Source organism: Ananas comosus, linkage group 16, assembly GCF_001540865.1.
Source record: "Ananas comosus cultivar F153 linkage group 16, ASM154086v1, whole genome shotgun sequence".
NCBI classification, from domain to species: Eukaryota; Viridiplantae; Streptophyta; class Magnoliopsida; order Poales; family Bromeliaceae; genus Ananas; species Ananas comosus.
In genome coordinates, this window is record NC_033636.1 from 1,346,118 (window position 1) to 1,417,721 (window position 71,604).

General features: G+C 39.6%; 2 protein-coding genes and 1 long non-coding RNA gene across 6 annotated transcripts; all 3 read left to right on the forward strand.

The window, feature by feature from the left end:
- Positions 8,997-12,185, forward strand: LOC109721931. 3 transcript variants are annotated; one of them, XR_002219321.1, is made up of 8 exons: positions 8,997-9,119; positions 9,398-9,530; positions 9,615-9,722; positions 9,814-9,889; positions 9,983-10,149; positions 10,241-10,438; positions 11,048-11,202; positions 11,894-12,185. It is a non-coding gene; the product is annotated as an uncharacterized LOC109721931 (long non-coding RNA). The 3 variants fall into 3 exon arrangements; XR_002219319.1 differs by having other exon boundaries at positions 9,615-9,889; XR_002219320.1 differs by having other exon boundaries at positions 9,401-9,530; positions 9,615-9,889.
- LOC109722570 lies at positions 23,112-23,978 on the forward strand. The gene has a single exon (XM_020250663.1). It carries the CDS (start codon positions 23,112-23,114, stop codon positions 23,976-23,978), a length of 867 nt encoding a protein of 288 aa, XP_020106252.1.
- On the forward strand, positions 49,092-52,232 carry LOC109721930 (LEAF RUST 10 DISEASE-RESISTANCE LOCUS RECEPTOR-LIKE PROTEIN KINASE-like 2.4). 2 transcript variants are annotated; one of them, XM_020249759.1, is made up of 2 exons: positions 49,092-49,101; positions 51,175-52,232. In XM_020249759.1, the coding sequence occupies exon 2, from the start codon at positions 51,369-51,371 to the stop codon at positions 52,230-52,232; it is 864 nt and encodes a 287-aa protein (XP_020105348.1). In that variant the 5' UTR covers positions 49,092-49,101; positions 51,175-51,368. The 2 variants fall into 2 exon arrangements, with proteins under 2 accessions (XP_020105348.1, XP_020105347.1); XM_020249758.1 differs by lacking the exon at positions 49,092-49,101 and adding an exon at positions 49,403-49,481.

Genomic DNA, 71,604 nt, shown 5'->3' on the forward strand with positions numbered 1-71,604 from the left:
TAAACTTGTTTTTTTTTTTTTTTTTTTTTTTGTTGATTAAAAGAATAAATATTTGTAACTGAACATTCCGCTATCTTGAAGACAAGCATTTTATATCTGTAGTCTTGCTAAATGTAAGATATCTAAAAATTTAAAGATTGAAATATATTGTTAATCTACAAAGTTTTGCAGGTAAATGGTCAAAAGTTTTAAAGAGTTTAATCTTATGATCCAAAATAAAGGATTTAGTTCTTTATTTATATGTTAGCTCAAAAAAATTTTGCTTCTCATTTATATTTGTTTACTGAGGCCTGAGATTTTTATGGTATATTTTGGTACTTTTAAGCGGTGTTTTATAGGCATTTTAATATTGGAATTTTGATTTAATTTTGGGGAAATGAGTTTTTAATTGAGGCATAAGGTGTTGGGTACTATTCACATAGGTGAATAGTAATCCGGGAGTTATTTCGAAGCTTCGGCTTGAGGATGGCTTCGGATGTGAATCGGACACCGCTCCGGATGACCCAATAGGTCTTTTTTGATGGTCCTGCTATGCCGGAGCTCAATTTCATGTTCGATGCATGATTTTGGAGGAAATCAGAGTTTATCGTAGATTGGCCTTTGATTACTCGATGTTCTTGATTTTTAGTCATATTTGATGTTCCGTTTTGCGTGAAAATTCATAGGTTTGTACCACTAGGCATATTACATGCACCGGTGAGTTTTTGGAACAAAATTCAATGATTGGAATGCTAAATTGTTATTTCTGCAAAGTATCAAAATTGAGCACTTTGCGAAGAGGTTATCATTTTACGTGAGAAATCTCACAGTTTTGGCAAGTGGAGAGATCCACATGAAAGTAGACTCAGGGAGAATCTTACGTTTCAAATTTTACGGAATTCGAATTTTTCTGTGCATTAAGGCATTGAGATGAATTGGTGAGAGAGTTTCACAATCGAGAGAGTTTTGACGAGATGCTCATTATTTTGTGCTTTTGATCACACGAAACCTTGTGGAGGGACCTTTGTGCGAGGTGACCATGTTAGCTCAGAGGGGGTTGTATAGTAAATGAAGGTTAAGAGGGGGTTTTTGTCTAAAAGTTAATATATATGTACATTTAAATATAAGGACTTATATATATATATGTATAGGTATTATTGTTGCTAGGAAACCCTAGCCGTACTCCTTGGCCACCACCCTTGGGGACCCCCCACCAGCGCTGGTCACCGCCGGCAGCCTCCTTCGCCGGCGACGGGGCCGGGCCTTGTCTCTTTCCCTTGACCTCTCTCTATCTCTCTACCTCTCTCTCCCTCATTCTCTTTCTCTCTCGGATGGTGGCAACACCATCACGGCCGGCGCCGCCACCATCGCGCCCCCGGATCTGGGTGCTTGAGTGGCCCTCCCCACCGCCATCTCAATTGGCCCAAGCCTCGCCCAGATTGGGGACTCCTTGTTGGACTCTCAACTCGAGGGAGCCGGGCTGGATCTGATGGATCCAGTGCCGGCGCGTGCCGCTACCGCCGGCCACCGCTTTGCCGAGGACCTCCTCTGTCGGCTTGGACTCCCCGTGCCGGCGCCGACCATCCCTATCCGCAGAAGAGGTTGGTGAAACATGCCTGCTCTTGCTGCTTCAGTTTTGACTCAAACTTGGATGTTTGATGGTTTCGATCTATTGTGTTGCCAAATACACCCCTGTATGGGAGCACGGCCATTAGCAGTGTTCATACAAGGCCATGCTCACCCTTGTTATTGTTGGGAGGCCTTCGATTGTTGTGATTGATAGTATCACTCTCGGAGACATCGTTGGCTTTTCAGGATCTCGGCTTTTCGTTTTGACGCACTATTTGTGAGGGGGCAGCCTCACAAATAGAATACTTGAATTCGATCATCAGAAGAGACTTTTTCTTTTTGAGAGATAGGTAGCATGCTACCCACTTTGTTTATTTCATTTAGAAATTAACTTAGGTGAAAATGTGAATCAATTAGAATTCGAACTTAGGACCACGGATACCAACCATCAAGCCATTTGTCACTTGCGCTAGGGACGGTCAGTCACCGAAAGAGACTTAATGAGTGAATCTATGGGGTTCTCTGAAGTGCCAATCTTCACATTCTCCTGTTACACTTTTTTCAATTTCTGTTGCATCGAAACGATAATTTGACATATAGCGAAACTGATGGGGTGATCAAACTTTTTGATCTCATTCGGTTCTTATACCAGTTTGTTATATATCCGCGACTATGTAGATACAGATTTTCTCTGGTACTAGTTTAATTTAGTAATCCACAACTTACACTGATATCAAATTTTCTCTTATACTAGTTTGTTATGACAAAAGGAGAAAAGATCTAGTTCACCGATGGTGAAGTACCCAAAAGAATCAGAGACGGAGAAGAAAAATAAAGCATATACGTATTTACATGGTTTGGCCATCAGTCTATATCCACGGATGATGACATAGTAGAGATTTTCATTATAATAAAAGTAGTGTAAAAATTATGTCTCTTTTACAAAATCTTAGTCCTGAAAATGCACCCATACTTCTTCTCAACTACCACACCAAATTAATAAAATAAAGGATATATTTATTATAGTAATTAAATCCAAATAAACTAGGAACACAAATTTGCAAAAATTAGAAATAATCTCTATAATATTAGGCATAAGTAAAACTTAATTTAATAGAATAACTAAAAGATAGTAGGAATAAAAAATCTTGCGATTTTAGAACTGGAGACATATATAACAGATAAGAATAGTCAGTCATGAGTCATAATTCATTCATTTGTTTCTTTCCGTTCGAGTCTTTTTTTTCTTTGACCGCCCAATTCATTTCCAAATGTATCCATATCACAAAATATTAAACAATTATTAAATATCTGGGATTTTTTTAACTATTTAAACAATTATTAATAATTGGATATTTGGTTTTTAAGGTTTTCAATCTTGTTCGGGAGCCTTCAGGCCTCAGAAAACCCCACAAGTTTAAACAATCTAAACCGGAGAACTAAGTCAGGATCAAACTCTTTACCTCAAAGACGACTCTAAAAGCTTGACAACTATTAGATTAACTAGTAATTGTTATCTTGCCTGTTTGTTAGTATTACTAACTTGGAGTTGAAGCGTTTCGTTTCTTTCGAACTTCTTATTTATTTTAAATTAACTTAAAATTTTGAATAATCTTTTGAGTTTAGAGGGTCCAAAATTGTACATGGGTCTTGGTTTGGAGAGTTAAAACCTCTTACGAGACTAATTTCTTTTATTTTGCAAGGAATTTGAGGGCCCTTCAAAGCTACGCACATAATACCAGAAAAAATTTTCACCTAAATTATTCGTGTATCTCAATTAAATTTTTTGGCTCAAAATTTAACTCAAGTCTCTCTCTCTCTCTCTCTCTCTCTCTTTAAAAGTCTAGTCTCTCTCTCTCTCTCTCTCTCTCTCTCTCTAAAAGTCTAGTCTAGCAAGTACGGTTTCTACACGACATAAAGAAGTCTTTAAATTTTCCACTAGGACGAAAGTTCGAGTAGGAAATAATTTCATATTTTCTTTTTAGTGTACTTACGGTCCTTTTTCCGTGCATGTTAATGTTACACGGCATATTTCAATTTACTCAAAAAAAAAAGAAGATAAAATTAGGCCAATTTGAATAAAAAATTTATAAGTTTCCAGCTTTTACAAAATTTGACCGTCTTTCTTGATTTCGTAGATTCGGTTCGAATTTTTAGTAAACTGATTAAAATACCATTATACTTTCTTTTCTTTTTTTTTTCTTTCTGGTGTTCTTTTTTTTTTCCTCGCCAAAGAAGGTGACGGAGGCGAAAGCGGAAACGGCCCCCCTGGCCTCTGCTCCTCACGCCCTCACCCTAGCCTAAGCACTCTCGCCCTCATCGCCTCCGACCCCGTCGAGACCGCGCTGCGAGTCTGACCTTCCTCCACCGCCTCCGCGGTCCTCCGCGATGATAGTAAGGACGGTACCGCCTCCTCTTCCTTCGCCTTCGCCCTCCACCACCACTGCAGCGGATTTTGCACCCACCAAACCCACTTCTGGGAACTCGCGTTCGCATCACCATCGCCGATGATAAAGAGAGAGCACATCTCAGCATCGAGAAGCTCACCGACGAGGGAGGGGGCACGCGGCCTAGCCGCCTACCCCAGAGGGCGGTAGCGAGCGCGGCCTCGACGGTGTCGGAGGTGAGGAGGGCGAGGAATGCACGGAAGTATATTTGGATTAGCACTTTTGTTTGTTTAAAACAAAAAAGAAAATAACTAAAAGACCAAAAACTAGAGAATAATAAAAAAAAAAGTAGAGAAGAAGAAAGAAGAAGATGAAATTGCACTGTTAAGATTAAATTGCACTATTTTAAAAGAACGTTGCACTATTATGAACGTAATTGCACTATTTTAAATGTAAATTGTACCCTTTAAGATGAAATTTATACTTTTTAAACAAAAGTTGTACTCTTTGAGAGATATTTACACTATTTCTTCTCTTGATGCACTCTTTGATATATAAATTGTATTTTTAAAATTAATGTTATACTCTTTAAATTAACGAAAGTTACAATCTTTGAGAGATATTTGCACTATTTCTCCTCTTGTTGCACTCTTTAAGAGAAGATATTTACACTATTTATTCTCTTGTTGCACTCTTTAAGAGTAGATATTTACACTATTTCTTCTCTTGTTGCACGCTTTCTCCTCTTGTTGCACTATTTCTCATTTAATATATAAATTGCATCATTTAACAAGAGAAATAGTGTAAATATCTATCAAAGAGTGTAACTTTCGTTTAAAAAGTATAACTTTTATCTTAAATGGTGCAATTTTCATCTCAAAGAGTGTAACAAGAGGAGNTTTTTTTTTTTCTCTCCGACCTTCCTCCACCGCCTCCGCAGCCCTCCGCGACAATAGTGAGGACGGTACCGCGTCCTCTTCCTTCACCTTCGTCCTCCACCTCCACTGCAGCGGATTTTGCACCCACCAAACCCACTTCTAGGAACTCGCGTTACCATCACCATTGCCGATGATAAAGAGAGAACACATCTCAGCATTGAGAAGCTCATCGACGAGGGAGGGGGCACGCGGCCTAGCCACCTAACCCAGAGGGCGGTTGCGAGCACAGCCTTGACGGTGTCGGAGGCGAGGAGGGCGAGAAATGCACGGGAGCATATTTGGATTAGCACTTTTATTTGTTTAAAACAAAAAAAAAAAACCTAAAAGACCAAAAACTAGAGAATAATAAAAAAAAAAAAGTAGAGAAGAAAGAAGAAGATGAAATTGCACTGTTGAGATTAAATTGCACTATTTTAAAAGAACGTTGCAGCATTATGAACGTAATTGTACTATTTTAAATGTAAATTATACTCTTTAAGATAAAAGTTATACTCTTTAAACGAAAGTTGTACTCTTTGAGAGATATTTATACTGTTTCTCCTCTTGATGCACTATTTGATGTGTAAACTGTATCTTTAAAATTAAAGTTATACTCTTTAAACGAAAGTTACACTTTTTGAGAGATATTTACACTATTTTTCCTCTTGTTGCACTCTTTAAGAGGAGATATTTACACTATTTATTCTCTTGTTGCACTCTTTAAGAGTAGATATTTACACTATTTATTCTCTTGTTGTACGCTTTCTTCTCTTATTGCACTATTTCTCCTTTAATATGTAAATTGCACCATTTAACAGGAGAAATAGTGTAAATATCTCTCAAAAAGTGTAACTTTCGTTTAAAAAGTGTAACTTTCATCTTAAAGGGTACAATTTACATCTCAAAGAGTGTAACAAGAGGAGAAACAATATAAATATCTCTCAAAAAGTTCAACTTTCGTTTAAAGAGTGTAACTTTTATTTTAAATGGTACAATTTATATTTCAAAGAGTGCAATACATCCATAATAGTGCAACGTTCTTTTAAAACAGCAATTTAATCTTAACAGTGCAACTTCATCTTCTCCTTCCTTCTTCTCTGGTTTTCTTTATTATTCTCTAATTTTTGGCATTTTAGTTTTTTTTTGTTTTAAACAAACAAAAGTTTAAACAAACAAAAGTGCTAATCCAGAAAAGCCCTCATGCATTCCTCGTCCTCCTCGTTGTAAGTTATAAATCCCAAAGATCTAAAAGGTTAAATAACACCTAGAGGGGGGGTGAATAGGTATAAACGACAAAATAAAAATCTTCTGTGAAGAAGTTGGTATGGTACGAGAAAGGTACCAAGGCTAAAGAAGCCTACCTCAAAGGGATAAAATGTGTGTATGAAGTGTTTGGTCGAGAAGAACAAAAGGGCTTCATAGAAGCATTGTTTAGTAAACTAACTCACTGGTAGGTCAGTGTGGCATGAGATGTTAAGGCCATGGGTGGCTCTAATTTAGAGTAGTTATTGTCGGCAACGGAGTTTGATGAAGTAGTGGATCATCGACGAGGATATCGATAGTTTGAGTGGGGGAGACTGTCACGGGCCGATCGCTTGGGCTCAGCCCTAATATCCTTGGGCGCCACATTTGGAGGCATTTAGGTTGATGATGTTACGGAGTTGCAAAGTTGAGGCATTCCGTCAAGTGCGGTTTTGCTGTCAAGTCAACAAAGATAATTCCCTAGCAATAGGCCATGTCGTGGCAAAGAAATTGGTGTCGGATGTGGGGGACTCAAAACGTACCCCTTAATGAGCCTTTTGTACCCCTAGGGTGCCAAATGTAAGGGAGGCCTTGCAAGGTCAAAACGGACCTTGCCGTGAGCACCTTTGTAACCCCAGCGTGCCAAATAGGCGAAGGACTTGCAAGGTATATAGTGGAGAGATAGGACACTTCATAAGTGGCCTCGACTCCCTCAACAGCCCATAGGACATGGGCCGCCCCTTGGCAAGCGAATGTGCCAAGCCTAGCGTTTCATGTGAGCAGATCTGGATGGTTGGAGTGACACAGACCTAAGGTAATGTCGAAGACACGAGGTTGAAGACATTAGAGGGCAGGGAATATCGCGAGGCTTTCTTCCTAGGATTGTTTGCACTTTCTTATACCGTCTTAGATCACTGTCGTAGAGCAAACGAGCGAATGAGGGACAGCCTTGCGATGAATGGCCCTTCATAAAGGGCAAGGCTCTCAAAGGAGAGTGTTGGAAGTGGGGATTTGTGGGCCGTGGTACCTATGAAGCTTAAAAGGTGAAACTCAATAGGCTCTCAAAGGCAAACGTGCCAAGCAGGGATTCGTGGGGTGCGGTGCCCACGAGACTCAGGAGGTGGAACATAATGAGGCGATTAGTATTGGCATCCATAATGTTAATCTTCGAAACTGGACTTGCGGTGTTGGCAGCCAAGAATGGTCGCGCAATAGAGATGCCAAGTGGTTAGCGATGCGGAGCAAGGTCGACTCGTTGGTATAGAGCCTTATGAGGCAAACCTAAGAAAATCATGGACGTAAAGCGCCACAGCAAAGAAAGGGTCATGTAAATGGCCGAGAGCACGTTGTGGACTTGTTAGCTTTTCTCGTGAGGACCGACGGGGCACTCAGGTTGTTCTAGCTGAACACGAAGCACAAAAGTGCAAAGTGTAGACGCTCGAGGTGCCTCGCTAAGTCATTTACCTGGGAATTATGTTAGCTTGTAGCACACACTTGGGTGGTTTAGACCGAGTGAGCAGGCCGCATATGCACTATGGCCGTGGACGCCGTCAAACCGCAAGAGACGAGATAGTGAAGGACTTATAATCATGAGCTCCTTTTGTAGCACGCGATGCTGCGAAGCTTGGATGTTGACATCAGTGGCGGGTGGGTCAAGTCGTGGGAGTAGGATGCGTGGGGGCGAGACGCTTGGCTATACTCAGATAGTTCTAAGTTGGGAAGAACTTGTAATGCCTTTGTGGCTAGTTTCGAGGGCAACGAGGCATTCGACGAAGGAGCACTCTCGAGAAGAGTTTGTTTGGCGAAACACAATGTACTCAGCTTAGTGGCCAACCTTGACACTGGGGTTGTTTGTTGGGAACTCGTGGAGTCCAACGAGGGATTCGATTGAAAGAGTGGCGCCGAACATTAAGGCTTGAGGAGGAGCAAGCTTGGCAAAATGCTTAAGTTGGTCTTCCGCTGTTAAGTTTCGAAATGTGTCTGTGATAAGGACTCGGTAAGGCTGGTTTGGATCTGTGACACTTGAGCGCCGCGCGGGGATTTTCAAGGCGAAGAAAGTTTACCCTGTGATACCCCGCTCAAACAAATATACCTTTGAGCCTTCTCCTTCGCGACAAATGGAATATAATTCAGCAAGCAATTGAATTCCCTCGCATGCTCCTACACTATCTTGTCACCCCGCTGTTGATTTTTTAAGTCATCCTCGAGTTTCTGCTTTACACTGTTTAGGAAGTAAGTGTAATATACGAAAAATTTCGAGTTGCGATGCTAACTTTGATCTGGAAAATTGAAGTGAAGTTTGAATTGGATGTGCATCATTCCAGAGTGTTTCTGGACGTGTGGGAGTGATTTCTAGACGTAATTGAGTATTCGGGCACAATCGGGTGCGAGATGAACGTGAAAGGGGATTTTCGGATTATGACGTTAACTTTGATCTATGCGATCAAAGTAAGGTATGAATGTTAATTATAGTACCTCCGAATTATTTTGAAAGTGCGAGGATAGTTAATGGCAAATTTCGGAGATGTTTGGATGTAATATGTCGGATTTTGATTTAGTGGCTAATCTTGATCAAATTGATCAAGATAATGCCAAAATGAAATTAGATTGTTTCCGAGCTAAATTAGTAGCTTGTGGAAGTGTATCGGCGTGTTTTGGGAGTGTGTGAAAGTGTTTGAGGTAAAGTAGAAGTGCGAAATCACCTTAGAAATAAGTGTGCTAGTGCAGATTTTTCACTAAGGGTAGCAGGGACTGTTTTGTAAACTGCAGGGCCTGTTTTGTAAATAGAATTTCTGTTTTGTAAAGGAGATAATTACAGCTTTGCAGAGGGGTTTAGTTGCAGTTTTTGGTCTTATCTACAGCCCAGCTCAGCCCCAATTGCTACGTGCTGAGAAACCTCCTCTTCTCTCATCTTCTTTTCGTTTCTTTCTCTCTCTCTCTCTCTAAACTCTATGGTTGGCCGGTTGATGGTTGAAGAAGGAAGGATTTTGGAGCAGGGAAAAGCTTGGTAGAGCTGAATTTCAAGGTAACTTTGATCAAATCCTGGTTAGAGTTGAGTTATTTACCTTAAAAGGAATCTAGTTGGAGCTCCATGGTAATTAAAGCATATAGGAAGCTTAAGAAAGCTGTATTATGGATAGTACATAGGTAATTTCTGGATTAGAAGTGAAGTTGAATGAGAAACCATGCAATTCCTTGTTTGAGGATTATGTATTTACATTTTAAAAGAGATCTTTTGGTAAAGCTTCAAATCCAGGTAGAGGTGATGTTATTCCTGGTTTAAGTAGTATTACTTACTTGTAGTAGGAGTCTAAAGGAGTAAAGCATGTGTTGGAAGAGTTAGTGGCAGCCTGGGTGCTTTCGGGCTTGTAGAAGCTGCCGAGCAGGAAATTGGGTATTGGAGCAGAGAGCAATCTGATAGAACAACTAAACTAAGGTCAGCTTGGTTTGTATATGCATCTAATTACGTTAATTGCTCCATAGAAGCCTTTAAATGGTTAGAGTTAATGTATGTATGCAGAAATTCAAGGAGAAGCTGTTGGAGGACTGCCTTGTAGAGGTTTTGGGCACCTAGATTGAGGGAGGAATAGAGGGGGGCTCTTTGATGTTTCCTGGGGGAGCTTCGAATGTAAGAAAGATTGGTGCTTTCCCGGATTGGAGTAATACTAGTACCCTAAAAAGGGTGGTGAACAAAGAAAGTGATAATGCTAAAATTGTAGGGAGCTGAAAAGAAGACTTGGTGGAGCTTCTTGAGTAGTTCGAATTTCAGAAAATCTGGTGGAACCTTGATGCTAGGTAAGATAAATAATTACTCCCTCGTTCAGTGATAAGAATTACTCAAAAAGGGAAAGTGTAAATGTTAAAGTTACTTATTTTAAACTTGTATAGGAGGAGCTCGAAATTGAGGGCTGCTGCTATGGTGGATTCTGGGCGCCCAGATCGGACAGGAACCGATTGGAGCTTCAGCTGAGGAAGGGTTGCAACCTGAAGTAGCTGTCTTGAGAAGTTTTGGGCGCCCGAATTGTAGAAGGGGACTGAAGAGTGCGTCGAATTGGGTAGGTTGTTGTTCCTTCTCCTCGTTTGAGTAACCTGAATTATTATATAGAGGTTGTAAGTATTGAGAGTACTTACTTTAAACCTGCATAGGGGCTGTGAAGAAGAAACAAGTGCCGAATTTCAGCATAAGCAGAATTTCAGCATACACTTTCTGCTATTGGAGCTGAAAAAGAATCCGGTAGAGCTTTGAGCTCAGTGGCTGCAAAGAGGGAAATAGTGGTGCAGATTTCAACAATGGAAGTAGTTTCTGTTGGAGCCGAGAACAAACTAATTGAGCCGCACATTAAGGTAAATATGATAATGTCATGATTAGGATTCGGTTAATTGTAATAGAGGGATGTTAATTAGGAGTTCTATGAGTTGTTGAGCTAATGGAAATGCAAAAACTGCATTGATAAACTCCTAGTTGAACTCTATCAAGCTAGCCTATATTTTGTATAATATGTATATATGTTTATATACATATAGATGTATATGTGCATATTGTTCAGAGGGAAATCCTGAATTAGAATGAAAGCAATTGCTGTAAGAAATGGAATTGGAAGATTATTAGAGTCTTTACTTGCTATGGAAACCTTGAGGCTATGCAAGACTACATGTAAGTAGGTATGTATATCTGTATGTACATATGCAGGATAATTAAGAGTGAAACTTGGAATAGGTTAACCTTAATTCCTGAATTAGTGTAATGCTAATTGCTGAGAAGAAAAGAATAAGAGACTCCTTAAGTGCTGAAATTTCTAAGTGTTAGGAGCTCTATAAAACCAGCCTCATATTATGTGTATGTTATGTTAATAGTATAGTATATACACATATATAAGGTGGAGTTGAAATACTAAGTTTGCGAAAATGAGATAATGACTTAAACTTAATTCTTTTATTCCTTTATAAATGAAGGTTAGACATGTTCGGAGATACAAATTGACATTCCGACAGATTTGTGGCGCACTACTTACGGTAGAAGCCGTTCTAGCTCTATTTACACCAAGTCGCGAGAGCTCGTTGTTGATACGGTTCGAGACGTTGATTCCAGTTTGTTGGCATCTCTACAGGTGGGGGGTGCTATCCGAAATCTTCGAATATTTCTTTATGTCTATGTCATCTTGTTGAGCATATCTATATATGAATTGTATTATATTCATGCATTATAGGAAGATTGTCACTATGCAGTTAATAACTGAACAAGTGAATTCCTGTCAATGTAAAGAATATGTGAACCATAGAATATGGACATAGAACTCTATGAATGTGTGAATGTATTGTGGACCATGACAATAATGAATTTGGTGACATTATGACTAGAGAATTGGTTAGCATCGAGATTGGAATTATAAAACTAGCATAAAGAGCTAGTTTGGCATTGTCATTGGTTAAATCCTTTCAGTAAGGATCAGATCTTACTCACATAGTCTGTTCTTAGTTTGGTGGTGGTCGCGCCCCCCCAAGCAGTGCACTCCGGAGTTGGCACACGATGGGCTAAAGTATTTGCCCATGGACTAAAGTATTTGTCCAGCAGACGGTCCCGTCGGGAGGCAGCTTAGGGCCCGCCAGGGATTGAGTTGGTGAGTTGCAGCTAACCAAATGGTTAGCTAGATTAATTGGGTATTGGTATATTACAGTATGCATGCATAAATTCCATGAGATATATATATTGTTTCTTTCCAGCTTGTACAGGCATTGTAGTAGTTACATGTTATAGTTGGTTACCATCCGTTCTTTTCTTGTCTACATATGCCTGAATAGACCTAGTAGGTGAATCGGCGAGGTCGGCAGTCGAACCCACTAGGAACTTTCAGTAGTTCTCACTCCACCAACCATACAGGTTCCAGCTCGTGCGGGGTGATCGAGGATCGTGACAGGGACAGCGCGCTATAGATAGCGACATTCATTGAGTATAGTTGTACCTTATTTATCTCATCTGTTTATAGTTGATGAAAGTAAATGTAAATTATTCATTTGAGAGATGGCAATATAATAATTATGTAAGTTTTGTATTTGATTTAAAGTAATCAAGATACAATGTGCGAATACTTTAGTTAGTTTATTTCACTTGCTTGTGTTGCTTGTCCTCGTGCAAGCCATGTACATTGAAATTTTTTCTGGGCATTTCTTTATACATGTTGTGGTTGTTGTTGAGCCTTGGGCGAACAAAGGAGGTTTTGTTCATTCGGCGTCTGTGTACGGGCCCGAATCGACCAAATTGGCGATAGCGGGACGTGACAGTAAGTCCTGAACAGCAACCTACGAAACTGGTTTAGGTCATTTGCGGCATGCTAGGTGATCATATCGACCAAACCCTTTTCCTTCAAGTAGTGGGCTACAAAGTGTATCCGATCTCTCTCCAAAATGAGTGTCCTTAAATATCTTCTCCATGGCTTCAACTCAAGCCTCCACCACCCAAGGCTTGGTGTTATTACCGTCAAACCGAGGCGGGTCAAATCTGCGACAGTTCGCTAGTCTCTCCCTGATCCACTCCTACTCTGCCTCCATCAACTGCTCACCTAACCTCGATGCCTCTACACTGGATGTAGGTATAGTCGGCACTGTCGCTGCTAGAGGTATAGTTGCCACTGGAGCATTTACTGGGGTAGCCGGCACTATCGCTATTCGGCTGCTGCGCCCATGCCTCACATATTCTCTGCAAAAGCTCACTTTGTTGCTTGTAACCTCGACCGAGGTAGCCAACTGCTCACGCAAGTCTTGTAGCACACTGAGGCCTACCTACTTCGACTCTGCGGGTGGTGTGGGTGTGGCCTGCATCGGTGCTCAACGTCTTGGAGGCATCTTGATCACCTGCAACAAAACAAACGTCAGTTACACACTGAAATACAACTCTCACAACTAAGTGAAAGTGTAGAAAGACATCCCTTCCCCCGTGACATTATCTCATCTACAGCTGACATAATCATCTAGCAACAAAAGGTACATCTCCTTCGATCACTTTTCACTCTTCTGGAAGAGTTTATAAATGATTCAATTGCCGTCTTTTGTAATAAGTCACGTCTCTCACGTCTTGCCGTCCAAGGGTTTGCCAGAGTCTAGGGTTTCCTAAATCCCAACAATCTAACCCTAAACCCTGATACCAACTTAATCTGTCATACCCGGATTAAGGTAGAACTTAGGCTCGCTAACAGATCTGCCATATACACGAAAAACCCTGTGCATGTGAAGTGCCAGAAGTACTTGTAGTAGTTCTAAAGGCTAGAGCTAGCAGATATCAAAGATAAAAAGTAAAACTATACAAAATATAAGTCAACTAAACATACAACATTTCTCAACAGGCACACAACTCCACAAATATATATATAAATCACCTCCGACAACTAAAATAAAATACAAATAAAGCTCGCTAAGCTAGTCCTAGTATGTGCAAAAAGCTACTACCAAAAGTCAGACACTAAAAGGTACTCCTCTAACTCGATCTGCACAGGTAGGGAAGGTACTAGCTCGTGACTCCCTTACCTCGATCAAATGCAGTCATAGGAACGGAAGCTCTGCAAAAAAAAAAAAAATGTAGCAACAAAGAGGATGAGAACTACTAAAACAGGCAGTCCTCGATGGGTACCCTCACTGATGACGACAATCTACTCACTAGGTTTGCTGGATGCATAAAGTAAAGATCTACAATATAACAAAAAGAAAATAACAGCTAGAATGAAAATCTATAGGTACTATGCCTCTATACTATAGGTATACATGATGATTCTGGATGCATCAACTAACTATCGAGTACTCACAACACAACCCAATCTCAATGACCAACTCGAGGGTCCTGTAAAGCCTGCATTTACTTATTGCCACAACACTACTCTCGAGGGTGGCCGGTAAAAATGTAGGTCGCGTACGAGGGCTGCTGCAACATCAGCATGTGAAAGTCAAACTCTAGAGTGATCCTCGAGGAGTACAACCCCATCGAGTAAATAACATATCTCTGTCGAGCTCAAATACAACTCATGCATGCAAGCTATAGTCAAGGCAAATGATCAACTAGATCATGAGAACTACTATCAATGTGCCCAAGCATAATCCGGAGTGTAACTCAACAATCTGGAACTACCATATCACTATACGATATAATAAATACTAGCCAGTCTACCAACTACTGTCATAATTATCTCAGCCCCTCAATATGGGAGTAAAATCATTCTACACTAATCCGAAATATCGGTATCACTAACCTAGGTGAAAAATAGGTGCTAACAACAAAACAATTCAACAGCAACAATGGGACTGCATAGTATAGGTTAGAAAAGCATATAAACTAATTTTTCCAACATAATGATATCTCTTATATGTTGTTTAAAATAAGAGTGATAATCAGGAATTAATTTACCACCCTACCATTCACAATTTCTATTGCCAAAATTTAGATTTTAGGAGCTCATACTAACACATGCAGAATTTTCTACAGATAGTGTATATATAGTTCATTGTAATTTTAACCCACCTCAGATTGCTAATCCAACACAGAGTGAAGCAAAATTCAACGGACACCTCACTGCTCCAAACTGGTGGGAAGTGTCCACCGAACTACCAAAATATAGCAAAAACTCTGCTAGCAAAAAGAAAAACAAAAAATCTAACGAAAAATATATTTCAACTCTGAAAAATCCAATTAACTGAAAATTGAATCAATTTACCTCCTAAAATAGGTGGAAGAAACTCCAAATCAATAGGACTTGAAGGAAAAAGCAGCAAGGATTGTCCAATGGTTCAGCTAGAAGAATGGAAGAAGAAATTTAATAAAAATCTAATAATTTTCAATTTCAGCTCATACTTTCAAATTACATCAATTCCATCAAAACTAACCTTAATTCTAACTGAAAGAAAGTATAAGCTAAGCTTTTTTACTCCCCTTTCCCACAAACCGGCATCAATTTTGAAATTTGAAACTCCAATTGCACTCAATTGGGCTCTTAATTACTGCTGCTGCTGCTCAACTACTATGGCTGCTGCTGCTGCCTGCTGTTGCTACTACTGCTGCAGTTGCTATCGCTGTTTTGCTGCTGTCACTGCCCTTGCCTGTAGTTGCTATGTCGCTGTCACTGCTCTCACTACTACTGCTGCCAGCTAGCGGGGATACATGGAGAAGGAAAGAAGGGGAGAAAAGAGAAGAGGAAGAAGAAGAGAAAAAAAAGAAGTGAAGGAGGTTAAAAAGTTTAGGTGAAGTGAACAAGAAATGCAAATGTTTAATTAGAGGTTAGGTTTGCATATTGTGCCCTAGGCACAAAAATCCTCGCCTGCTCGAACAGGAATTAAACACAAACTTCACGATGGTTCGTTGCATCCATTTCATGTTGAAACGATTCCAACTTATCCCAACACTCTACATAAGTGTCATCCAGCTACTAAGACTATAATCATTTTGACAGTTAAATTTTTAGAACACCATATTATGGGCATCCGAAAATATTATGAAACATAGCTTCAGTTGATTTTTTACTTCTCTTAGTCGACCGTGCCAAAACAGTTGCATTTCGTGCCAAAATGGCTTGAACTCAATCCAACACTTTTCAGAAGTGTCAACCGACATCTCACATTGTAACCTTGCTCATTTTTAAAGATCTAGTACATCACAAAATATATGGTACATAGATGTATATATAATGTTAGATTTTGAGTAGAATAAAAATGTGGAGGACAAAGAAAATCAAAACACAACTTGATTTAGAATTCAAAATCCAATCTTGAAAATACACAAAATATGATCCCTTAAATATTTAAGATTAAAATAGAGAAAAAAAAAAAGAGATTTGATCTTCACTTTTGCGCAAGTAGATCTACACCACAATGTGATGATCATGAAATTTGATTCTCTTCAAATTGTACACATATCAGGTGTCTACAAGTATCCACACAAGGTTGATGAAATGATCAAAGTCCTCACCAGGGTGCAAGCTCTTTTGCAAAAAATGTCTTTCTACTAATGGATCTTTACTTAAAGAGAGAACAAAGGAAAGGAGGAGAGGGGTGGTGGCTAGGTTTTACTAAAAAAATCTATGTATCGTATAAAGAGGAATATAATTCCTTTTATAACAGATAATAACAATTAAGGATAAAAACAATAATACGTTTGTGTTTATCTTATTCTTAGTCGATTCGATAGATTAAATCCTAATTTAATTCTACTTGAACTCAATGCTGATTTGATCAAATCAAATTAATAATAAAATATTTGCATATGTCCCCTCATAACTCACTAACTGGTCCTCTCTTGCAACATTTGTACTTTAATACCACTAATTTATAATAATTACAAAGCAGGTCAATTATCAATATATTGAAAATTAGGTCCTCCGGCGATTCAAAATTACAATGTAACTATTCGATTAGTTACAACCTCTTATGTATATGACCTCATAGATCCTATTCTAACCGGTAGTAAGGTATATTGTGATCATCATCAATAATATTATTGCAAATCCGTTCAGTGGGCCCGAACAGTTTCAACTCAATCCAATAAAAATTATCGATCATCCGAATAACTTTCCTGGGTCCCACAATCCACCAGTAAGACCTAACAGTATGTAGTAGCATTCCAATAGAATTGAATATTGAATCTCTAGGCATAGTTAACTTGTAATATAGTCCTTCTATCATGAGTCTCGACTAGATGGAGCTTATGAAATAGCTCGTCAAATCCCATCGTCTATTCTATGTCAAATTTATTCGAATCGAGTTTCTAATATGGAAAACTCTTTCCATTATTTACTCTGCTCTAGTCAAGATCTTCTAAAGTTAGTCTCATAAATCAAATAGGACTAACACCCTTATGATCTATCAAGGAAGATAGATTCTATATAGGTGCACACCTTATTCTTACAATGAACCGACTACAACTAACATGCAGCGCAAGGAACCAAATGGTTAAAGACCAAATGTATGTACATCCAAACTACAATAACATCATTGTGAATAGCCGAGGCATCACAGGTCAAAGGACCACTGACATTATTGCAATATTAAATAAGTTACTGTCAAGTGAGTAGACAACTATGTATAAGACCCAGCCCACTAGCAATAATAACTCGTTGGGCCCAACCACCGGCCCAAAATGCTTAAGCCCAGTTATTATTACTAGTGTCGAAGTCTCTTATATACCCAATCACATCCCCTTTCCTATCCGATGTGGTGACGTCCTCGTTAGTCTAATCACACACACAGTCCAAGATCACCAGGCGATGTGAGACTCGTCTCGCTAGCCTTGTCATCCAGACCCTTACATAGCCGGTTACCTTGTCATACAGACTCCGGCATAGTCTATCACCTTGTCTTTTAGGCCCTGGCTCAGCTGAGACTCGCCACACATTTTCGGCTTGTGATTAGCTCTGATACCAAATGTAACGACCCAGCCCACTAGCAATAATAACTCGTTGGGCCCAACCACCGGCCCAAAATGCTTAAGTCCAGTTATTATTACTAGTGTCTAAGTCTCTTATATACCCAATCACATCCCCATTCCTATCCTATGTGGGATTATTGGGGTGTGACAGACTCCCCCCGTTAAGACCCTGACGTTCTCGTCAGCCCTAAACGCACAGCCCAAGATCATCATTCCAACCCTGACTAAGCTAAAACTCATCTCACACTTTCGGGTGGTGAATTGGCTCTTATACCAAATGTAACGACCTGACCTGCTAACAATGGGCCCAATCCACCGGCCCAAAATACTTAAGCCTAGTTATTATTACTGTTTAGACCTTGATGTCCTTGTCGGGTCCAAACAATAATAATAACTGGGCTTAAGCATTTTGGGCGGTGTTTTGGACCCAACGAGTTATTATTGTTAGCAGGTCAGGTCGTTACATTTGGTATCAGAGCTAGTTCACCATCCGAAAGTGTGAGATGAGTTTTGGCTTAGTCAGGGTCGAAATGATGATCTTGGGTTGTGCGTTTAGGGCTGACGAGAACGTCAGGGCCTTAATGGGGGCAGTCTGTCACATCCCAATAATCCCATATTGGATAGAAATGGGGATGTGATTGGGTATATAAGAGACTTAGACACTAGTAATAATAACTGGGCTTAAGCATTTTGGGCCGGTGGTTCGGCCCAACGAGTTATTATTGCTAGTGGGCTGGGTCGTTACAGATGGTATCAGAGCGTGAAACAACTTCAACTACATTTACAAGCTTTCTAACTGAACCACTGGTTAGGTTGACCCACAGGAAGACCTAAGGCATGAAGACACGCGAGCACGGGGTATTCGAGATTTAATCTCGAGGTTATCGAGCTAGGAGGCTCGAAGGTTGATTTGTGTTTATTACCTCGTGTTTCTTGTACTGTAGGATATGACACATACTCGTTTTGGTGTTAGGAGTGGGGGCAGTGAGTGGACTAGCTCTGATACCAAATGTAACGAGCCAGCCCACTAGCAATAATAACTCGTTGAGCCCAACCACCGGCCAAAAAAGCTTAAGCCCAGTTATTATTACTAGTGTCTAAGTCTCTTATATACCCAATCACATCCCCATTCCTATCCGATGTGGGATTATCGGGGTGTGACAGACTCCCCCAGTTAAGGCCCTGACGTCCTCGTCAGTCTAATCACACACACAGTCCAAGATCACCGGGCGATGTGAGACTCGTCTCACTAGCCTTGTCATCCAGACCCTGGCATAGCCGGTCACCTTGTCATACAAACTTCGGCATAGCCTATCACCTTGTCTTTCCGACCCTGACTAAGCCAAAACTCATCTCACACTTTCGGGTGGTGAACTGGCTCTGATACCAAATGTAACGACCTGACCTACTAATAATAATAACTTATTGGGCCCAAACACCGGCATTTCTTGGACGAGGCGAGGGGAAAAATGTACTAACCCAAAATCTACGGACCAAGACCCACCGGGATCAACACCATCCTATAACCTGCGGACAAAACAGTTCTGCGACCAGGATTATCCGATCCCAAATCTAAGATAATAACTTACCACTCAGAAACACTAGGTCCACCCAACCTTGGTCGACATAGTAGTAACCGACTCAACTACGTCGAGAGTTCACGTAAAAAAGTCACGGGACAACACCACAAGTCTGGAGTTTCTTTTCATAGGTTGAAACGACACACTTCGACTAGCCAGCAATGTCAATCAGCTCACCTCGAGCGAAGGTGCATTGCTGTCCTAAAACCTGACTCAATAACACTCACCTCGGAGACCACAGTCTCCCACCAATCAAAACACAAACAGCTGAAGTCAAATCCCCATCAGCGGAAAGCCACCTGTGGCATTTCGACAGTCCTAGGTCCAAGACCTCACCTTCCACTTGGCCAAAAGGTTCAAGGCTGACAATACCAATTGAGCTGGACAATTGCCAGAGTTTGGATGACAAGGCTAGCGAGACGAGTCTCACATCGCCTAGTGATCTTGGGCTGTGTATGATTGGACTGACGAGGATGTTATGGCCTTAACGGGGGGAGTCTGTCACACCCCAATAACCCATATTGGATAAAAATGTGGATGTAATTGGGTATATAAGAGACTTAGACACTAGTAATAATAACTGAGCTTAAGCATTTTGTGTCGGTGGTTGGGCCCAATGAATTATTATTGCTAGTGGGCTGGGTTGTTACATTTGGTATCAGAGCCAATCACTAGCCGAAAATGTGAGGCGAGTCTCAGCTGAGCCAGAGTATGAAAGATAAGGTGATAGGCTATGCCAGAGTTTGTATGATAAGGTAACCAGCTATGTCAGGATCTGGATAACAAAGCTAGCGAGACGAGTCTCACATCGCCTGGTGATCTTGGGCTGTGTGTGTGATTGGACTGACGAGGATGTCAGGGCCTTAACGGGGGGAGTCTGTCACACCCCAATAATCCCACATCAGATAGGAATGGGGATGTGATTCAATAATCCCACATTGGATAGGAATGTTACTTAAACACTAGTAATAATAACTGGGCTTAAGCATTTTGGGCCAATAGTTGGGCCCAACGAGTTATTGTTGCTAGTGGGCTGGGTCGTTACATTTATCAGAGCCAATTCACCAGCCGAAAGTGTGAGTGAGTCTTGATTGAGCCAGGGTCAGAATGACAGACTAGGCCAGGGTCGGTGATTGACAGGCCAAGTGAGGGTCGGTATGACAAAGACTAGCGAGACAAGTCTCACATCGCTTGGTGATCCTGGGCTGTGTGTGTATTTAGGGCTGACGAGGACGTCAGGGTCTAAACGGGGGGAGTTTGTGACACCCCAATAGTCCCACATCGGATGGGAATGGGGTTGTCATTGGGTTTATAAGAAGACTCCACCCTAGTAATAATAACTGGGCTTAAGAATTTTGGGCCGGTGGTTGGGCCCAACGAGTTATTATTGCTAGTGGGCTTGGTCGTTGACCGGTCCAAAATGCTTAAACCCAGTTATTATTATTAATGTCTAAGTTTCTTATATACACAATCACATCCCCTTTCATATCCGATGTGGGATTATTGGGGTGTGACACTATGTGACTTCCTAAGTTGGTTACGCTCGGTAACTTTGTTCTCTGACAACCATCTGCACATTTGCTCTAGTGTTCATACACTGTTGATTCGAGACTCGTCTACTCTAAAAGGAAAACGACCTATGCATCAATCCCACTAGATCAATTACCATCCCCATGATGATCCATCGATCGAGAGCATTTAGAAATTAACCACCAGTGATATATATCTCAAATTCTCAACTCTTGAAAATATGTGTTATCATCTTATTAATTTTTTGGATGATTTGAGAACATATATACAACATGAATGAATATAAAAAGCCAAATCCATTCATATTAATGTAAAAGATCAAATATATATTTATATCCTAAATAGAATATATGTGTCAGCCTAGTTGGCTATTAAGGTAAACATCTAAAATATAGAACCTTGCTCATTTGTAAAGATCCAGTACATCACATATATAATATATAATACATAGATGTATATGTAGGTGCACTATGTGTAGGTAATAATTTATTCTTAGTATATAAATATAAGGATTAGACTAAATTACAGAAAAACCCCCTGTCAAAATTTGATTTTTCACTTTTTGTCCCTGTCATTTAAAAACCTATACTTTGTCCCCTTATAAAATAAAAAATGTTTACTTCACCCCCTACCGTTAGTGATCCGTTAGGGTTCCGCTATAAAATACTTTTTATGCCAAAAATACCCTCCACCCTCTACTGTGCTTCGTCCTCAACCGCCTTGCCGCCTCGCCTTCCTTCACTGCCTCGCCCTCGCCCACGTCTCCGTCCACGCCTACAAACACCCTCTCGGCCTCCTCCGCCGCCTCGCCTTCGCCCTCGTTGCCTTTGCCCATCTTTCCATCCACGCCTACATCGATTTCCTCCCTACTGTCACCAAAATGAAGAGGCGACGAGGGTGCAGAAGAAGAAGGGGAGTAGGTGGAGAAGAAAATGGAGAGGAACCGCGGTCGATCGAGGTGCGAATCATGGCCGACCAAGGCGGCGGATGAGCAAGATGAGGGAGGAGACAAAAATAGTGAGGGGCAAAATGGTCATTTTATCATCACATTTCACACTATACCCTCTGTGAATATTTTTATTTTACGAGGGGGCAAAGTGTAGGTTTTCTAAATAACAGGGAGGAAAAGTAAAAAATCGAGTTTTGACAGGAGGATTTTATGTAATTTAGCCTAAGGATTAAAGCAAAACTCTTTTAAAAGTTTGGTGCCCGCCAATAGCATTAAACTCAGGGCGGGTTTGGTTCGCGTTATGTAGCATTACAGGTTATTTTGAAGATTTCTGAATCAGATTACTATTGACACTGTATTACTGCGTTTGGTTTAATAAAATAATATAATGCTGGATTACAGTGTATATAGAATTATTGTGTTTGGTTGATTTTGTAAAATTAGTAATATTGACAATAAAATGTAGTCTATTCCAAAATTGTTCTTAGTTATATTTGGTAAATTTTTTTACTATTGATAAATAATAATTTTTTTACTAAATTTTATTTAAAATAATAAAAAAATTGAATTTAAATTTTATTTTAAATTTTAAATCTGAACAAAAATATAAATTTTAATATTTAATTTAAAATATAAATACGAAATTTATAAATATAAAATTTGAAATTTCAAATATAAATAAAAATTTAAAATTTAAAATATAAATTTGTAGTTTAAAATTTAAAATTTGATAATTTAAAGAATATTTTAAATTAAAATTTTTAAAATAACGTATTGACAGAGTTTATATTAGGGGATTAGAGGGTAAACTTATAATTTTACATAATATACAAGATAACTAGCCATCAGTAATATAAGATACCCATCCCTCACCAATATTTTCGAGTAATTCTATACTATTTGTAATGTTTTACAGACTGGATGAACCAAATATAGTAATCTTGTCTTGACAGATTATCTATAATCCTGACGGGATAACCCGAACCAAATGCGCCCTAAAAATTTTGAGGACTCAAATAAATTCAGACTGAAAGTTTGGGAGAATAGTGATGAAATTTTAGCCATTGAAGATCCAATTTGAATTTTTTTAGCTTTCCTAGTCGACAGTGTCTTGCTTAGTTTGATATTGAAATTTATCTTACTCTATTAGATAATAAATATAATATTTTTTTATTATACTTTCTCACCGTACGCAATACAATCTTTTCATAATATCAAACAAAGTCTTAATCACATTACTCCGTTAAGAGACCGTATGTACCGAAGTCAGCTTCCAGAACTTCGTGCATTCCCACTTTAACTCCCGGGTAGGAAAAACCAACAGCTGCCGTCGTCAAACTCCAACGATTGTGAGCTTTTTCTTGTTGAACGCACCTCCTCTGACAAAACATGCATTACCAACCAATTATATTTTTCTCATTTTCAACCTTAAAATTTTTTTTTTTTTTTCTTTTGAAGGTTTTCGATGTTAAAACCTACTCGATCATATACTTTCTTAATACACCCATACATAGCCCTTGAAGAGCTACATCTTTGAGAAAGATAATTAATTAAGCCGAAATGAAACCAGGCTATCTTTTCCTTCCGATCTTTCTCTCTTTCCATCTACTTCTCTCCCGTTGCAAAGCCGACGCCGTTGAATTCGCAGCATGCAATCTGTCCCAGTACCGCTGCGGCGACAATACCTACAACATCATGTTCCCTTTCCGGCTGCCGGGGTCCATGCCGGACTACTGCGGAAGCGAGGGGTTCGACCTCAGGTGCGTCGCGAACAAAACGCTGATGATCAACATCAGCAACGAATCCTACCAAGTGAAGAGCATCGACTACGCGACCAACGTGCTCACGGTGGTCGACCCCGATCTCGTCTCCGGCAATCAGCCCTGCCCGCAACGCCTCACCAACACGACCCTCGACTTCTCTCTCTTCACCTACGCCGCGTTCGATCTCAACCTCACCTTCTTCTCAAACTGCTCCTCGATCTTCACCTTCCCCTGGCTCATCCCGACCAACTGCACGGAGTTCGGTTCCAACTATTACTACTACAGCGTGAACGAGACACCGCTTATAGTTGAGTTGCTGCAAAGCTGCAGCTCAGTCGGGGTGTTCGCGATAAATCAGACGGCCGCATCGGATTTCTTGGACGGGGGGAGGACGAATACCAGGGATGCGCTGCAGGGCGGGTTCGGGGCGAATTGGACGTTAGGGACCGAGTGGTGCGGCAGCTGCCAGAGCTCCGGCGGGACGTGCGGGAGAGTTCCCGGCGACTCCAGCAAACCTAACTGCTTCTGTCCCAACGGAACGGTCTCGTCCAGCAACGAATGTAAGCAGCAGGACCACGGTACGAAAACTGTTACCTCCTTTTGCTTGACTTTGACTTTTTCAATTGTGACTTTGCATCTGGTACAATTAAATTTTATATTTTAGAGATAGATACCACAATATTCGTTTTTTTTTATTTTATTTAGAAATAAACTTAGTTAGAAATATAAATCAATTAGAATTTAAATTTGAGAATTCGAGTATCAACCATCAAGTCCTTTGCCACTTATTTTAGAAACTGTCGGTAGTTGATAGAATTTTTTAAAGAGCTATTCTCCTGTACACAACTTTAATCATGTTTATTAATTTACTACTGTGAACGGCTACGATTTAGTAAGGCAGATCCCGTGTTATTTGTTCTCCGGTACGAGTTAACCGGCACCCTATTGAGGACCTTTTGGTAAGTAAAAGGGCAATTGGCAATTTTCTGAGGGCAATTTTGGACTTTTGCCATTTATGAGATCTACTCTAGCATTAGTTCACAGCTCTCGCCCTTATTCGTGAAAATTTCCAATGATTACTATAGGCAACTAAGAAAGAGCACCCTTCAACTTTCAAATTCTTTTGTAACGAGGCCTTACTTTTAATTTTTAAAACAAAGTAGTTTTGTTAAAAAGGAGATTTTATTGAATTTATAAAATTTTTATCAAACTTAATAAATTTAAGAAAAATGAATTAGAATAATTGACAATCAATGGAGTTATTACATTTAATAAAATTTTAACTAATATAACAAGGATAATTCAATTCTCAAAAATCAAACTAATAGAGCTAGCTAATAGCGCCATCGAGATTCAAATTAGATCCAAATTTAAAATTTAAATTTGATTAGTATTTTTGAACTTTAATGCTGTTTCAATATTTAATCGATAATTTGAATTTTATTTTCAAAAATAGAAACTTTTTATTTAAATAAGAAATAAAAGTTGGGTTTATAAATACAGTGTAAATTAAACTCAAATTTAAAAGAGATTAATATTTTTGAACTTTTATTGAATTAACAATTTGAATTTGAAATTTCTTACACATTTAAAACTTTATTTATACTATAATAAATATAAAGTTTAAAACTGAAGTTATATTTTAATTTCTGGGTTAGTTACTTACAAAAGTAGCGACTATCTAATTTGGCAAGTGACAAAATTAAATAAAGAGACAAAGTATTGAAAACTATTAATTTGGTATTTGGTGGGCATGTATTTTTTAACATTATCCGTATAATTGATTTTAATTGGTAACAAGTTGAGTAGGTTATTAATGTTTAAAAGTCAATCATATCCTTAAAAAATAAACAGTTATATTTAAATGAGCCGGTGTATTAAAGCTTTTTTTAAAAAAAAATTAAAGTATATATTGAGAAGCTTCAAATGAGAACTTTTTTTTAGCCTCCTCGTAAATGTCAATGGTACGTACCGTACATTTGCTCTCGAAACATGTCTCACAAATCTCTAATTAATTTAATATATTATGGCATTAATCACTGTGAACTCACCGTTCGGCAAATTAATCAACTTTTTACTTTAAATTTAAAAGGAAAAAAAATGGTATAGTGCCATATTTTCTCTTCAATGTATTGTGACTTTATTTGATCTAATAGAAAATAGTTCAGAAATATACACAGCAATTCATAAGTGTTATTCATTAATTACAGCCTTGTTAAAATTTGAATTCAGATTGACCTTTGATCTATAGTGACATATAGGACTCGCGCTTCGCGGCAAATAAATAATATTTTAGTAAATTAATATATATAATTTTAAAAATTTTAAAATTCATAATTTAAATATAAAATTTAAAATCTAAAATTTAGAAACTAAAATTTAAAATTTAAAACAGTAAAAGTTTAAAATTTAGTTTTAGTAATTAAGGTAAAATATAAAATTTTAAATTTTAAGTTTTAAATTTTTAATTTTAAATTTTAATATTTTAAATATTAAATTATAAATTGAATTTAAAAAATTCAAATATTAAATTTCAAATGTTGAAATTTCAATTTCAAATGTTAAAATTTAAATTTTAAGTTCCGATATTTTATATTTTAAATTTAAATTGAATTTTAAATAATAAAAAATTTAAAATTTTAAATATGTCACGCCCCAGATTTCTCGTTCCCCGGGCACGCTAACAGACCCGCCTTATACATAGAAATTTCTCCTGTATACGAAGCGAAGCTGAACAAGAATCTAAAACCAATCACACTACAACCAATAGTATAGAGCTGCTAAAAAGAAATAAAACATAAATAAACACAGAATTTCACTATACATACATAACATCCAGGTGTACAAAACGCTCGCTCCAGCGAGATACAACATAAGTATGTATAAGAACTCAAAACTACCACTACATGTAGCTGGTATACTCTAGATCAGCAGCAACTGGGAAGGGATCTAACTCGCGACTCCTTTTCTGCGGTCTGAATCAGCAACGGCAGCAGTCGAAAAAGAAGGCTTTGCAAAAAATTTCAATAATTGGGCGTGAGAACTACTGCAAAAAGAAGTACTCCTCAGTGGGTACTGCTATCGACCTCAACGGCTCGCCCACTAAGTCTACAGATGTATGCTTAAATGATAGTAAGGAAACTGAAAACAATCTACAGCTACATGTCACTATACTATCATGATTCGACACTACTGTCTGTAGAATAAAACAAGCTCAGACCCAAACTCACTAGGGACTGTAAACATACCCATCCTAAGGACTGTGAGCACACCCGTCCCGCCTGTCGAAGCTATACGGCTACCTCCATACTAAACAGTCCATGAAGAGCAAGTCCAACCAGGACACAACGACACCAACGCGAACGCATAAAGCTCGACTCCGGAATGGCACTCGTGGGCGCTACCCAACCGAGTATGCAAGCGTGTCTCTATCGAGCTCAATCAGGCTCTCACAGGCTAAAGTCAAGTAAACAGGGTCTAATAGATCTAACAAAAAAACTGCAAACTGGGTCCACCGTCAACCACAACGGCACCTAACAGTCCAGAACAGTCTAGACACTGCTGTAAACATAAACTCGGCATCTCAGCACAAGCGTAAATACATTCTAAACTATCCGGAATATTCACCACTCTCAAAACTGTGGTGACACCGACAACCCACGGCCCCTAGAGCTAAATCTGGTAGTTTAAGTATATGACGGTAGGGGTGGAAACGAGCCGAGCTCGAGCGAGCTTATGTCAGCTCAAATTCAACTTGAAATTAATTTCGAGCCTAAATCTAGGCTCAAGCTCGGCTTGAAATTAATTCGAGCCGAGCTCGAGCGAGCCTAATTTCGAGTCGAGCCGAGCTCGAGCTCTAAACGAGCCGATTGAAATTCTCGACATTATATAATCATTAGTTTAATTTTTATAAAACATTACCTACAATTTGATGCAACATGTCCAATAGTTCAAAATATAAAATAATTGCAAGAAATATGAGTTAGGGTGACTGCCTGACCGGGTGAGGGTCAAAGAGAGAGAGAAAGAGAGAGAGAGAGAGAGGGGGAAAAAATTAGGAATTTGAAAATTTGAATGTTATAATGTTTTAGAGTTATGTACAAAAGTGAAAGTCTGAAAGAGAGAATGTGTTATGTAAATTTAGAGTTGGGCTCAATTGCACGGTTGTACTTGTTGGGTTTATTTTATGGGCCAACAATAATGACCCAAATTAAATTAAAACCTATATATAATTAAAATACATTATATATATATATATATATAATTATATATATATATATAATATATATATTATATATAATATATATTATTATATTGCAAATTTTCGAAGCTTCCGAGCCAATTCGAACGAGCCAGTAATACTCAAGCTCGGCTGATTAAATGAATTCCGAGCCTTTATTTTGTTCAAGCTCGGCTCATTTAATTTCGAGTGAGCTCGGAGCGAGCCGAAAATCGAGCCGAACAGCCAGTCGAACGCGAGCCGGCTCGCTCATGTTGCCAGCCCTATATGCAACGGTGTAAAATCGGCAGTTTCTCCTAAGTCAAAACTAAAGTCCAACATATATATTTTAATGCAATATTTCACTCCCAATTCAGATTCACTTAAGCATGCAAATCATAAATTGAGCTAATTACCATTATCAACCCGAATAACGATACATGTCGACCAATATTAATTTAGAAGAAAAATTCGCCGATTCGTAAGATCACAATTACCCACCTCTCGCGTAACTCCACGCGCAATAAGAAGAGGTCACAAAAAACATTGGTAATCTCTGGCTGTAATCACCACAGGACTAGGAAGTAAACCTCCTCAAAGATCTGAAACATCAAAACCCACAAATTGCATTATAACCCAAAAATTCAGTAACTTAAGCTTAACTTCCCTCAATATCTATGTCAACTTCACCTTCTAATACTCAAATCTGTAAGTAAGGTCCAATCCAAGGGAGAGTGATAGCACACAAGCCCCAGGTAGCAATTTCAGCTCCTCCAAAAGATGCATCAAGAAAGTCCAGGAAAACTCACAATCAGGTCTAAACCACCAGCAGCAAAGAGAAGACGAAATTGGACCAAGCTAACCTCAATGAAAATTCTATCAAATGGGCTCCACCGGATTCCACTTGAAGTCTAGAATCCAACCAAACTAAGTTTCACCGCAACCGACCTCCTACATCGCACACGAGCCGAAACGCCAAAGTCGCTGCTGGAAATCTGTAGAATCAGTTCTCCTCAAGCTTGAATTGTGGACTTTGGAGTAAATTGGAAAGTTAAGAAAGGGTTGAAATGCAAATTATGGGTTCTCTATGAAGAAGGGAGGAAAAGAGCTCACCAGGGACCTACTCGCTCTATTTATAGGGTGATAGGATGATCCAACAAACCCTAGACAAAAGCTGTTAAACTGCTCACTCTGCAGGAACGGCCACTTTCGGCGCCCAGAACCCCTTTCTGGGTGTCGCGAAACATCCAGGCTGCTCAAATGCTCCCCTTAGGTTCTCCCCCGGGCGGTCTGCTGCCCCCCATACCTGCTCCGGCGACCTCACCTACCACCAGCCACTTTCAGCGCAAACGATACTACCGAGGTGAACTTGGGACCCACTTCCGAGCGCCCAAACCAGGATCCAATTGGCTTCCAATTCTGCCCAGTTCTGCACTCAAGTTCTGGGCGACCCACCTATTCTGGGGCGCCCGAATCAGCAAAACTCCAGTTTTGCTTATTTGAGTGTGCCGAGTCCATTCTCTTCCACTCATCGTGCAGAAACTACTCGACTCAGTTCGACACTCTCTAGATGTGTGACCCAGTCACTATACTGTAGCCAATCCTATCGACCTCTAGAACACTACATAATTTAATTTTAATTTAGATAGAGAGAGAGTGAGAGAGGGGGGCGAGGGTATAAATTTAAAATCTATATATTAAAACCTAAAATATTAAAAATTTAAATGTAAAATTTTAAATTTTTTAGTTTTAGTAATTAAAATAAAAATATAATCCAAACCTGATCGAAAGCTCCGATCCCCCCACCCCAATGGCAACGGCGTCGCGTCCTCTCCTCCCCTTCTTCTCTCCTCTACTCGTAGATCGTCGACGCCCGGCCGGCCGCGGCTGCGCGGCTCCCAGCGCCTCGATTACCCAACGCCACCCTCCCCCCGCGGGTTTCTCCTCTCCCTGGCCATCGAGGTGCCACCTTCGGCCGCCCCGGCTGTGCCACCCCGCGAAGGCCGCCGGAGCCGAGCCAGCGGAAGATCGGGTCCGTGGAGTGGGGGGGAGGGGGGGAAGGGGCGGAGAGAGGAGAGGAAAAGATTAGGGAGAGAGGGGGAGGGGGTGGCGGGCCAGCGCATCGGACGCCCGCTCACAGCACCGCTTACGCACGGCTCGCCGAACAGAGAGAAGAGATGAGGACGCGAAGGTGTGGGGGGAATAGGAGAGAGGGGGGGAGAGAAGAGAGAGCGGTGGGGAATGGGGGGTGGCGCCCTGCATGTGGCGCGACCCGCGTGGGTGCCTTGCTCTCGCGCCCGTTGCGCACACCCGCTGTGCGCGAGAGAGACGGGGCTCGGCTGCCTGCCATGTGTGTGCGACCGCGCGGCCCGCGGCCGCGCACGTAGCACCTGCGTGCCAACCCTGCGACCGCACGTGCTGCCATGTGGGTGCAGGTTGGGGGGGGGCCTGCTACTGGTCCGCGGCGCGACACCGTGCCGACGCCCTCGTTGCGCCCCTCGCTCTTCGCCGCCCGCAGCTTCGCCCCCGGCCCGCCTCGCCCGTGCTGCACTGCGCACGGACCCACTCGCGTCCCCGCCTGCGCTAAAAAAAAAAAAAAAAAAAAAAGAGTGGAGAGGGGGGGCGAAGGAACCACGCAAGAGAAGGAGGAATCGACACATAAGACTGCAAGAACTCAACTTTTAATATATCTATATATATTGTGGTTGAATTGGATTTTCATTTGAACATGATCTAAACATATTAGAATTTGGATTTGACTTTGGAACTTGCGTTAGGTCTTGATGAAACCCAACCTGAAAATCTCTTTGTGTAAATGAAAAAAACTAAATATCAAGCAACTTGTGCAAATTTGGTTTTAGAACTGGGTTTTTTTGAAGAGCTAAGTTTGTTTTTTGACGGCTCAAAACTTGTGTAATGCAGTTCATATATATGATTCATCATGTAATTTTTTTTTAAAAAATACTTATTGTTTATTTTGCGGTAAATTTTTTCTTGGAAAGGAAAATTCAGATATAACCTGCATAGGATTTTTTTAATGTACAGAACAAATGACAAATTAGAATAATAACAAATTAGATTTTAAATAAAATATAGTATTTTAAGTCATTCTTTGATTACGATCAGATAAACAAACTAATAAATAAAAATTAATTTACATGCAAAAATTGTTTTCTAAGACTGCATTTGGTTTGGTTATAAATAAGAACTGCTTAGTTTAAAGACACATATAAATTCGGGTATAAACAGAAACTAGAACAATTTTACGTTTGGATGAATATTGAATTATTCCTAGATATTAGTTAAATATTATTTGAATAGTTTAATTGGAATTTATTAGCTATAAATATTGTATAATATATTAATTATATATTAATAAATTAATTAATTATTTTATTATTTAAGCAATAAATAATAATTTAAATATATTAATTAGATTAATTAATGATTTAATATCATAATTAAAATTTGATTTAAACTTTAATTAACCTTGTGCTCCTGAGAACAAGCTTGTTTCAGGAAAAAGGATGGAACAGCAGCTCTAGTCTTATATCAGCTTATTTCAAGAACCTGAGAACTACTGTTCTCGGATACAAAACACAGCATTTGGGAACAAAAGGGGGAACCAGGATTTATTCCCCCTTGTTCCCAAACCAAACACTGCCTAAATGTATACCTGTGGAACAGGTGTATATATAGATAATATAATTTCCAAAAGTACCTCTGTTTATTACAACTTTAAAGGGATAAATATGTAATTTCTATTTTAGCAAGGATATGCATGCAAAAGTTCCATTTTATTTGGGTGATTGCTACTTGTACATCCCAAAAAGGGTGTTTTACTTACACCTTATCTAGGATGCTATCTCTAGGCATATTGGTCTTTTATTTTAGTGGTGCTCCCTCTACGGCCTTTTAGGCTGTGATCTCTAAGGGCCAACTTGTAAAAACTTTTCTTATCATTTTTTAAAATTACTAAAAATAAAAAATATCGGATTAATCATCTCTATTTGTCATAGGATTGCAGGTTGTAAAGAGTATAGTCGTCTATAGCTGTACATGAAGTATTTCTCATTTTATTTTGGGTTAATTGCACATTTGGTCCTCAAACTATTAGGATGGTGACACTTTGGTCTTTAAATTTTAATTTGTTGCAATTTTTCTACTCAAACTTTCTTTAATTGATTAAATACTGACATATCGCTAATATACATGTGATATAGTAGTATTGTGACTGATGATCCACCAACTAAAGATGCTACATCACTTTTACATCAATGATACGTTAAAATTTGGCTAACTAAATTGGAGTGTGAGACTTGATTAATATAATAATTTTAAAAATTCGAACTAGAAATTATAACAAATTAAAGTTTGAGGACCAAAGTGCCACCTTTGATCGTTCGATTATTGATATTGAAAAATCATAAAATTTGGTTTCTAAATAGTTTAAATAGTCTAGATAATATTCAATAGTGTCGATCGTCGATTTAAAGGCTTATCATCAAAAACACCTAGGAGGAAAGGCACAGGAACTTGGAAAAAGGTCACGGGAACTTGGAAAAAGACCTAGGAGGAAAGGCAACCAACCAACCCTCATTTCCATTGTTTGGAAAAGAAGAGATGAGTTAGAGTTTTTATGATTTATTTTGGGAGTTTTTCCAAATGAGATTTTTGGAGATAATAACTTGGATAGAACTCCTTTAGGATTTCTTGTAAGTCTCAAGAGTTTAAGAAGCATCTTCAAAAGGGTTTTCAAGTTTAGATAGAAAAATTACCAAAATGGATTTGATCTTTGTCTAAAGTATTTTATTTCTATACATGTTATCTCGAGTAAAAGTAGGCTATGTGGATCGTAAGCACTAACCAACAATCCTAGAAGCGCGTGTTGGTAGGAAGGGCACACTCATCGCACATAAGGGCTCAACAACAACGCTCATTGGTTTCGACCTAACTCAACTCACCTGGACATTGGGTCTATTGTTGAGCCTCTTGCTGTTAGGTCTCTTGTAGACCACACCTCTACTCAACTTATTAGGCTCACCCAACTTAACTTATTAGTCTCCTGGACTTATTGTTATAGGATAGGAAATTGGACCTATTTTAGCCCACTAGTAAATAGGCAACAATCCCCTCCCCCCTCCAACACCTGCATCGTTAATGCAGTATGTAGGAATCAAACTCGCGTCACTGGCTCTGATACTACATGTGGATCGTAAGCACTAACTAACTATCCCAAAAGCTCGAGTTGATAGGCAGGGCGCATCCATCGCACTTAAGGGCTCAACCATCACACTTAAGGGCTCAACCATAAGGCTCACGGGTTTCGACCTGACTCAACCCACCAGAACATTGGGTCTATTGTTGGGCCTCTTGCTGTCAGATTTCTTGTGGACCACACCTCCACTCAACTTATTAGGTTCATCCAACTCAACTTATTAGTCTTCTAGGGCTATTGACATGGGGCAGGAAGTTGGACCTATTTTAGCCCACTAATAAATAGCCAATAGGCAAAAACTTGATAAGCTGCATGAGAAAAGCTTTGAAAAAATCATGAGGACATATGGGAATATAATCTAGCATGGAGGGTCTCTTATATTTTTGCCATGTCATTTTTGTAGCATACTCCATGAATAAGTAGAATCCTAAGATTAAACATAGTAGAAAACCTATAGTGATAAATATGGTTATTCATAGGCAAACGATGAGAACTCGATGTAGAGAACAAATAAACATGTGAATAAACTCAGTGGATAGCCTTAGTGATAATTAGAATTTGTAGATCTTGGCGCCTCGCGGATGTATACTATATATGGATTGATGAGCTTTTTTCAAAATCTCGTAGTAGATTTTGTTGTCCATGAGCACACACCACCGATATTAAAATCAAAGAGTGCCCTCTAAGTCCACACTAAACTCATTGATTCACCTACTCCCAATATCGCGGTGCACCTTTTGGAGCTCTGGGTCTAGGATTATTTTTTCTTTATTCTCTTCAACAAGGTCAACTGAATCACTAAAGTCATGAGTGTTGGGGCGGGGGAGGAGGGCGCCCAGAGTCACAACTTTCAAGTCCAATTGCCACATCTCCATAAGCAACTGCAGCTAAACCATGATCATCATCATGAGGTTATTCACAGATTTCCTGTTGAGTGTCCGTATTGGCCACCATATTAGCTTTTTCCTGATGATACAAGACGGTTATGTCATAATCGTTTAATAGCTCTAACCATCTCCATTGTCTCAGATTAAACTCTTTCTGATTGAATAAGTATTTCAAGTTTTTGTGATCCATATAAACCTCACAACATTCTCCATACAAGTAGTATCTCCACAACTTAAGTATGAAGACTACTGTCACTAGCTCCAAGTCATAGGTGTAATAAGTTTGCTCATAAGTATTCAACTAATGGGGAGCACAAGCAATGACCTGCCTATGTTGCATCAACATGCACCTAAGACCATGTCATGACGCGTCACTGTACACTATGAAGTCCTCCTTCATAACTATCAAGGCAAGGATTGGAGTTGGGGTCTAAAATCCTCACTCCAAAAGAGTTTGGTCCCCTTATGGTAAGGCACTTCAGTGGACCGAAATCTTAAAAAATTCCTCCACGAGCCACCGATAATACTCTACAAGCCTGAGAAAACTATGTACCTTGGTTACATTCGTCGGTGGGGCCAATCCTTTATGTCCTCAACTTTCTACGAGTTGATAGATACTCTATTTTCAAAAATCACGTAATCCATAAAGGTGGCCTTACGATTCCAAAAGTCACACCTCTTCAACTTGGATTATTCTCCTAAAGAACTTGTACCACTATTCGAAGATACTCTTCATGTTCTTCATCACTTTAGGAGTAGATCAGGATATCATCAATAAACACTATGACAAATTGGTCCAGCAAGGACTTTAATACATTGTTCATTAAATCCATGAGCATTGTCGAGGCATTAGTGAGCTCAAACAATATTACTGTGGATTCATAGTGTCCATATTGTGTTTGAAACACAGTCTTATGCATATCCTCTAGCTTAACCGTTAGTTAGACATAATCAGATTGCAAGTCGATCTTCGAATATACCCGAGACCCTCGAAGTTGATCAAATAGGTCATCAATATAGGGTAATTACTTATTCTTGATGGTAACTTTATTTAGCTCATGGTACGTAGTCCACACACAACTGTAGTGAACCATCCTTTTTCCTCACATACAGCACCAAGACTTCCTCAGGCAATATACATAGTTTGATGAAGCCTTTGTAGTAAATCTTGTAACTGAGCCTTCAACTCTTTTAACTCAGATGGTGCCATCTGATATGGAGCCTTTGAAATTAGAGTGGTCTCAGAAATAAGATCTATCGCAAACTCGATTTTCTCGTCCGATGGCATCCCAAGTAATTTTGTCCGAAAAACATTCAGGTACTCTTGGATTATAGGGATGTCCTTGAGTGCAGAAATTCCTTTTCGATCTTTCACCATTGTCGCTAAGTAGGCAATACAGTCACAATTAATCAACTTCTTTGCACGTAACATAGATATCATAATAGCAAAGAGTGAGATTTTACACCCTCAATACACAAGCTTCTCTTGTCCCGATTTTTGAAATGTTACAACTCAACTCTCACAATCAATTGTCCTACCGTACTTTGAGAGTTAGTCTATTCCCAAAACTAGATCAAATCCCTTCATTCGATTCAATACCAGTAGATTCGCCGGTGTAATCGAATCACCTATTCTCATGGGGCAGGCGAGAGATATCTCCATGATACAAAAAGTATGCTCGGGCACCTGTACCTATCTAATATGTACGGTCTCTTCTATACTCATCCCATATATAATAGCAAATGATCGACTAATAAATGAATGTGATGCTCTTGTATCAAATAATGGTTGACATCTTATTTCACGAAGTAATATAATACCTGTCACGACGTCCTCTGTAGCAGTAGGTTTCTCCACCCAAGTCATGAACAAATGGCTGCTCAGTGCCTATCATGAACTCCCTAACTGACGCGACGTCGATGTGTGTCTCGCATATATTATAACAAGCAGGATACTCACAAACTGTCTTGGAGAAAGAAGCAAGAATGAAACCGATGGGGCCCGGCCGTCATCCTGTGGGCAATCATACCGCATAAAACCCGGCTACCCGCATTTTGAAGCATTTGCTCTCTCGCTGTCCACACTAATGCCATTTATGAGAGCCACTGCAAATGACATACCTCACTAACAATTGAGTAGTGGATAACTCCAGGACTCAAGATTGCAAATGCGAATGCTTCGGTGGTCGCTTAAAGCTTGATTGACCACCTGAACTACCTAACGGTCACTTTTTCTCCTTTTTTTTGTCGTAAGATTTGTGCTCCTCTCACGCAATGGCGTTGCTTTCTTTGTCGTAAGATTTGTAACCTGCTCTAATACCGACTGCTGTAAATACGGTACCTTTGTTGGGATTCCGCAATAAAAGCGTCAAATTAGATTTTTTTTACTATAAATCCGTCTTCTCAGCAAAAACTGATACAATCACAAAAGAGAAAAACAACCAAACAAAAAAATATATAGGTGAAATAAGATTCACTAATCAAGAGAAGATTACACCTGACTTCTCTTCTGCAGTAGAGTAGTTTCAGTCTAAGCCCTCATTCTGAATCTCCCACCCTTCTTTCATTTTTTATAAACGTAAAAGACTTCTCTCTTGTTTTCTCTTTGTGCACCTATGCACAAGGTGCACTCAATCATGGCCAACTCTCTCCCTTATACGGACACCACCAAAGAGCTTTCCACTTGGCCATATTTTCCCTTTGAAGCTTCAACCATACAACTTTAGGCTTCAACTCCTTAATGTTTTATATATTATGCTCAATCAAAGATGTACCGAAATCTAATATAATTAGGAATCCTACTCTAATTAATATTTAAATCTTAATTAATTTATCTCCAATAGATTTTAATATTAATCCTAGTTCAACTAGAAATCAACTACAAATCTAGCCAAATGTTAATGTTTTATATGTTATGCTCAATCAAAGATGTACCGAAATCTAATATAATTAGGAATCCTACTCTAATTAATATTTAAATCTTAATTAATTTATCTCCAATAGATTTAAATATTAATCCTAATTCAGCTAGAAATCAACTACAAATCTAACCAAATCCTAATAATCTCCACCTTGATTTGATTTAGTCTTCAGGAGCTACTTCACCTTGAGCTTGTTTCCTCCGCTCGATGTCGCCGCATTCGCCACTCCACCTTGAGCAACTACACCTCTGCGAACTTTTGAAACCCAAACTGATTTTTCTCATATTCTGACTGTGCTACCGTTCATAACATATATGTTCCCATGCATGTTCGCCTCGCACATGACGCGATCTCATTTTCAGACCCTCGTAGCTCCACCTGAAGTAGAAAAATCGCAACATTTCAAGTTAATTCAATGTGCCTAATGAGATCAAATTTCAGCTCAAATCAGGAATGTTCTGCACATCGATCTGTCAGTGTCCTCACGACCCCATCGTGTGTTTGGATCTCCACCATGCCAACTCCTACAACTTTGCATGTCATTCTGTTTCCTATCAGAGCCTTTCCAATATTAATCGCCTTATAGGTAGCAAAAGATGACTTCTCCAGTCAGACGTGAAAGGAGCATGTTGAGTCGATCACCCACACATCATCCAAAATTTCAGCACCTGCTGTCGCTGCATACAGCACATCGTAATCGATCACCTTCGATTCTGCCACCTATGATATCCCTGATGTCTCCTCATCCTGGTCCACAACAATTTTCCTCTTCTGCCACTTCAACTCCTTCAGATCATTCTAAAGTTTCTGACAGTTGCACTTTATGCGTCCTTTCCTGTGATAGTAGAAACACTCTACTTCAAATAGTGGCTTATTCTATCTATCTCTCGTCGCTAATATTTTTGTCTCCTACTTTGCTTTTACCACCAAAGCTGTATCACGGCTCTACATACTAGACTCCTAAGTCATCTTCTGCATCTCATTCAAGTGAAGCACCGTCATGACCATCTTAATGCTTATGGTTTCCTTGCCATAAAGCAATGTGGTCACTAGATGCTCATATGCTGCCAGTAGTGAAGATAGTAGAATCAGTGCCTTGTCTTCTTCATCTAAATTGACTCCGCTACTGGTCAACTAGGCCACGACTTTACTGAACTCATTTAGATGCTAGGCTTGTCGCTTTCTGTTTCCGCAGCATGAACAGTCACTGCTTTAGATACAACCTAGTCGTCAAGGACTTGGTCATGTACAAATCTTTTAATTTCTTCCATAATTTTGTTAGCATCAACTGACTGACTATATTGTAAAGAACCTCATCTGTAAATAATAGATGAAGCGCACTCAGCGCATTCCGCTCCATCTTTTTCAATACTGTATCCATGACCTTCGACGACTTTGCTTTTTTTTTTCTGTTTATTGTCTCGTCCAACTCTCATTGTAGGAGGATCTCCCGTACTTTAATCTGCTAAAAGCCAAAATTGTTCTTTCCATCAAACTTCTCGATTTTGTTTGAATTTCATGGCCATCTTTGTCGGTCTCTCCTGAGAATCTGTAACCTTAAGGTTTGATACCAATTGTTGGGAATCCAGTATTTGCCTTGATACCAGATTTTGAGGAATCCGCAACTTGCTCTAATATCGACTACTGTTAAATTCAATGCTAGTTATTGGGATTCTGCAACGGAAGAGTCAAATCGAATTTTTACTATAAATCTACCTCCCAAGTAAAAGCCGATACAATCATAAAAGAGAGAAGACAAGCACAGAAAAATCTACATGTGAAATAAGATTTATTAATCAGAAAAATAATTACACCTGACTCCTCTTCTACAGTAGAATAGCTTCAACCCAAGCCTTCTTTCTTAAACTCTCATCGTTATCTCGTGTTTTATAAACTTAAAAGACTTCTCTCTCTTTTTCTCTCTATGCACCCATGCATAAGGTGAACGCAACCATGGCCAACTCTCTCCCTAGTACAAACACTACCAAAGAACTTTCCACTTGACTGTACTTTCCTTTTGAAGCTCTGGCCATACACTCTCAGGCTTCAACTTCTTAATGCTATATATACTATGCTCAATGTCATGCCCCGGGGTCCCTTTTTGATTTAAAGACTGATGAGGAAGTGCTCAATTTTTTTTTTTTTTTGAAAACCTTGACTCCAAAGTATGTCAGATCCATCACAAATACAGAGAATTTACTATTCACACGGACAGAGTCTCCCCTGTATTTGTATGGCGTCGCACAAGCACAAGATACAATCACATATATATGAACATTCACGTACATTACCACATCACATTTACCATTCATTCCATCACAGATAATTATAAATTCACCTCTATTAGTTTAAAATGTTTCATACCCGGAAACTCATGTTAAAACCGTTTCCCACACGAAAATTTTTTCTTTTAAAACACGATACCATGAGGGGTAGAAAATTATTTTCACAATTTTACGTGAAAACCACAATTATTTTATTTGACTTCACAAAACCATATATATACTCAACTAAAATAAAATAAACTGAACCATAAAACGTCTAAGTCAATTCTTAAAAAGACAGGTTTGAAGAATTTAACCAAAACGGTGGGTCGATAGCTCTATCGCTCACTAAGATGCGCACCTCACGTACCGTCTCGACTTGGACCCGCGACGTCACCTGAAAGGGGGTGGGGGGTGAGAACATGTACACATGTCTCCTCTTCCAGTAGGTACCGCAAGTCGACAAAGACGAGGGATACACACCAGTCAAGAAGGATAAACAAAAGTACAGATAATGATAATAAAGTAGTAATGATAAACAAGAAAATGAGATATATATATATATATGAATCATTACTGCTACTGTATGCATGCATCAACCGGACGACAAGTCCAAAAGTAACCCAATCAGAAACCTGCTATATTGGTCCGCACACCTTAGGCCTGTGCCACAATTGCTCTAACCTATATATGACCTCAGCATAAGCTCTTGGGTCGGAAAGGTATATGACCCCAGTATAAACTCTTGGGTCTGAAAGCATATAACCCCAGTATAAGCTCTTGGGCTTACGGGCTGGCATTCCCAATCACTTTTTCGAAAAAAAATACCCCCTTGCGGTGGATCAGATCGCAGGTGTTCGTGAAATGTGTACGAGCAGTGGCGATCGATACTGATATGCTCAATAGCCAACCATCGGCAACTAGCCGACAATCCTACCCATCAATGTATACTGACCGTATAGGTCATTGAGTAGTCCAATCGACCAAGTAGGTCATAAATCCAGATGTAATGAACCGACCGAATAGGTCAGAGTACGAGATACAAGAACCAACCGTCTAGGTCACCGATCTCATATGGAATCATAAACCTGCTCTACTCCTACTCATGATGCTAGACATGTAAACAACCAAGTAGAACGTAAGAGGGAAAACGAAGGTGCTAGGCTGAACATAATGCATATGAAGGGTAATAATAGGAACAAGGTTAAGAAGATGTCATCGAAAGTGCACCACTGTACCGACTTCGGGTTGAAGTACCTACCTGTACGTACGTAGCACTGGTCTCCCGACCGCGAAAGAATATAAACCGGGCCTACGAAGAGGCCATCGGTTTAGAATCCAACCCATGAATGAGAACCACTAACTCAAAATCCCCACTTGTAAAGCCACAGGAATCGGTTTTCCAAAATCGATTACCGTAACTCGCCGGAAGTCCCGAAAATCGCACCGGGACTCTGCTAGGACCCACGAACTGTCCCGGAACTCATCAACTCGTGCTACGAGTCACCCGCTACCACTAAACACAGTAATTTGTGTAATCTGGTAGCAAATACATATCCTCACATCGAAACAATTATCGTCGATAATCGTTCCAATCTGGATTCTTGGAAATGTCAATTTCGATACCGGAACCCACCGTCGCTCACCTATTATTTTCGAACCCTCGAAATGACACGGGTGACCAGCCAACAAGGCTCAGCGACAACATGATCTACCGTGAGGCACCGCCGGAAGAATTCCGAACCGAAATCGTGTTCCGTCGGTGAATTCCGTCGAAAAACGCACCGAAAATCGACATTCGATTTTCGGAAAGGCCTGGGGCCTTGGACAACTAGTCCAGAGGTCACCCAATGCCCGCACACACCTCCCACAGTGGCCACAAAATGTAAATTTGCAAATAAGCCCCTGTGACTACTTAAAATCACATCATTTTATGTAATTTTCGGGGTTTTATGGCCCGACAGCGCAAACCGAGGACTTTCTAGCCTGGCCAAGACACCCGCTGACAGGTCTTGATGTGTTGGAGGCCGTGCTCATGATCCGAAGCACAACTGTCCACTGTGGAAGGCGTAGGAGTGACTCGAAGTTCAGCGAACCCTACGCACTGAAACTAAAACGCTTCTAATTTGCTCATCCGACACTCGTTGACCCCAAATGAGGAAAGCACTGTGATCAGCACTGACCGACGATCACCGTACTCACCTCCGGAGGCATCGGAATAGCCCTGGGTCGCCGAAACAGTGATCCGAACCCGATACAGTGCCCAGAAAAGCTGAAATTAAGCTTATCGGGCTAAATGGAGCTACGACACAGCCGGCGGGGGCCAGGTGGCGGGCGCCCCGGCGGCAGGCGGGTACGGGCGACGGAGGGAGGCCGGGGAGCGCGTCGGGCAATGGTGCCCTAGCTACACAAACCCGTGTAGAGTGCGAACCCAGTCCAGCCGACAGGACCTCCGGTGGCGGGGCTTCCGCGGAAGACGAGTGCGGCCGGCCAGGGAGGGCCGGCGCTCATGCCTGTAGGCAGCGGAAGGTGGTGACGGCGGTGCTGGGGCGTCCCGAGGCCCCACAGGCTCATCTCGGGCTTAGTTGCCCGCAGCGGCAATAGCAGCGGCCGAGGAGCTACGGGGCGACGACAGTGGTTCGATGGAGGCCGGAGGGAGGCGACCTCGATGGTTCTGAGCGGCAGCAACGGCGGCGGAGCACCCTGAACCAGCACGAGTTTAGCTGGGGTTCAGGGCTCATGATGACCCAGGAGGCGGTCGGGGAGCCTCAGGGCGGCGGCTAGGGGTCATAGGAGGTCGGAGAGAGACTGAGGGGGCGGCCTCGTGCGGCGGCGGCACAGGGGAGAGTCTATCGAGCTACCTCACCCTGGACCAACCCGGCCGACCGCAGATCTGCAGTAGCCGCGACAGACAGTTCGGGGGTGGCAATGACTCGCGAGAGAGGTTGCCGGGGATCCGAGGTACTGCCAGAGAGGGGCCCAAGGGAAAAGGGCGCACCATACAAGCCTTCGGCAAAGATGACGGCCACAAACGGCAATATAGGGGAGAAGGAGAAGCATTGGCGGCTTCCGGCAGCCGGAGGCACGCACCGGGGACTAGAGTACGCGCCGCAAGGGCAGGTAAGGGTGGTGAGGCAGCTGTAGAAGTCTCAGCTGAGGGTGGTTAGTTGGGTTAGGGTTTTCTCCATGTAAATCCTATCTAACACCTTTATATAAGGTGATAAATTGCAAATAAGTCCACCAATGATCAAAGTTTTCAACCGAGTGATTCATAGCGCTAGCAAATCGCGCGGATATACCTCCATATTCGAAATTATGCAAAATGGTACATTAAATGAAGGACTTTTTGCAAAATTACCGTTTCGCCACTAATGACCCGTCCTCGATCAACGTGCGATATCAAGAGATCCGTCCATCAGATTTGCAAATGGATCGCACCAATACGATCAGCACGACAGGGACCTCAAATCACGATTTTGTTTTACTTGGTTTGGTCGCGAATTGACAACGAAGCCCATCCTCTCACCAATAGGTAAAACCTACACACAAATACATGGAATACATTTATCTCCAGTTTCCTCGAAAATCATGCGTCAGATCTGAAATTTGTTAGCGCCAATGGTTCTAGAATAGTCGGACCATTGAAAAGAAGCTATTGGATTGCTATGAATGGAATCCGATACACGCCAGAAGCCATCTCCACTAATTGGCCTCTCCGGAAAATCGGAGTTACTATTCACTTTAAGTGATTAGTAAAGGTCGCATAACTTCTCCATCCTAACTCGTTTTCTCCCGAAACTTGACGAGTGCTTATATAATTAAATTACACACAAAAATATCATCAACAGAGAGTTTAGCTACACTGCCAAATCTTAGTCCTTACACTCAACCAAAGATGTACCCAAGTCTAGTATAATTAAGAATCGCGCTCGAATTATTATTTAAATCTTAATTAATTTATCTCTAAATAGATTTAAATATTAATCCTAATTCAACTAGCAATCAACTACAAGTCTAACCAAATCCTAACAAAATGCCCAGTCTAAAACATCGGTGAAGGTTTCAGGCTTGAAAGGGTGAATGACTTTGAAAATTTCTGGCCAAAGCTCGCACTCAAAGTACTCGCCTTTATCCTTATCATCTCAAACTACATACGGGATAAAACTTGCAATGTGAGAGAGTTCCTTTCATACTCTTGCAACGTGCGGTTTCCTTGCCTTAGTTTTTGAAAATCCTCGTGAAGCTTCTTTTTCACACTATCGAGGAAATATGTATTGAACAACAACCCACAAAATTCCTCGCAAGATAGAAGAGGGAGACTAAAGGACCGATTCTATTTGACCCCCTTCCACTATACACTTGCTGACTTCTCCAAGCAATGTGCAACTACATATGTCTTATCTCGCTCTAAGGAAATCTTCAATAAATTTCTCCATGGAGTCGACCCATGTCTCCTCGACCCATGGGTCCATAATCTCTCCATCAAAAGTAGGTGGATTAAACTTCTTGAAGGTAGCGAGATTTGTAAGCGCGCTTTCTCTCTCCGTCTCTATTTCCATATAGTCGGGGGTCGATGTGCCCGAACCCATCAGAAAAGTACCTCTCCGTCTCTATTTCCATATAGTCGGGGGTCGATGTGCCCGAACCCATTAGAAAAGTACCTGTCGCAGCTCCCAATTGCGCATGATGCGCCATTACTAGTACAGCTGCCATATTCACTCCTATTACATTTGGGGCATTGATCAGGAGCATGGCTACTCTTAGCCCACACAAGCTACGACCGCTTATTGCACTACTATCTCTTGGAGCCTTCTTATCTGCTCCTCCTAGCATTGTGTTGTCTCAACTTGCACTACTATCTCAGGGACCTAGGTTAGCACTTTCGGCCTAAACCTCGTTAGAGGTCGCCCACGGGTGCTATTACTTCTTGAAACACAACGACAATCTTGGTCAATTCCACAACCCTCAAGGTCAATACAAGGTAATATTCAATAACAATAACTAATAGGTGTAAGTTAAACAAAGATATTTATTTCTAGGCATCATGTTCTAATATTCTGTTAGAGGTATATCAACTATTTGACTCAATTGATTCAACTTCCGCCATATTTCATCGGTCACCATCTCTCACGAGCTTAGGTCCTTATGGTTATCAATCCCAGGGCTTCCTAGGTCCACCTAGATCATTTTTTACGCTCTGATACCACCTTAGTTTGTCATGCCTCCAGCCCGTAATGGAAGTATCACTGGGCTACACACAGACTCACCGAACAGACAGAGTATTCTCTATCACCCCAAGGCGTCACAACCTATATATACATCACATTCCAATCATTCTATGTATATTTAGTATAGCTATTCATTCTAAGTAGGCTAAATTACATAAAATCCCCCTGTCAAAACCCGATTTTTCACTTTCCCTCCTGTCATTTAAAAACCTACACTTTGCCCCTTTGTAAAATAAAAAATGTTCACAGGGGGTATGGTATGTAAAATGACCATTTTGCCCCTCATCATTTTCGTTTCCTCCATCATCTTCCTCAACCGCCGCCTCGTTCGGCCGCGATTCACACCACGATCGGCCACGATTTTTCTCCATTTTCTTCTCTACCTGCTCCCCTTCTCCTTCTGCACCCTCGCCGCCCCTCGATTTCAGCGACAATAGTGAGGAAATCAAGGTGGGCGTTAATGGAGAGGTAGGCAAAGGCAACGAGGGTGAAGGCGAGGCGGCGGAGGAGGGCGAAGGGGATGTGGGTGAGGGCGAGGCAGTGGAGGAGGGTGAGGCTGCGAGGTGGCGGCGAGGCGGCGAGCCGGAAGGAGGCGAAGCAACAGGGAAAAAGGAAGAGGGGTATTTTTGGCATAAAAAAATATTTTATAACGGAACCCTAATGGTAGGGGGTGAAGTGCATATTTTTCATTTTACAAAGGGGCAAAGTGTAGGTTTTTAAATGACAGGGGGGAAAGTGAAAAATTGGGTTTTGACAGGAGGGACTTTTGTAATTTAGCTTTCTAAGTAACATGTCCTTATATATGCATATTTAATAATTAAACTGTCCAATTAACATGCATCAACTCTATATAGTTTTACCCTCTATACATGTAAAATTACCAATTCACATCGGTAGAGCACAATCCACCTAGGGTGGTTACCTGTAATTGCTTGTAGACACTTGTAATTAGGACCTTGTAGTCGAATAGCTCCTTGCCGAGCCAATCCATCAAAATCTCCCTAAATATTGGCCCGACTCTTCAAATTGGCCAATGAGACCTTATCGTTCCTCAAAAGTATGTTGTCCCACGTGTTCCTCTTCAATTAGAGTTTTTAAGAGTTAAACAAATTTTAAACCCTCAAAACATAAAAATTCAAATTTCATTTAGGATTTTTTTGAAATCTCAACAAAACCCTATTTTAATGGCAAATATCTATAATTTGTTGTTTAGATTTGTATAGAGTTTATTAAAAACTCATTTCAAAGGATTAAATCCAAAATCTTAACTAAAAACCTAAGAAAAATTAGACTTTCATGCCCGCAGCCTCAACCCCTAAAACAACCATAAAAACTTAAAACCCTAAACAAAAAAAAAAAATCCTAAAATCCGTAATGTCCTAAATCCGTAAAAACCTTTGAGCCTAAAAAGCCTAAAATTCTAAAACCTTAAAACCCTAAAACTGTATACCGTAAACCCTACAATCCTAAGCTCTAAGCCCTCAAACGACCAAATTTTTAAATAGAGTTAATTAATGAGGGTAATTTCAATAGTTTGATGGAATTAAAAGGTTTTTTTTTTTTTTTTTGAGAGATAGGTAGCACGCTACCCGCTTCGTTTATTTCATTTAAAAATAAACTTAGCTGGAAATGTGAATCAACTAGGATTCCAACTTGGGTAAATAAATTTAGCTGGAAATGTGAATCAACTAGGATTCCAACTTGGGTCTCGAGTACCAAGCACCAAGCCCTTTGCCACTTGCTATTGGGACGGTCGGTTAAAAGGGTATTTTTTTATATCAATAATTTGTTAGGGATATCTACGTAATTAGGAGAAGATAGAAGGGTACTCAAAAAATTAACCTAAAATTTCTTTCCTCCAATATATCAAATTCTATCTAATTAATATTTTAAAAATAAAAAAGAAAACAATAACTAGGATGTGATATTTTTGAAGGTGCAGATAAGTAAGCCTGCTTTTAGCATTAAATGACCACTTTTAACTTGCCGTAAACAAAATTTGCTAATAATTTTAATTCTCCAAAACCAACACAATTGATTCATCCAAAGTGATGGGGAAGCCAGCTAATGATTATTTTCAACCTAAAACTAAGCAAGGGGAACATAAATACACCTTTGAGCTGCAAATCGTAAAATTTTAGAACTTTCAAATACTCCAGGTAAATAAGCGAGAGTTCGATCGTGGGATGCACATAAACTCTCTGACATTTCTACTCTATGCCAAACTTCACAGCTCACACCATGCCATCCGCAACCTCCCGACCACATCCTCTCCTCCTCCTCCTCGTCCTCCATTTCCTTTCCATGCTTACCATTACCTTCTCCTCAACCGATGATCCTTCTTCCGTAGCCGGTTGCTCACTATCCAACATGCGCGGCGGGGTCAACATCTCCTATCCGCTCTGGTGTTCCGACGGTCCTCCGTCTTTCTCCGCCTACTGCGGCTAGGGATGTAAAACAGGTCGGGCGGCACGTGGGCCGCCCGGCCCGGCACGGCCTCCGGCTGGGCCACAGCACGGCACGGGTACTATAGCACCCGTGCCGGGCCGGGCCGGGCCGAAGCCCTGGGCGGTGCTGGGCAACCATTTTGGAGCCGACGGCACGGCACGCACGACCCGAATCGGGCGAGGGTAGGCGGGCGGCCCGGCACGCACGGCCCGTTGTGCTGTGCCGGCCGGAGCCCGGCCCGCACCCACAATGGCCCAAGGCAATTGCCTTGGGCCATGGGGTCTGAGCTCCTGGGCGGCCCTCCTCCCCCGGAGCTCTTCCAAGGTCAGCGACCTTGGGAAGGACTTTGGTCCAATGGGACCAAAGACTTTTTGGTCCATTGGACCAAAAGTCTATAACATTTTTCTTTTTTTTAAAATAAATAATACAAATTTATTTATTTTTTAAAAAATTAAATATTTACTTTAGTATAATTATTTTTATATTTTTTAATATTTTAATCAAAATATTAATTTAAATAAAAATATTTATTGTTTATATTTTAAATTTCATACTAAATTTTAAAAATATTTTAAAAAATAAATACTTTGTAGGTCGGCCCGAAGCACGGCCGGCTCGGCACGGCCTATCCTTCCGGGCCAAAGGGCCGTGCCGGGCCAGAGGATAGAAAAATTGGGCCTGGCACGTTTGGCCTGAAAAATATGGGCCGTGCCAGCCCGGCACGGCCCGCATTACACCCCTAACTACGGCTATCCTGGATTCATGATCGTGTGCGAAGAAGACAAGCACCCTATCCTCCATGCCGATTCCGGCCGCTACTACAAGGTCACCGATATCGATTACGCTGGCCGCACTATCAACCTCACCAACACTGACGTACTCACAGTGTTAGGAGAAGAAAGAGATCTAAATTCTCCCACTATACAAGATCAGATGGAAATAACTTGAAGTAGATTAATTCCAATCATACTACACCATAAAGAGAGCAATAATAAAGCAAATATAAACCAACCAAGAAATCAAACACAAAATTTACGTGGAAACCCTAGAAAGGGAAAAACCACGGGGCCACCTCCAAACAACTCTACTATATGAAATGGGATGAGTACAATTCCTCTCTAGTTACTACTAGAGACATGGATTATAAGAATCAAAACTATTGCTCCAAATAAAGAGAAATATTGGAAAGATCTCACCACCAATGTTGCTTTTGAAACACCTCCCAAGAAAACCTCCCGGCAAGGTAATCGGGCTCCTTCGGCTTCCCCACGAGCCCGGCTTCAAAAGCTTCTCTAACAAGCCTAACAATGAGGACCTCCAATAGCTTCTTCTTCTCTACCCCTTTTTCTCCTCTTTTCTTTTGCAAGAGAAAACTAGAGAACTCCACTTCTCTTTATCTCTCCTCCCCAGCCCTAACCTCTTAAGTCATATGGATAAGTAGAGATAAATTTTGGCCCAATTATTTAGCCCATGAGCCCAAATGGCTCCAATATATATAACCCAACAAAATGGGTTCAACAAAATATGTGCAATTTTTCACATAACTCCCTCACGAGGAGGGACACCACAACACACTGGCCCTGACTTGAGCAGCTGCGCCAGAGTGCATCACAACCTCACGTTTACCAGCGACGTCGCCTCTTCGCTGAGTTACACCGGCGGAGACGTCAACCTCACCTTCTTCTTCAACTGCTCCGATGACGGCCCGTGGGGCAATTTTCCGCAGAACATGATTTCCTGCCTCGGCTACAATAGTGAAAGGATATCCTACGTCTTCCGTAGCACGTGTGAGGACGTAGTGGTGCCGTTGGTGCTGCTTGATTCCGTGATTAATCGCCTCTTGGATCTGACGTATCGTTTCAGCGATGTGCCGTATTTTGGGTTCCAGCTGACCTGGATTGCGGGCGGCTCCCAAAGAGTGCGAGGAATGTGAGGGCCGCGGCGGGCGCTGCGGCTTCAACCAGACGGGACGCAAGCCGGGGATTGTGGTGGTTGTTTGTTTTCATGCCTGTCTGCTCTTTCTTTCTCTCTGTTGTCTCGTTTGTAGCTATTTTCCTCCTAGGGCCGTCCGGAATCGGGAGTCATCTAACACCTTAAAAAAAAAAAAAAGTTGAACAAAAAAATTTAAAGAATTGTAGGGATGATCTATAGCATGAGACCGCTTTATCTGCGAATTCAAGGTTCACACAAAGAGTTGCACGGATAAAACGCTAGCTTAATTTGAATTGTTTTTAGAAGGTCTGATAAATTCATAAATCAGTAAACAACTTTTACATCACAAATTTAATCGAATGTATTACCTCGGATTTCAGGGTGAACTGAACCTAAACTGATCTAAATCAGTTTGAGAAAATTGAATTAAAACTGAACTAAACCACACACTATGAAAAATCTAAAGCAAACCAAATCAAAATTTTAGGTTTCGTTTCGATTTTTTTTTTTTCTATTTGAACAGTTGGATTCTTAAGACTCTCTAAATAATATATCATCCTAAAAATCATTTCGTTTTATTTTTCTTTATTTCTGCTATCGTAATTAACCATGCAAATTATTGCCATGCATGGTGCAGGTTATCAGAGTTCAAAGAAGAGTTGGAGAAGAGGTAATANATTATATACCTAGCGACCCCACATATAGCAGCACTTTTCAAAAGTGTCGGTAATTTTAGCTAGCAGCACTTTTTTGACATGTACCTACATTTAAAAGTGTCACTATAGACCGTTTTTGTTGTAGTGTGAACTAAACCACACACTATGAAAAAATCTAAAGCAAACCAAATCAAAATTTTAGGTTTCGTTTCGATTTTTTTTTTTTTTTTTTCTATTTGAACAGTTGGATTCTTTTAAGGACTGTCTAAATAATATATCATCCAAAAAATCATTTCGTTTTCTTTTTCTTTATTTCTGCTATCGTAATTAACCATGCAAATTATTGCCATGCATGGTGCAGGTTATCAGAGTTCAAAGAAGAGTTGGAGAAGAGGTAATAGTGCTCGAAACTACCATCCTTTTAATTATTTTCTCCAATTAATTAAAAAGTGTTGTTTGATTCTGAAACATTTTTTCTTTGCTGCGCATAGAAAAGTCTTTATTTTTTTTAAAAAAAATTTAATTGCAAGATTCTCACTCTCAATGATAGAAAATGCAATTATCTTCTTCTCAACATTTACTTTGTTTTATCTCCAAATCAAGCTAATATATAGATTGATCACCACGCGATTAATTTAGACACAACAAGCTTTTATATGAGTCACCATATATAAATTAGTTCAATCACCTCTATAGTTGCATGTCATAAATTAAATTTATATATTAGTTCAATCAACTCTATAGTTTAGTGCCAGCTGGTAGGGGCCATTTGATTTCACGTAAAACTATATAAAAAAAAAATTTCGGTGGTATTGGTGCAAGAAAAATAGTGCCAGCCAGTAGGCGGCTTAGTAAGCGTGCTTAACTGGCGTGGATGAATTATAATACGGTGTGTTAAGAGCCGCTGAAAATGAGGAGCCCCTGGGCAAGAACAGATAAGAAAGTGGGTGAGAAATGTGGGAGTAATTCCTGCGACCAATAAAGAAGCGACTGTCGCATTCCCCATGACACAAGTCGCACGGTAACTACAGGCTGACAGTAATACTATATATTACACAATGATACCTGAAATAAGAATCTTTCTCCCCTACAAATAAGAAGACTATTCGTATTTCAGCATTTCTCTATTTTCTAGGAATAGAACTACTGTTGACATTTAACAATTGTAAAATCAACAACATAGAAAGGTTTGTTGTTTGATGCACGAAAAGTATGTATAACATTCGTGAGGTTTCATTTATAAGACCTTTTAATATTGTGGATCAAATTCAATAGATTAAGCTATCACTGAGGAGCTTCTCATTTATTTATTTATTTATTTAGGTGCAAGCAATAAGTTCTTTCTCCTCCCTCCTTAAAGATAGCAGTGGCTAAGAAGTTGCCTAATTGCCGTATCAGAACTGCAATTGAGTTTATAAATGTGGCAGTGGCTTGGACTATATGTTAGGGCGACAAAATTAATTATTATGACAATTGATGACAAAATTTGATTATAATAATTCAGAAAGTTTGAGTTATAAATATGTAACAAATTAAATTTTGAGGTCAAAGCGCCATCACCTCCTAGTTTAATTTAAGGATTATGAAATCTAAAATTAACTTAATTAAAGATGTAAAATTAAAGATAAATAATTCACTGATATTCCTGTTAGGCATGGTAAGTGATGAAACAATTATTAATATAGAATATTATATATTGATGACAAAATTTAAATCATCATAAATTATTATCTTCGTCCTTTATCTATATTACTCCAAACTTTTTAAGATTATTTACAACTTTCAACATACTATATAGGGGATGCAAGGTATAACTGAAATGACTAGTTATGTGGCATTCTTGAAATTTAAAGTTAAGATTCTTCTATCCATTTTTAACTATTTTGTAAACTGGATTTTAAGAATAACACAATTTTTCAGATAAAATACAATTATAGTTTCTTTGTATGTACATTTGTAGTAATTGGTTGTTGTTTCATTCTAATATTAACTATATTGTCTTTCAATGCACACAAATAACAAAAGATGTTATACTTATTATTATAATCGAATTTTCTAATGGAAATGCACTCTTGTTACCTATGCAGAAGTATTCATTGGAGTTGGAGGGGTTCTGTTTGTGTGCCTATGTCTCGTTGCTTGTCTCTTATATTATAAGAAGTCTTGTGACTTGCTAGTTTGTTGGAAGAAGAAATCAAAGACTACGCCAAGTGTTGAATCCTTCGTACAGAAATACGGATCCTTAAACACCAAATGGTACAGATATTCAGAAGTAAAAAGAATGACGAAGTCTTTTGCTGACAAGTTGGGACAAGGTGGTTTTGGTATTGTTTATAAAGGAAGTCTTCCTAATGGCCATCTTGTTGCTGTGAAGATACTAACAAATTCTAAGGAAAATGAGGAGGAATTTATCAATGAAGTTGCCAGTATTAGCAGAACATCTCATGTCAATATTGTTAGACTCTTAGGGTTTTGTTTAGATGGATCAAAGCGAGCTCTTATTTATGACTTTATGCCGAACGGATCGCTAGAGAGATTTATTTTTAACGACAGGTCTCAAATAGAATCTGCACTTGGCTGGAATAAGTTATTCGAGATTGTAGTTGGTGTTGCTCGCGGGCTAGAGTATTTGCATCGTGGATGCAACACCCGGATAGTTCATTTTGATATCAAACCTCATAATATTTTATTGGATCAAGATTTTTGTCCTAAGATTTCTGATTTTGGATTGGCAAAATTATGCACTTCAAAAGAGAGCATTATCTCGCTGATAGGTGCAAGAGGGACAATTGGGTATATCGCACCAGAAGTCTTTTCTAGAAACTTTGGAGTTGTCTCAAGTAAATCTGATGTTTATAGCTATGGTATGATGGTACTTGAAATGGTCGGAGGAAGAAAAAATCTTGATGTTACCACAACAAGTAGCAGCGCAACTTATTTTCCTCACTACCTTTATAAAAATATTAATCAGTACTGTGTAGAAGCTTGTGGTGACAATGGCGAGGCTACAGAGATAGTTAGAAAGATGATTCTAGTTGCATTATGGTGTATTCAAACCATGCCAGATGATCGTCCTTCAATGAGTAGAGTGGTAAATATGTTGGAAGGTGACATCAGTGATCTACAACTACCGCCTAAGCCATAATTGATGTTTTTTTTTTCTTTTTGCTTAAAAGAATAAATGTTTGTTACTAAACATTCCGCTATCTTGAAGAGAAGCATTTTATATCTGTAGTCTTGCTAAATGTAAGATATCTAAAAGACTAAAGATTGAAATTTATTGTTAATCTGCAAAGTTTTCCAGGTAAATGGTAAAATGTTTTAAAGATTTCAATCTTATGATTCAAAATAAGGGATTCAGTTCTTTATTTATATGTTAGCTCAAAAAAATTTTGCTTTTCAATTACATTTGTTTAGTGAGGCATGAGAAGTTTGTACCAATCAATACAGAGCTTGCTAATAATTAGGTACCAGTTCTGGTGGTATTGTAGATAGCTAGCTAATTTGAATGACAAGGTCAAGCTCAGGACTGAGCACAGAATTAAGGTGTTTAATGGTGTTTTGGAGTTCAAATGGGCATGTTTGAGCTCTATGTTTTTATCGGACTCCCGAACATTTTTCGAAGAGGCGGAGCCATATATATATATATATATGCTTTTAGGGGCTCTTTATTGCATTTTCTTTTTTTCGGATTGAAATTTCATTGAACATTTTTATGTCCAACAATTCCTATACTCTTCTGGATGATAAACTCTTTTTTTTTTCTTTTTTTTTGAGAGGAAGGTAGCACGCTACCCGCTTCATTCATTCAGCAAATGAAATTAGCTACAAAGGGTGAGGTAGCTAAGGCCTCAAAAAGGCGCGAAGAACATAAAAAAAAAGGGTAGCAAAAGGGAAAAAAGAAAAAGAGAAAGACCCACGACCACAGGTGATAAAAACACTATACAGCCCAACAAGTAAAACGTCACCCAGCTCGACTGAAGTCAGCCCACTCTTTTGCCAACACTCCAATGCTGTGGGAAATTTGGATTACGTCGGTCAGTTGATTTCTAAAGAAAGTGTTGTTTCTTTCAAGCCAGAGCATCCACCAAGTTGCAGCCACCAAGAAGCTGAGCCTTCGCAGCATCAGAATGCGGATGCCAATCCAGCAGCCTTCCCCAGACGAAGGAGATATCCTCAAAAATAGGGAATAGCTGGGATTCCCTATAAAGCGAGAAAAGAAGAAATTTGCTAACGACACACCCCACTAGCAGGTGGTCCACCGTCTCGGGCTCAGCACCGCACATCACGCAGCTGAGGTTGCCCGACCAACCCCTTTTGAAAAGGTTATCCACGGTAGGCAACCTCTTTTTACTGACAAGCTTGAGAAAGATTTTAACTTTGATCGGAATGTGCATTCTCCAAATGACTGGCGTAACAGCGTCCGTGACCCCTCCGCTATTGATTAGAGAATACACGGACTTGACAGTGAATTTATTGTCCGGGTTCCATCTCCAGCGAATATCATCAGGTCGGTTTTCAACTCACAGATGCAGGAGGGTGTCCTTCAGCGCCCTAATATCCAGATCGCTATAATTTGAGTTCCTTCTCGCCCCTCTCAAAATCTTTCTCCACCTCCAACCCAATGCGGAGAAGCAATTGCCAACACACACCTCTTTAAGGTGAACATTTGAGAAGATATCAGGATATTGCGACTTTAGGGGCGTGTCGCCACACCATCTATCTGACCAAAAATCGATGAAAGAACCTTTTCCTAACCCATAGGACACTCCGCACAGATAAATCGGCTTCAGCTTTACCACGTTCTTCCACCACTGTGAAGCCGGTCGAAAAGTCGAACCCTCCGAAAGCGGACGCCTTCTATTATAGTACAGGCTCTTTATCAATTCGATCTATTGTAGGTTGCCTTCAGTGAAAAACCGCCACCACCACTTAGTGAGCAAAGCATCGTTCGTACTGGCCAAGTCTTTAACCCCGAGGCCGCCTTCCTTCTTACTCCTACACACGTTTTTCCATGCAACCATATAACCGCCCCTTAAGTAGGTTGCCCTCCCCTTCCAGAAGAAGTCTCTCCGCATCGCCTCCAATCGTTTTATGACCCATTTCGGAGCTTTGAAAATAGAGAAGAAGTGTATAGGCAGGTTAGATAGGACTGAGTTTACCAGCATAAGTCTCCCCCCTCTAGAGAGGAGTTTGGCCTGCAACCCATCTATCCTCCTTTGGAAATTATTAATAACCCCAAACCAATCTTCTTTCTTAAGAGCCCTGCAAGATAACGGAAGCCCAAGGTACCTTGTCGGCAGTTTGCCAGCTTTGCACAGCAAGATATCAGCAATTCTACTTTCTTTGCCTTTCTTCTGCCCCATGTAGAAAACTTCCGACTTATCTTTATTTACCTTGATTCCAGACGCCCACTCAAAAAGATCCCACACAAATTTGAGATTACGCATGTAACGTTTCCGCGCCTCACAAAAGAAAAAGGTATCGTCTGCATACTATAAAAGTGAGACAGAGCAATCTGAGTTTGGTCCAAGACCTTTGTACAGGTTCGACTCCTCAGCCCTACCTATCATCCTGGCTAGACACTCAACCACCAGGATGAAAAGATATGGAGACAAGGGGTCACATTGTCGAACACCTCTTTTAGTTTTGATCCAATTAGTGGGTACCCCATTGACGAGGACTGCGATTTTCGAGTTGCAGAAGCATTCACTCACCCATCCACACCATTTTTCGTTAAATCCCATCCATCCTAAAGCCCTACGTAGGAACGACCAGTCGACTTTGTCATAGGCTTTCTCAAAATCCACCTTAATCCCAACACCCTCAACCGCTTCTTTATAACCCCAAGCCATTAACTCATTAGCGGTTACAAAAGCGTCGGCCAAGAGTCTCCCTTTTAAGAATGCCGACTGTGAGGTCGAGATGAGATAAGGCAATACCCTAACCAGTCTATTTGCCAGGACCTTGGAGATAATCTTCTAGATCCCGTTTAGTAAACTAATTGGTCTAAAATCATTGGCTTTCACCGCGCCTTCTTTTTTGGGGACCAGACAAACGTAAGAGTAGTCCACAGCACGCGTGGAGAGTCGCCCCTCATACAACTCTTGAAAGATCGAGAAGACATCAAGCTTAACAACATCCCAAAAGGTCTGGTAGAAACTCATAGGAAAACCATCGGGACCCGGTGCCTTGTCCCTTCCAAGCTAAAACACAGCTGATTTGATCTCTTCTAAGTCGAACGGAATAGTTAAAAGATCCGAATTAGTGACCCGTCTGGTTTGGAAAAGTCCACTCCAGTCCCCGACTGAGTCTGGAGCACTGGACCCCGGGGCGAAGAGGTCCAAGAATTTCCTACGGAAATAACTTCTTTTCTCCTCTTCCCCCCTGAAGCAATTATCATCATCTACAATCATGCCAATCTCGTTTGAACGTGTCCTGTTGTTAGCTACCGCATGAAAGAACTTAGTGTTACCATCCCCCTTCTTAAGCCATTGTATTTTAGCACAGGATTTCCACATCACTTCTTCATCATTAAGTACGAGAGCAAGCTGGGTCTTGAGGGCCTTTCTTCTTTCAAAGAGATCCACTGTCAACGAACAGCTCTCTTCTAACTTGTCAATCGTCGTAATCTCATGCATAAATTCCATCTTCTTTTTTCTAATGCTGTAGAAGTGTGAGTGACACCAACTCCTAATCTGCTTCTAACAATGTCTGATTTTCGAGTTAAAAACCGAAATAGCAGAGCTGCTGCATTGTACTTCCTTCCACCACATTGGCACTTTCTGAACAAAGTCATCGTTTTGTAGCCAAATTTCTTCAAGCCTGAACAATTTAGGCTTAGGCCTAAACCCCGTTGATAACAGGATAGGACAGTGGTCAGATGTAATTCTAGGGATGGCTACCACCTCCGAAAGGGGGAATTGCTAGTCCCATTCAGTTGAAATAAGGAAACGATCGAGTTTTGCTAGAGTCGGGCAGCTTTGCAAATTCGACCAAGTGAACGCTTGGTTCTTCATAGGTAAGTCCAGTACCTCGAGATGTCGGATTAGATCGTTGAACATATTCGTAGCCTTTAAGCTCCAGTTTTTACCCTTGCGCTCTGATTGGCATCTAGTGAAATTGAAATCACCGCAGAGGATCCAACAGCCTCTACATCCATCTTTAAGTTGGGCAACTTCCAAACAAAACTCCTCTTTACCCTCCCAGGTAGGGGGGCCGTACACGTTGGTAAGGTAGAAATAAGTGCCACTTTGCACATGAGTAAGACGAAGGGTAATAGAGAAACGTTTCAGTATAACCTCGGTACAGGAAAACACCCGCGAGCTCCAACACGTCAAAAGTCCACCAGAAGCGGCAGAGGCCTCGATAAACTCAAATTTATCGTAAAACGACCCACAAAAAGTGCTCAAAAAGGAACGAGAGAGAGAGCTAATTTTAGTTTCCTGCAAACAGACTACCGCTTTCCTAAGCGAAACCACTACATGTTTCACAGAACGTCTCTTACAGGGATCGCCAAGTCCCCTAACATTCCAACTACAAACACTGATCATGACTAAACGAAGACAACACACATAGAGACGGAAGAAGAAACAGGGGACTCAAGCACGGCCGCGGAGGAACGCCCCGAACGCCTGGGCTTCAGAATCGCAGAGCAGCACCCCGCATTTCTTGCTCTTTTTCACAATTTTCTTGCGGCCATAAGATTGCCGGTCCGCTAAACCAGCAGTCCGGGCACCTTCCTGAAGAGCTATTTTCCTAGAAATAGCTTTCTGCGTAATAGAACTCGCAGGAGCACACGCCAGTCGAGGGCTAGATCGGCAAGACGACCGATCTCCAGAACCAAAATCAGATTGCAAACAATTCACCAAAGCCGAGGGTCCCACACCATCGTGTCCCCCACCAGGGCTAACGTGGTGGCTCCCCACGTCAGACCCCACCTCAAGCTGAATAGATGAGTAAAGTCCGTCCTTACCAACAGGAATGTCAGAAGGGCCAACATCACAAGACAAAGTGGGCCCATTCCAACATGTCACAATAATTCTCCTACCATCACTACTCCCACAGCCAACAAAAATTAAAGTGGGCCCCAGTCCAAGTCAACTCAATTAAACTCCTATCCACAATAAATCTCCTATCAACCATACTCCCACAGCCAAAAATTAAAGTTATTTGATACATTCATAAGCACCAGATGAACCATATTTTCGTAAATTTTTTATTTTTATTTTTTAGCGTTGAGAATATGATATTTATCATTTGGAGTTTTAGGGCTTTAAAATTTAGCATTTTATGACTATTTTAATTTTTATTTTGAAGTGCATCACTTTAAAAATCTAAATATTATGCTCTAAATCTTAAATTTTAAATTCTAAAATTATAGATTTTAAATTCTAAATTCTAAAAAATTAAAATAATAATTTTATACGCTTGTGGCACTCGCCCTGAACACATACAGTCCAAAATCACCAGACAATGTGAGATTTGTCTTGCAAACCTTGTCATTCCGATCCTAATTTAGTCTGTCATTCACCAACCTTAGCTTAGTCTGTTATTCCGAATCTGGTTTAGTCAAGATTCATCTCACATTTCCGGCTGGTGAATCGATTCTGATATCAAAAATAATAATCCGACCCGCTAGTAATAATAACTCGTTAGGTTAAAATCACCGGCGTCTTTTGATTTCTTAATAGTAGGAGAGACGTGGACGTCACATGGTTCCGCAGCCACGTGTTGTCTCATGGGGGAAACCCAAATGAACATTTTGGAGCTGCTTCCACAAAATTTTTATCCCTATCAAAAGCATATCCAGCAAATTTGGCACCGACCGTCTCTAGAACAAGTGGCAAAGAGTTTGATGGTTGGTACCCGAGACTCGAGTTTGAATTCTAGTTGATTCACATTTCTAGCTAAGTTTATTTCTAAATGAAATAAACAAAGCAGATAGCGTGCTACCTATCTCTCAAAAAAAAAAAAAAAAAAACTTCGGTTAGGCACCCTGCACATAAAGAAAATTCACGTCGGGCAGTATCCTCTTTTTCCAAAGATCATGATAAGTTGTTACTACCGACCGTCCCTAGAGCAAGTGGCAAAAGGTTTGGTGGTTGATACCCGAGATTCTAAATTCGAATTCTAGTTGATTCACATTTCCAGCTAAGTTTATTTTTAAATGAAATAAACGAAACGGGTAGCATGCTACCTATCTCTTTCTCAAAAAAGAAAAAAAGAAAAGTTGTTACTCTTTAAGGCCTTTAGAGAATCCAATTGAGGATCAAACATGTTGAAACTAAAGCTTTGCAGCACAAGTTAATAATTATACCTATCAAAGTTATATATTTTCTCCGTACTGTACGTATATCAGATTGAGGTGAATAATGAACGTTTGTCTTATGAGTAATGCCGTTACCATGTTCTTGTCAGAATGATCTAAATCTTATTTGACGCTATAGATAATTAATTCGAAAACTATATCATCATAAATGATTTGTGGGCACAAAATTGATTATACTTCTAAGAATATAGTAATGAAACTCCTCTCTCTATAGAGAGAGTGTGTGTGCCTGAAGGTAAAATTAATAATTCTAAAAATAAGCGGTGCATTTTATTTTCATATTACTTTTAAAGATGGGACATCTGACACAATGATTAGTACCAATAAATTAGATTTAAGTTATTTAAAATTTTTAATAACTAAATTTTATAATTTTGTGATTTTATTTTCCTATTATTTAAGTGATATGAAGGTTAGCAATTTTTTATGGTTGATATAAGGTAAATTTGAGAATATTAATCACCAGTTAAATAATCTCGTAAAATCATCACATTTGTTTCTATAAAGTTCAAATACTATACATTTTGTTTAAGGATTAATTTCATACAAATCTTTACAAGAATAGTAAATATCAAATATATCCCTATAAAGTTCAACTTTTATATGATGTTCCTACAAAAGTCCTGATATTTTTAAATATGTTCTTACCGTTAGAATCTGTTAGAAAAAATTAGTTAATTAATCATAGGTTAAATATTTAATTTTAGTTAGTTTTTGATATTTTTACCCCTCTTATATTATACTATTATAGCTTAGAAGGACATATTTGTGATGACAAAATTGAAAATATAAAAAGTTCTCTAACGACTTCTAACGGCAACGTATGAAAGTTGAACTGTTTACAGACAAATTATAAACCATTTGTAGACATTGGATCTATTTGAACGTGTCTGGATAGTGGCTACCCGTATACTATCGGCTTAAAATCGGATATGGATCGGGTCCTGTATGCATATATTTTTTATAAATTTTATTAAATATTTTATAGACAAATTATAAACCTATCACTACAAAAAATCCATGTTCTAATTAGTTGCATCCAGTCCAATAAAATTTGTTTTAAAAAAAATTCAAACAACTAGAATTAAAAAATGAGTAAAAAAAAAAAAAAAAAGTAAATAAAGAGACCAGGATTTTCATTAGGATGAAAATAAACAGAAATCCTTCATTTCTAAGTCCTATTGAAATTGATCCCTCAACTTCAGATTTTTTTTATTTACTATCGGGTATTTCACCGGGTCTAGATCCGAGTCTGGTTCCGGGTCCGGATTTGAAACCTCTTTCGGACCGTGGCCATTAAAAGGTTGGGTTCGGGTCAGATTCAAGTCGGGTATGGATATAAAGTATCCGGACCCACATCCGAAACTTTAATCGATATTTTTTTTTATCCGTACACTATCTGTTTTTTTTCGGATCCGGTCCTGATCGTGGTAGGGTCCGGATAAGGTTCGAATCGAGTACGGTATATCGAATAATTTGTACAGCTTTACAAATAGATAATATCCACAGCAAAATGTCAAAGTATATTAATTCAAGATCAAAACTAGTTTAAGGACCAATGCGATATTGCGGGTAGTTATTTTAAAATTCAATCTTGAAAATTAGTTATAAAAATCAATTTCAGAATAATTATAAAATGTTATGGACAAATTACGAAACAATTTTAAATAAATGCAGCTATCTTTCCTAATATAAAAAATATAAGGAGCTCTCTCAACAATAAGCTATTTTGAAATAGTTCTTCAACTTTATTAAATATTTTCTTATCTTGTTCTCTTTTGTTTGCTTTAATATTACTAATTTTGTAAAGTTATCTATCATATTTCTAATCTTTTGAGGGTACGAATGAAATTACCCCATACCCATACTAATTATTTCAAATATGACTACGGGTCTAAAGGGATTGAGAAATAATAAATGGTGCAATGAGTACATAAAAAATTTTTAGTAGGCATGGTATTAATTAGTGAAATAATTTTTAGTAAATATCGTAGTCCCCCAATAGTTAGTGAAATGAGAAGAGAAATCTTTACTTGTGATTCTCGCAATTAATTTTCATCAAATATAAAATTAACTTAAACTCTATCAATCTTTTTTTTTTTATGTACAATTTATATGTGAATGCTAAATATTATAAAATTAATATTTATATTTAATACCAACAGTCTAAATTATTTTTATATCTTTTTCTTTTTAATCAGTATACGTCGATTTGAATTTTCACCACATTACGTACTTTTTCGTATAATGAAAGGATGAGAAAAAACGAATTTTCGCTTACCCCTTCCGTCGCTGGGCCCCACGCGCCGGGCCTCCTGCGCGCCTGTAGAGAGAGCGAAAAACTCCTTCCTGTTCCGCCTGGCTGGCGACCTACCGCACGGGGCCTGTCGCGCTCTGCGCCCGCCCTCCGACTCACTCTCGCTCTAGCCCACTCTGCTCCGCTCTCTCTTGCCACATGTCTTTTTTGAGGAATAAATAAAACTCCAGTAGATTGATTTAACAATATATATTTTTCTATATACGAAGAGAGAAAGTTAAGGGAGAGAGAAAGAAAAAAACATTCCTTCCCCTTCCCCTAGTTTGCGGCCCATCCGACCGGGGCCCTATGCGAGCCGAGTAAACGTGAGAACAGCAAAAAAAAAAAAAAAAAAAAAAACACAAAAAAACAAACAAAAAAAAAAAAAAAAGACTTTCCTCTTCCCGGATGGGCCCACCACCGGGGCCACTTGGCGCGCAGGCGCCACGTGCCCGGGCCCTCACGCGCCCCGTGCTCGCCCCACGTCCGTCCGTGTGGGCCCGCGCCCGCCCCGCCTCTACGCGGGCCTCGCGGTACCGCTCGCCGTCTCGCTACCCTGTGTCTGTTTAGGAGCCTGCGCCCCGCCCGTGCCCTCCCGCTCCCTATGCCCCGCTGCCTGCGCCGCGGCCCGCACCCCGCCGCCTTGCCGCCCGCGCCCGGCCTCGTTCCGCACTCCGGCTCTCGACTCGCGTCCGCGCGGTGCCGGCGCCCGCCCACGCTCTGCGCCGTCCGGCCTCGGCTCGCGTGCCCACCGCGCTGGCGCCCGCGACCCGGCCACTCCCGCCCTCGCGCCCGCCCTCCACCCTTAGCTCTGCCCCGCCAGCGCCCCCCGCCGTGACCCTCGGCGTCCCGTGTGCTCAGTTATGGGATATAAGTCTATATAGTTAAGGGCCCCGCGCAATGCCGACGGAAAGTATATCACTTTATTAAAATTTTATTTTGAATGTGAATTCCATATCAAATCCATAATAAAATTAAATTTGCAACCCATTACCACTTTAGCTTTGACATCAAATTAAAAAATTTAAGTTTGAATCAACATTTAGATTCATTTAAATTTTATTCAAATTCTAATTGCAACTTCTAATTCTAATTGGTTCACTTTTAATTTTAGATTTAATTTGTGTTATTTAATTGTACAATTTGACTTTTTATATGGGACTAATGCAAATTTTGTATTTTAGGAACCGAATTTATATTGCAAAGAAAGTTAATAGGCCAGTCTCCTAATGACATTAATTCTAACCCTTTTTTTAACGTGTCATTTAATTGCGATAAAATTGCGATTGGGAAGTTTAATTTGCAACAAAATTAGACCCAAATAAACATGGTTGTGAAACTTCGAACAATTTTGCATTATCTTTAACATTTGTTGGTCCTCATCCTCCAACTAAGAGAGCGCCTTCTTTACGTTGCAGTTATATATTTTTGAAAATTAAAGATCAAAAATATGCAATGTTTGGCGCATCAAATTCGCATGCAACGAGGTTAAATCAGGCGATGGCTGCTATTTCTTCTCTAATATTTTTACCTGGTTGCTATTTTATCGCGCTGACTTAAGTAGGTTGCAAAAAAGGGCAATATTGAATAATAAAAATTACGGTCAATTAAATTATTTTTCTGAAAATATGTAACTATATTAATCAGTAAACCATTTTAAATAAAACTCGTCTGTCTATTACAACCATGCATCATTATGTTCTATTTCCATCGGCTTCGATTTTAATAAACAAATATAAACCATTATTCAAATGATCATTTTTTGGTTTGTTCCCAACTACCTTCTCTATAGTTATAAATAAAGTTATCTAATTAACTTATTTCTATTAAAAACTAAATTTATTATATTTTATATTAATCCAGCGAGGGAGGGGGATCTCTTGTTTCTCGCTCTGTCTCCTTCCGGCGGGTCCCGGAGGCCAATCCACCTGCGTGTAGTCTGCCTCCAAGTGAGGCATTTCATTATATATAAAAACGTATATATTTTTTCTTGTCAGCGGTAAGCCTTGATAATAAAAATATAAAAATTCTTGGAATGAATCCTCTTTGTTCCCAAAATACCTTATTATATTTTTAACTTAAAATTTTTATCTGCTTATTTATTTAAATAAATAGTACCTTCTATTATTCTATATCTACTCAAGAGAGTGAGAGAGAGGGAGAGAGAGGCTCCTCTCAGTGGTCCACGGGTGGAATCCCCTCTCCGCGGACGCGTACAATGAGGAGGTGGCCCGCTTTTATTTTTGGATGGCGCCCCCGGACGAGACGAGAGAGGGTCATTGCTCTGTCAGGCGCGCCACGAGGTGAAGCCCACCTCGTGGGCCGCATTAGCAACATTGTAGTTGCAGCCTCACCCTTGTTTGGATGCCCACCTTTTTTCGTGGGTGCGACGGAGGCCTTCTTGGTTCCGATGTTTCATTTTGAAATTTCCTTGTATTTAACGTTAAGTTTAATTGCTGATTGTGAACTGTGAATGTGAAATGTTGAATGTGAAAATGTTTTGTGCAATGGTGAAATCTGAATTTTGAAATATTTGCATTTGAAATTTGCTATTTTGAATATATTTTGAAATCTGATTTTTCCATATTTAATTTAAGTTTACATTTTTAACTTTTACAATGCTTAATCTTTACCATTAACGCTTGATCTAAAAATTAAATTTTATTAATTAATTTAAATCTTGAATTTAATTAAATAAAAATTAAGTTTGCGTTCAAATCAATCAGTTCAAACGTGTTTTTTTTTCAGCTTCTGATTCTGTGCGCCTCTCAAATCAATTTTTGGCTTTTTGCGAGCGATCAGATGTTAAGAATGAATATTCCAAACGTTTATGGCCCAATTATTTTTCACTTCAAGATACTTTTTCAACGCTTTTAGCCCCACCCCTTCTAAGATCTATAATCGATTGCTTTGTTTGTTGTGTTCTGCCGACCGTGTAATGTTCTACACGGCATTTTCTGACTTCTCGGTATCCTAGCGCGGCGTCCCCGAGCCGCCAGTCTGTTGACTCATTGACGTTCATTTTAAATATTATTATTCCGACGACTTGCGCTTTATTACCACCATTGATAGTACCTCTCTAAAGGAAGCAACCATATAGATGTATCAAATGTTTGTGCTTATTAGATTTTCCGTCATTAAATTTTAATTGTTTATTATTTTATCTATTTAATTATCTTATTTAATTAATTATTCACTAATTTTAAAGCTTTCTATCTTCTCTTGTACATTTTTTATTTATATGATTAAAATTATCACAATTAATTCCGTATCTATTTGGAATTGCGGGCCCTTGCTTTTAGTTTCTCCATTTTGGCGTATCGACTGGACATGGTTTGTCCAACTCCGGTTTTTTTGTTTGGTTCGCTGCATTCGGTTTGGGATTCGCTATTTCGGAATGGATGGCCTCGGCCCTTAGTTCCCTTGATTCCGTCTTCTGCCGGATTGAGTGTTCCTGTCCGGAAGCCCACTAAGTTCTCGTACGCCGATGTGACCATCTCACTCTCCTTCTCTTCACCCCTTTCTCAAAAAAAAAAAAAAAAAAAACCTATCCTCTCTCAAAATTCTATCCCTAGCCCACATAAATAAAAGTTTTTAAAAATAAATTTGATATTTTTTTGTGGAAAACTTAGTAGAGAATAGTATTATATTTTTCATAAATTTTAAATAATATAAATTTATATTTGAGAGTAAAATTAGTATTATAGTATTCTATAATTTTTTTAGTTTATACGAACCAAACAATGAAATGTGAATAACTTATTCCAATTCTCAATCCACAAATAAACCAAACGTCCGGAGGGAGTGGGCCATTCAAATTACCATTCCAATTCATTCCCATTCCATTATCCATTCCAATTCCACCCTTGAACTAAACAACCCCTTCAGGGTGCGTTTGGTTCGCTCTATCTTTTTAAGATTCCTAGTAATTCAATAGGAATAAAAAAATATGACGGTGTTTGGCTAAACGCACTAAGTAATCTAGTTGGTAATGTTTGATTTACTTGGGAATAAAATTTACCCCCAAAGTACTAATCTCATTTCTTTGAGAGATGGTGGGTATCCTCATATTAATGGATTGAGGTAATCATAATATATCTAATATCTTTCTTTCTCTCTATCCGCCGGCTAATTGGTATTATTTTTTTTATACTCTAACCTCATCTCTTTCTCTAAATTTATTTTTCTCTCTCTAAACTTCAATTCTTTTCTCTCTCTAAACTAAGCTCTCTCCCTCTCTTTTTCTAAAATCTCAACTCTCTCTAACCTCGCCTCTATTTCTCTTTCTATTTCTTTAATTATGCTCTTTCTCTATCTAACCTATGCTCTCTTTTCTTTTTTTTCTAGAAAGATGTTGAAATTTTTCATGACATTATCTAAAATTAATTAACGAAACAAATAAATTAATTATATATTTTTTGTAATCTTAAATAACATGACTAAATAATATGATCGTACGAACCAAACGCGGAAATGACATATTGTTAGTAATAGAATGAATAGAAATAAGATTTTCGAACATCTTTTTACTCTCAGTAATTTTTTATAGTGCGAACCAAACGCGTCCTTAATGTGTCCTTTCGCCGCCATTGGATGGCCGCATGTGGTCATATATTGCATCCCGTCGCGAAGCGCGGTCGGTGGGTTATTTCACTAGTGTAGGAAGAATAGTATAGTCAATGCTTGAACTTTCGTTTTCCAAATTCCTTGCATGAGATCGAGTCATGCATCCTTCCTTTTCTCTACCACTCCATTACTATTCTCCGTCTTCTTCAATGAAAACGAAAAGGCCAAAATTCAGAGGGGGAAACCAAAAAACACACATTATGCACCCAGAAACTCTTCTGCTGCTTCCCTTCATCCTTCTCTTGCTTCTAGCATGCATACTCCCTTCTCTATCCGACGCAAAGAACTACTACCGATACACCGATTGCGCTCCGACGAACTACACTTGCGGGACGATGAAGTTCACCGTTGGCTACCCGTTTCAGTTCGGCACCGCCCGACCAGACTACTGCCGATATCCGGGGTACTACCTCACTTGCACCGATGACACCCTTCTGATCAACATCGACGATGGAATGAAGCCCTTCCAAGTGAAGAACATCGACTACGGGAACCACCTCCTCACGCTCGTCGACCTGAATTTTTCTGCCGAAACATGCCCTCTACCAAACTACAACGTCACCATCAACACCACCATCTTTGATTACAACGACCGCAATACGATGATGACCATATACAACTGCAGTACTCTGCAAACACCCTTGCCTGCAGCCGACATATATAAAATCCCATGTGCAGAGGAAATATCCGGGCAGTACTATTATTATCGACTAAATGACAAGGATAGTGTGTTTGGGAATTGCATTTTGCTATCGCAAGTTCTGGTGCAGATATCGGCGGCAAATCAGTTGCTTGGTGAGAGTTTGAGCTTCGGAGAAGCGCTGAATGAGGGTTTCATGCTGCGGTGGACGGCGGGGAAGGGGTGGTGCAGTGACTGCATAAGCTCTGGCGGGAACTGCGGGTATAACACGGTCGCGCGGGACCAGCAAACCTGCTACTGCCCGGCCGGGACGGCTATCGGAAATTGCTCCCCAACAGGTACACCGAATTATGCTTCATGCGATAGCGCTTACCTGTTTGAACCTACCGCGCGATTTGGTGTTGCTCGACCGAGTACCGCTTGCTTGAGTAGTACTTTTACGAACAGCGCCGGGCTAAAGTATTTTTAGGTGCTTCTCTCAATCGCAAAATTACAAGTTTCAAATGTTTTTTGCACGTCACGATAGAAGCAAAAATAGTCCCAATCGACAGCAGAAGCAAAAATAAAGCCAAAAAGGCACAGATTCCGTTCTAGAGTCTTGGTTGCAAATTGTTTCTTTCTCAAATTTGCCGTTCAGGTGAAAAATTCGGGTCTTAAAGAGAGAGAGAGAGAAAACTAATTAATGAGATCATGGGGCTATTCTCTTGTTTTAGATACAGGGGAGCACGAATCAAGGTTTAATTATAGTTGCTCTAGTTAGTTAGCACATAACTTTGGATAATTTTCTATCAGATTGATTTTTTCGTTAACAAGATATTAGAATCAGTCCCAATCCATCCTGCTTAACCCCTATTTAACGCGTTTGTTAGTCACCACTTCTGTCATTCATCTCCTATCAACTGTGGGGGGCAAATTGAAGTTTACTCTTTTCTTTTCTTTTTTTTTCTTTTTTTTGAAGGAGCTTAATAGGAGGCAACTTGACATAGTATTATTGCACGTAATTAATGAAAGACCCCTTGGATTTTGAGAAATATGAACCTATTATCTCAAAATTCAATATTTCAAAATGTTAACCATTTATATTTATACATATACATTATTTCTCATAAACTTTTGTCACATGACAGTACCATAGTCTCTTCTTCTTAAAATTTCTACTCTCCAATCATTGCGACCGCTCACCTTCCGCGTAACGTCTGCCTCTTCGGCTTTCCGTCTCATTAATTTCTTCTCTGTAATGTCTGCCTCTTCGGCTTCCCGTCTAATTAATTCCTTCCCCGTAACATATGCCTCTTCGGCTTTCGGTCTCATTAATTCCTTATTTGTGACGTCGCTGTTTCGACTTTCCGTCTCATTAGTTTTTATTTTTTAAGAGGCGTTGTCTGAGGAGCCCGTGGACACCACATACGGCGTCCTTGACAACAACCTCGCCAATAGTTTATAAAATTGGAATTCTGAATATATATTTATTAGGTTACTCATTTTCATTTCACTTTCTTTCTTTTTATTGCTACTGTAGTAACTAAGCTCCCTCCTTCTCTTTTTCTAAAATCTCAACTCTTTCTAACCTCACTCTATTTCTCTTCCTATTTCTTTAATTATGCTCTTTCTCTATCTAACCTATGCTCTCTCTTCTTTTTTTTCTAGAAAGATGTTGAAATTTTTTATGACATTATCTAAAATTAATTAACGAAAGAAATAAATTAATTATATATTTTTCGTAATCTTAAATAACATGACTAAATAATATGATCGTACGAACCAAACGCCGAAATGCCATATTGTTAGTAATAGAATGAATAGGAATAAGATTCTCGGATATTTTTTTACTTTTAGTAATTTTTTATAGTGCGAACCAAACGCGCCCTTAATGTGTCCTTTCGCCGCCATTGGATGGCCGCATGTGGTCATATTATTGCATCCCGTCGCGAAGCGCGGTCGGTGGGTTATTTCACTAGTGTAGTTAGAATAGTATAGTCAATGCATGAACTTTCGTTTTCCAAATTCCTTGCATGAGATCGAGTCATGCATCCTTCCTTTTCTCTACCACTCCATTACTATTCTCCCTCTTCTTCAATGAAAACGAAAAGGCCAAAATTCGGAGGGGAAACCAAAAAACACACATTATGCACCCTGCAGAAACTCTTCCGCTGCTTCCCTTCATCCTTCTCCTGCTTCTAGCATGCATACTCCCTTCTCTATCCGATGCGGAGAACTACTACCGATACACCGATTGCGCTCCGAAGAATTACACTTGCGGGACGATGAATTTCACCGTTGGCTACCCATTTCAGATCGGTATCGACCGACCAGACTACTGCCGATATCCGGGGTACTACCTCACTTGCACTGGTAACGGCACCCTTCTGATCAACATCGACGACGGAATGATGCCCTTCCAAGTGAAGAACATCGACTATGGGAACGACCTCCTCACGATGGTCGACCCGAATTTTGCTGCCGCAGCATGCCCTCTACCAAACTATAACTTCACCATCAACACCACCATCTTTGATTACAACGACCGCAATACGATGATGATCATATACAACTGCAGTACTCCGCAAACATCCTTGCCTTCCGGCATATATTCAGTCCCATGTGCGGAGGAAAAGTCCGGGCAGTACTATTATTATCGACTAAACGACGAGGATAGTGTGTTTGGGAATTGCGATTCGGTGTCGCAAGTTCTGGTGCAGATATCGGCGGCATATCTGTTTAGTCATGGAAATTTGAGCTTCGAAGACGTGATGAACGAGGGTTTCATGCTGCGGTGGACGGCGGGGAAGGGGTGGTGCAGTGACTGCGTAAGCTCTGGCGGGAACTGCGGGTATAACACGGTCGCGCGGGACGAGCAAACCTGCTACTGCCCTAGCGGGACCGCTATCGGAAATTGCCCCCCAACAGGTACACAGAATTATGCTTCATGCGATCGATAGCGCTTACCTGTTTGAACCTACCGCGCGATTTGGTGTTGCTCGACCGAGTACCGCTTGCTTGAGTAGTACTTTTACGAACAGCGCCTGGCTAAAGTATTTTTAGGTGCTTCTCTCAATCGCAAAATTACAAGTTTCAAATGTTTTTTGAACGTCACGATAGAAGCAAAAATAGTCCCAATCGACAGCAGAAGCAAAACTAAAGCCAAATAGGCACAGATTCCGTTCTAGAGTCTTGGTTGCAAATTGTTTCTTTCTCAAATTTGCTGTTCAGGTGAAAAATTCGGGTCTTAAAGAGAGAGAGAGAGAAAACTAATTAATGAGATCATGGGGCTATTCTCTGTTTTAGACACAGGGGAGCACGAATCAAGGTTTAATTATAGTTGCTCTAGTTAGTTAGCACATAACTTTGGATAATTTTCTATCAGATTGATTTTTTCGTTAACAAGATATTAGAATCAGTCCCAATCCATCCTGCTTAACCCCTATTTAACGCGTTTGTTAGTCACCACTTCTGTCATTCATCTCCTATCAACTGTGGGGGGCAAATTGAAGTTTACTCTTTTCTTTTCTTTTTTTTTCTTTTTTTTGAAGGAGCTTAATAGGAGGCAACTTGACATAGGATTATTGCACGTAATTAATGAAAGACCCCTTGGATTTTGAGAAATATGAACCTATTATCTCAAAATTCAATATTTCAAAATGTTAACCATTTATATTCATACATATACATTATTTCTCATAAACTTTTGTCACATGACAGCACCATAGTCTCTTCTTCTTAAAAAAATTTCTACTCTCCAATCATTGCGACCGCTTACCTTCCTCGTAACGTCTGCCTCTTTGGCTTTCCGTCTCATTAATTTCTTCTCTGTAATGTCTGCCTCGTCGGCTTCCCGTCTAATTAATTCCTTCCCCGTAACATATGCCTCTTCGGCTTTCGGTCTCATTAATTCCTTGTTTGTAACGTCGCTGTTTCGACTTTTCGTCTCATTAGTTTTTATTTTTTAAGAGGCGTTGCCTGAGGAGCCCGTAAACACCACATACGGCGTCCTTGACAACAACCTCGCCAATAGTTTATAAAATTGGAATTCTAAATATATATTTATTAAGTTACTCATTTTTATTTCACTTTCTTTCTTTTTATTGCTACTGTAGTAATTAACCAGGGTAAATTATACCGCGTTGTGATGCAGGTAATGTCGACAGTTCCAAGATGAGCACAAGAAAAGGTAATAACTCCCACATTTTTTATGAATTTTTTCAATCAAAAGATGTAGCATTTACATATTTATTCTATAATAGATAGGATATTTTGTTTTTAAGAATTTTCAATCAAATAATTCTCATCCTCAAAAATAAAAATGCTTTCTTTTGCTTCTAGACATCAAGCAAAGAATTATTTTAAAGGGATAATTGCTTATGTACCCCTTATACGTTTGAAAATATCTGATTTATCATTATTTTTTTTAAAAAAAATAAATACCTTTCATATGTTCCACCGTTATTGCAAACTACCAGTGCAGTTATCTCCCATTAAGTTAACTTGCGTTAAACATGAGTTAAATATTTATGAGAGTTAAAAAAAATTAAAATCCCAATTTTGTCCTTAACTTAAGAGCAAATAAGAAATGTTGGTGATGCTAGACGGGTATATTGGAAAAGACCAAAAGTTAAAATACTTTTTGTGCCCGTGACTTTAAAGGCAATTAAGAAAGGATAGTAATGGTGGAAGAGTATATTTGAAAAGACAAAATGGTAATTTTAAAGAGATAATTAACAGATTTTAACTCTAGGGGTATATTAGAAATAGGTTGGAACGTAGAAAGGGTATTTTCAATATTAGCCTTCTAAGAGGGGTAAATCGGAAAGTCGAGAACTTTTCAGAGGTATATAAGCAATTGCCCCTATTTTAAAGGCCTTCAGAATTTTTGTCAATTAAGTCACCGACCTTCAGAATTTTTTTTAGAAAAAACTTCAAAAACCCCCCTGCAGTTTCGCACTCTCTCACTTTAGTACCCTGTGGTTTAAAGTGTATCAATTTGCCCCCCTGTGGTTTCGTTTTTCTCTTTTTATTATCAATTTCATTATTTTTTTTTCTTAAATTAGTGACAAAGTTAAAATTAAAGAGTACTAAAGTAAATATTCGATAAATCTAAATGGGTATCTGAAGTTTTTTGTATATAATTTAACAAAATATTAACGAAAAGATTAAAACGAAACCACAGGGAGGGCAAATTGATACACTTTAAACCACAGAGTACTAAAGTGAGAATGTACGAAACCACAGGAGGGTTTTTGAAGTTTTCCCTTTTTTTTAATTGGGTCCAAACCATCAATACTTCGATTATAACTTACGGAAGTGACACATGGGCGCTGACTTGGCGCTTACATAATGCTAAGTTGGTCTAATTTTTGAGTTAATAACACAATTGGTCCTCAACCTTTTTCCGATTTTTCAATTTGATCGCTAATTTTTTTTTGTTAATTAAATAAATTATACTTTCTATTTGATTTTTATACTTATTTAGGTAAAATGTTTGACAAATTTAATAATTCTATTAGGTTAACAATTAATTGATTTGGTTTTATTTGCCAAGAAATAATTAAAACCATTAGATTCAATCTCTACAACTTCTTGCTAAAATCTATTTGTTTATTTATCATTTTAAATTTAAAACCCCAAAA

What these genes read in the sequence shown, in the direction of transcription:
- LOC109722570 (XM_020250663.1), top strand. Translation starts at nt 23,112, where the DNA reads ATGAAACCAGGCTATCTTTTCCTTCCGATCTTTCTCTCTTTCCATCTA.
- LOC109721930 (XM_020249758.1), top strand. Translation starts at nt 49,421, where the DNA reads ATGCAAATTATTGCCATGCATGGTGCAGGTTATCAGAGTTCAAAGAAG. An exon ending in AAAGAAGAGTTGGAGAAGAG is followed by an intron (nt 49,482 to 51,174) that starts GTAATAGTGCTC and finishes TTACCTATGCAG; the next exon opens with AAGTATTCATTGGAGTTGGA.